The 72,089-nt window shown below is 37.1% G+C and overlaps 1 protein-coding gene across 1 annotated transcript; it reads right to left on the reverse strand.

Annotated features, from left to right (window-relative positions):
* Positions 1–35,785: 35,785 nt before the first annotated feature.
* Positions 35,786–46,326, reverse strand: LOC145072207 (pleiotropic drug resistance protein 3-like). Its single transcript, XM_079018591.1, has 24 exons — positions 45,898–46,326; positions 45,659–45,782; positions 44,225–44,310; positions 43,295–43,379; positions 42,926–43,085; positions 42,735–42,811; positions 42,142–42,195; positions 41,981–42,071; positions 41,593–41,894; positions 41,213–41,494; positions 40,803–41,116; positions 40,498–40,658; positions 40,297–40,400; positions 40,061–40,214; positions 39,840–39,974; positions 39,668–39,741; positions 39,234–39,566; positions 38,857–39,147; positions 38,681–38,764; positions 38,420–38,553; positions 38,111–38,338; positions 37,112–37,283; positions 36,724–36,978; positions 35,786–36,261 (listed from the first exon to the last, which is right to left on the reverse strand). The coding sequence occupies exons 1-24, from the start codon at positions 46,278–46,280 to the stop codon at positions 35,995–35,997; spliced, it is 4,350 nt and encodes a 1,449-aa protein (XP_078874717.1). The 5' UTR covers positions 46,281–46,326; the 3' UTR covers positions 35,786–35,994.
* Positions 46,327–72,089: the final 25,763 nt, after the last annotated feature.

Consider the following 72,089-nt stretch of genomic DNA (forward strand, 5'->3'; position numbering starts at 1 on the left):
ATATTGTTGTGTGTGATTCAGTGAGTAAGTGCAAGCGAGCATTGAGTCAAAGTTTATCCGTTCCTTTTATCCAAAGAAGGATAAAAGCGATATCTTTGGGCCCCTCGATGATTTAGTGATGACAAACGTAAATGCTCGACCAGGCTAGGGCTAATTTGATTTGTTCAATTAGTCAGTCGTCATAAATCGGAATTCGAGAGATAGTACAGAAAGAATGATTAGAAATCATGTCTTACGATATCTAGAATGGAGGAATATATGATCCCTTATCTAAGGACACGTGTATCTGATAGGATCAGAGTTGACAGCGGCTTTGGAAAGCTACGATTGTAGATCAGGATCTGAAGTCATACGCATAATAGTTATTAGACTTATCCAAGTGGGAGACTGTTGGATTAGTGTTTAAGTCCATAACTATATTGGTATGTACTTGACCCGATGGTGCATGGTCCTTTTGGGTTGCCTTCACCAAAGCAACTTGATAGGATGAATTATGGAGAGAAAGGATTAAATATGATTTATTAATATATTATGAGAATAATATATTAAAGGAGAAATCATATTGGTTAATTAATATTAGTCAATAATTAATTGGTAATTAGTTTTGTGACTAAAAGAGATTAATTAAACTTAAGGGACTGGAATTGTAATTATAAGATAATTGCAATTTGGGCCATGGATTGCCTTATATTAAGGAGTGGACGAATTCTATGGGGAAACCCATGAGGAAATCGTCCAAGGCCTTAAGGAAAGGAATTTATGGGTTGCTTAGGGCTTAAGCATCCAAATTAGGGTTTCCTTGTTAGATAACCCTAATAGCCTCCTATATATAGATCCCTTATGACCCAAAAACGTGGCTAAGACTCCTCTAGGGTTTGTAGACGTTTTGGGCAGCCTCCATCCTCTCTCCTCTTCATCCTCTTGCTTATGGTGTTTGTGAACCATTAGAGGAGTGACAATTGTGACTCTAAGCTTTCTAAAGTCAATACAAGGAGATTTGGGATTGTTATTGCTACATAACAATCAAGGTAACATCTTAAACCTATTCTCATGTTAATATGATTACTTGAATGATAGAATTAGGGTTTATAGTCTTGGATAACTTGCATGTACAATAGAGAAACCTAGATCTGAGCATTAGGGTTTGTATGAGCACATAAGATGTTCTTAGGACCAAAACCCATCAGCAAAGGCATCCTTCCATTATTCATATTTCTAGAACACTAGTAACTATTATAGGAATAGTTAGGAGATTCTATTTACTCTCTCACACATTCTCTCTCTCTCACTCTCTCTCACTCTCTCTCTCTCACTCTCACTCTCTCTCTCTCTCTCTCTCTCTCTCTCTCCTTCTCTAGTACGACGAATTACTCAGGAGTCAGTTCATTCATGAGTCTATACTATTATTATAATACTTTAAATGGAATGTGACACACTATTTCCCGATACGACGCTTCATAGCGCCATCGCCGTGTAACCAGAGTCTCCTGGAGGGAGAGCGGACATCATGTGTATAGATCTATACGGGACAGATACTCCTGAATCCTGACTGCTAGCTACAGTTCGAGCCGGTAAGGCCCATGGGTGACATAATGTTACTAACTCTACGCGTGACCTGGAGGGTCATCAAGGATTTGATCGTCAATCATCATGTTTACATACGAGTTCACATTCAACCCTTTTATTCACCTTTAGACTGAGACAGATGTATTGTTCATTCAATACCCTCCTGGAGTCTATGTTTTATTCACCTTTAGACTAAGCCAGGCGTATTGTTCATTCAATACCCTCCTGGAGTCTATGTTTTATTCACCTTTAGATTGAGCCAGGCGTATTGTTCATTCAATACCCTCCTGGAGTCTATGTTTTATTCACCTTTAGACTGAGCCAAGCGTATTGTTCATTCAATACCCTCCTGGAGTCTATGTTTTATTCACCTTTAGACTGAGCCAGGCGTATTGTTCATTCGATACCCTCCTGGAGTCTATGTTTTATTCACCTTTATACTGAGCCATGCGTATTGTTCATTCGATACCCTCCTGGAGTCTATGTTTTACTCACCTTTAGACCGAGCCAGGCGTATTGTTCATTCGATACCCTCCTGGAGTCTATGTTTTATTTACTTTAACCATCAGTTTTACTGCTGAGGTATAATATTATTTTCCCCTATTATTTATATTTGTGATTTTCTCATAATCCCTTTAAAGTAAAAACTGTATTTTGGTAATGATGGCATTTTGGGGAAATTACTCCTTAAAACATAAAACTGTCGGGTCTTGGTAGAAGACTGTTTTTGATAAAGATACTCCTTGGTTTAAACACAAAACGATTGGGTCTTGGTAGAAGACTGTTTTTGATAAAGATACTCCTTGGTTTAAACAAAGAACGATTGGGTCTTGGTAGAAGACTGCTTTTAAATTAGAAAATATAGGATTTTCTGGAAAAAATTCTAACACTCTGTAGATTCTAAACCACCATCTTTTCTGAGTTTATTTTGAAGAAAAACATGTATTTATATCAATGTCATTAAATACTTATGAACTCACCAGCATTTAAAAATGCTGATACTCGCTTTCAAAATAACTTGTATTCTCAGGTCATCGATAGACAAGTACATCCCGGGAGCTTTTATGAAGACAGCCTTGTACCGAGCTGCACTCTATGTTATTCTCTGTATTTACTTTGATGTTATTGTATAATGTAACCTATGTAAAATTATTACTATTGATGCAATGGTTGTTGTACCTTGATTACTATACTACATATGTTGTGATACTTAACATGACGTCATCCACCCCAGAACGTTTCCGCCGTTCTCGGTTTTGGGGTGTGAGACTGCTCCTCCATTAAGGGTAAAGACCCAGCCCGACTGCAAACGGTACTTATACCTGTCGGTCTAAAAACCGGCGTCACTATACCCTCACACCTTTAACTCATCACTCCCTCCGAGGACTAGAAACCATTCTTTGGTCCTCCGAAGGTACCTAAGAATGTTCTTGACTGCGGTCCAATGCGCTCTGCCAGGGTTCCCTTGATATCTACTGACCATGCACAAAGCGAAGGCCACATCAGGGCGAGTACAAGTCATAACATACATAATCGAGCCAACTGCGGAAGCGTATGGTACTCGGCTCATTTCTGCTCTCTCGACTTCGGTACTTGGGCATTGAGTCTTACTCAACTTGGCATTACTTTGGATTGGTACCTCTCCCTTCTTTGAGTTTTCCATACTAAAACGTTTTAGTACCTTGTCCAAGTAAGTATTCTGACTAAGTCCTATTAGTCTCTTATTTCTATCTCTCACTATCCTTATTCCCAAAATATAGGAAGCCTCTCCGAGGTCCTTCATAGCGAAGCACTTCCCGAACCAGGACTTAACCTCCTGCAGTGTCGGGATGTCATTTCCTCTGAGCAGTATGTCATCGACATATAATACGAGGAAGATCACTATACTCCCACTGGCTTTGACATACACACATGATTCATCCTCGCATCGTATAAACCCAAACTCTTTGACCTTCTCATCGAAGCAAAGATTCCATCTGCGAGACGCTTGCTTAAGTCCATAAATGGACTTCTCAATCTTACACACTCTATTGGGATGCTTCGCATTAACAAAACCCTTTGGCTGAGCCATGTAAACATCCTCAGCCAACTTTTCATTAAGGAAAGTAGTTTTGGCATCCATCTGCGGTATTTCATAATCATGAAATGCAGCAATGGCCAGCATCACCCTAATAGACTTTATTTTCGTAACTGGTGAGAAGGTCTCATCATAGTCAACTCCAGGAGTTTGAGTAAAGCCCTTCGCAACCAATCGCGCGTTATATGTGTACACATTCCCATCCATGTTGGTCTTCTTCTTGAAGATCCACTTGCACTCGACCGTCTTACGTCCGGGCACATGATCAACCAAATTCCAAACTTGGTTGTCATACATGGACTGAATCTCGTTGTCCATTTCCTCCTTCGATTTTGTAGACTCCGAGCCTGCCATGGCTTCCTTATAGTTGTTAGGTTCGTCCAAATGTGTCCCCTTTTGTAGTAATATGAAAACCATATAACTGGGGTTGAACTCTAACTCTTTTAGAACGTCTAAGAGGTAAGGATTCGTCAATCGGTTCAACCGGAGTTTCCTCCTCGGGTTGAACGCCAACGTTAGAGGTTCCTTCATCGCTCGGCTCTTGAATCTCTTCAAGATCGATTTGCCTCCCACTGTCCCCTTGGCTTATGAGTTCTCGCTCTCGGAAAACCCCTCTCCTCATAACAAAGACAACATTGTCACTCGGTCTGTAGAAGAGATATCCAAAGGATTTCTATGGGTAGCCGATGAAAATAAATCGCTCACTACGAGGTTCGAGCTTGTCGTGAGTCTCTTTTTACTTACGAAAGCCTCGCAACCCCAAACCTTGATATGTGCCAACGAGGGAGCCTTCCCTGTCCACATTTCGTGAGGTGTTTTGGCAACCTTCTTCGTAGGGACTAAGTTAAGGATATCGGCGGCAGTCTCTAAGCCATACCCCCAGAATGAGATAGGTAGTGAAGCACGACTCATCATGGAACGAACCATGTCCGAAAAGGTTGGATTATGCCTCTCAGCCACACCGTTCAACTGCGGTGTCCTAGGTGGCGTCAATTGCGAAACTATTCCGCATTCCTTAAGGTAGTCGTGGAATTCAAGACTTAGGTACTCTCCTCCTCGATCGGATCGAAGCATCTTGATTTTCCTGCCCAATTGATTCTCCACTTCTTGTTTAATTATTAATTAAATATTACTATTTCTAATTAATATATTATTTTCATAACATATTAATAAATTTATTTATTGCTATTTCTTAATCATATAACAAATAAATAAATGTGTCTCTCTATCTAAAAGTCATCCTATTCAATTACTAGGTTTGAGGGCCACCCAAAAGAACTTTGCAAATAATTCAAGATTATACTAATTCAGTTATTGGCTTAGATACCTAATCCAACAGACTCCCACTTTGATAAGTGTATAACTGCACTTACCAATATAACTTCTAAATTAAACAGTAAATATCGCTTCCATAGGAACCGCCGAACTCTAAACTAAATAGACATTGGTCCTAATATAAGTGTTACACTATTACCCCATTCTACAATATATCATATAAACATGAGACATGGATTAGAATCAATCTCATTATCTAAAAAAATTTGTTTCCCGATTTCCTAATTTGTGATGACGACATAAGACTTCAAACTGAACACATCAATTGAGTCCTGGCTGGGCCCAACACTATAAGACAACACCAAATCACTGAGGGGCCCAAAGATATCATTTTTCCCATTAGGGCAAAAGGAATGAATAAACTTTGATTTATATGCTTGTATCCTTTACTCACAAAATCATACATTGACACTGCGTTTTATAACATCATGTTACTGATGCGTTTCCACAACACCAATGCACAACCGATTTGTAAATTACAACTCATATATCTCTGTTTCAAGAACAAAAAATATTATCGTCTCATAATTACTTGTGATATAATCCTTGAAGCAATTCTCTGAGTGTGGGTTTATCCACTACTTAAATCTCCATTTTCTAAGTACTCAGGAATGTTGTAGCAATACAATTGCCATGTCTAACTTCTCTAAACAATCTACAATCCAATTCATGACATTCTTAATTCACTACTTACTTACCAAAGTATGAGTGACTTTTGAATTTGAATAATTAAATTATTCAGGAAGTAAAACTTGAAAAACGAAACACAAGAATAGATAATTGACAAAGGTAGTAAAAAAAATCATAAATAATATCTATTATTTAATCACCAAAAGTCACATTTATTTTGTTACAAGTTTCAAACTAATCATCTAACTACTAAAACTAATGTCATTTCTTAATCCAATGCTCCTATCATGTTGTCTGTGCTTAATCCTACTCGGAGCCTTTGTGAGAGGATTTACAGAGTTATCTTCCGATGAGACTCTTTTCACTATGAGACAACCTTCTTCAACTATATGTTTGATATAATTGTATTTTCTGTTAATATGTCTTGATTTGCCATGATTTGTCGGTTCTTTGGTTAAAGTAACCACCCCTTCATTATTGCAGAAAAGTTCCATTGGTTCCTGAATGGTTGCGACTACTCCAAGATCTCCAATGAAGTTCTTTAAGCATGCTACTTCCTTTGATGCTTCACCATGCCGCTATGTACTCTGATTCATAGGTAGAATCAGCCACTGTGTCTTGCTTGGAACTTTTCCAAGTAGCCGCTCCTCTATTTAATGTAAATACCCAGCCAAATAAAGAACGAATGCTATCTCTATCTGTTTCAAATCTGACTTCACTATACCTAGTCACTTTCAACATATCATTGCCACCAAGGACTAGAACCATGTCCTTTATCCTTCACAAATACTTGAGAATGTTCTTAACTGCTGTCCAATGAGCTCTGCCAGGATTTCCCTAATTGCGACTGACCATGCTTATAGAAAATGACACATCAGGTCGAGTACAAGTCATAGCGTACATGATCGGTCCTAAAACTGAAGCATAAGGGACTCGACTCATATCAACTATCTTTTCATCCATATTTGGGCTTTGAGTCTCAGTCAATTTGGCTTTGCTGTGAATAGGTAGTTCTCATTTCTTAGAATTTTCCACACTAAATCGTTTTAGTACCTTACCCCAGTATGTACTTTGACTAAGTCCAATTAACTTGTTCTTTCTATATCTCAAAATTCTTTTCTTGAGAATATAGACAACCTCTCCTAGATCCTTAATAGCGGAACACTTTCCAAGCCAAGATTTCACTTCTTGCAAGGTTGGAATGTCATTTCCCATGAGTAGTATGTCATCAACATGCAACACTAGAAAAGTTACTATACTCCCACTAGCTTTGACATACACACAAGACTCATCCTCACTCTTAGAAAAACCAAACTCTTTGACTTTTTGTAGAAGCAAATATTCCAGCCGCAAGATGTTTGTTTCAATCCATAGATGGATTTCTCAAGCTTACACACTCTATTGGAAAACTTTGCATCAACAAAACCCTCTAGATGACTCATGTAAACATCTTCAACCAAATTTCCATTAAGGAAAGTGGTTTTGACATACATCTGCCAAATTTCATAATCATGAAGGGCAGCTATAATGAGCATTATCCTAATAGATTTTATCTTAGCCACTGGTGAGAAGGTCTCATCATATTCAATCCCTTGGGTTTGAGTAAAAACCTTTGCAGCCAGTTGTGTATTGAAAGTGTGAACATTTCCATCCATGTCGGTCTTCTTCTTGAAGATCCATTTGCAACCAACTGTCTTTCGACCAGGTTGTCGATCAACTAAATTCCAAACTTGGTTGTCATACATGAACTTGATCTTGCTGACCATTACCTATTTCCATTTAGCAACCTCAGGTCATGCCATTGATTCCTTGTAGTTAGCTGGCCATTCAAATTTATCAGTGTTTGATTACTGATAAACATATCACCATCTGAAGTTACTTAGGTGACATGCTAACTCTACTGGAAAGAAAAAGATGTAATGAATTGTCAACTGGCTCAACTGTAATTTCTTCCTTTAGTTGAGTGCTAGTGTCTTCTAAGGTTCCTTTGTTGGTTGATGTGACAACCTGATATTTCAACTCTTTGTAATGACCTAAAAGGGTCAAGTATTGTAACCACTTTTGAGTAATAAAATTTACTTTCATAATAAAATGAACAAATAGTTCTATTTAAATTCCTTCTATGTTTAAATGTCTTTAAACCATGATCGTACGTAAAAAGAACGCCCAAATCCGACTTCATATATCGAAGTTATGATTTTTCCAAGTTCAGCTTAGCAACAGACAGCTAAAAACTCGAATCGGAGATCGAGCGACTTTTGGCCGGAATGACCTAAACGAGAATCGAAGGTCTCGACAATGGTATTTCAGCGGTAAAAAGTCTGGCAAAAACCGACATCAGATAAAGAAGTTATGAATTTTCAAAGAAATTCCTTAAACACGATGAGTTTAATATAAAAAATAAAAAAATAATTTCAGAATTTGCCGACGGAGTCTAAACGAAAGTTGTAGAGCGTAGTCTCACCTACGCGTGGATATAAAGACCATCGAAAACGGAGTTCGTATGAAGAAGATATGAATTTTTGAAGTTTATTAAATAAATTATATATTTATTTAATTCAAAATTCGGACCTTATCCGAAGAGGAGTCAGCGTCCTCATCCGAGGTACGCGCTGCGTACCCCTGTACGCCCTGCGTACCCGAGAGACTTGGCCTCTGATCGTCCACGTCGCCCTATCCGAGGCTTCCGACCCGTCCGACCCGCCCGTCCGACCGACCGACCCGTCCGACCCGCTGTCCCATCCGACCCGCCGTCCCATCCGACCCGCCTCCCCACCGATCCGTCCCATCCGAAGCCGAGGCAGTCGAGGCTTCGGTCATGCATGACGTACGTGTACGCGCTGCGTACGAGCGTACGCCCCGCGTACCGAGGCGGTTCAGCCTTCCTATAAATAGAATGCGAGGGCTTCCGAGAAAAATGCTCATTTCTCTCCTTTCTCTCACAATCTTGCCTCGTTTTCCGTGCCCGTTCAAACCCGAAGCTCTGGTCTTTTTGCTCAAGTCCCGAGGGTCGATTTTACTCCCGAGATTCCCGAGAATCCCGAGGAAAATCCGTTTCCCGAGACGAAACTCTGCCAGGTTTTCCATCTCGCTATCTTCAAACTTTCAAGTGAGTTCATACCCCTTAATTTACCTTTTAAATATTCTCTAAATTCTTTTATATGCTTTCAAGGGGGGGATTACAAGTAAAACACACGAGTATTATCGTGTGTTACATAAACAATTATTTTATGTGCTTTTATATATCCAAATCGCATGTGATTTATAAACTATATAGGGAACTTTTATATATACAAAATATGTTATATTCCATCCTTTGAAATATAAATTGTTGTAATGCATGTATAAACTAAACTTTTCTTAGATTATTCTTGTCTATCTTAGACTCTACACCAAAATCTATGCTTTCATAAACAAATGATTCCTTTTCTAGGTATTTCTAAACAAACGAGACACACTTTTAGAAAGCTATAATAGGTATAGTTTTACGAACAAATTTCTAACTCTTATGTACTAGAACCATGAATTTCAAGAAGTTTACTTTCGTATACAAGAACAAACGTAACATTTTAACAAGTAGATCTGTTTTTATACCACGGTTTTGTGAGACACTAACTTCATGTACGTTCGAGTACACATTTCAAGTCCTGTATTATATACCAGAATCCCTTGGAGGGGGAGCATGGTGTTTGTGTATAGATCTATACGGGCTTGACAACCCGCGCCCTGACTGTTAGCTGCAGTCCACCGTTTGGGGTGACAAACATCATAACATTCCAACGCCTGAAGAACGTTGTGTATAGGCATTCCGAGTCAATAGTATGGTTATAAAACTCACAAGGGGGTATTAAAAATGCATTGATTTACAAGGTTTTCAAAACACATTGGTTATTTTACACTTACATACATTTTGGAAACAAACATTGGTCTTGAGAGAAGGCTACTATTATACTAGTAGAAAATATAGGATTTTCTGAATACAAACAAAAAAGACAAAACATTTCATTTCATACAAACATTGTCACTTAAATACTTATGAAACTCACCAGCTTAAATGCTGATCTACTCTTTCAAAATTACTTGTATGTCCCAGGAAATCAGTAATTTCAGGTATTCATTACGCTTTTGATGAAGGGATGCTGCGGCGCCAGTTTAATCTCGTATTTTTGACATTATATTGTAATTGGTTTTGAACATGTAACTTTTGACAAATGTAAACTTTCAATTATATATATGATGGTTGTATTGCTTTCTTTACTATGTATTCATTTGTTACGTTACCACATGAAGTCATCCGCCCCCGAACGTTTCCGCCGTTCAGGTTTGGGGGTGTGACAGATTGGTATCAGAGCAATGTTTATAGTGAACTCAGTATATCGAACCACATAAGATATACAAACTATAAATGCTTAAGGGACTAATACTCTCTAACAAAACATTTTTCTTTTTACGCTTAAACAGCGTTACGCTTAACTTAAATTGATATTTCATTTAAGTACAATTACATGCATACCACAAATTATTTTCATGTTATCCAACTATACAAGTATTTAGACAAGTTGACACTACGATTGAGACTCGATATATGTAATCAGATTTTGAACAAATATAGCGTGATCAACTATATTTGCCCGAGATTGGACCAACGTATATCGAGGAATGATCGTAGCAAGCAACAAGTCAAACCTTACCAAACCATTACAAGAATCAAACACAAGAATTTAAATACTATAGGAGTATTTGCTATCTAAACTAGTTTAACTTACATGTTTTACATGTTCCAACTTTATTCAATTCTTATAACCCTATTTCTCGTACAGTCAAATGGCTGGATTTCACCACCCTGACGACCCCTACTTTCCCAACCAAGGCAACGGAGGATGGATCGAAGATGATCCTGAAGAGGACGAGGAACCCATAGAAGTGGGTGATGACTCCGGTACCGACTCAGAGCCGGAAGTTATCGATCCACCACCCATTCAACCTCCCGTCTTCGTAAGGAACTTTCAAGGACCGACTCCCGTCTGGGGAAGTCACCTCCACCATTGGAGCCAACAGCAAAACCTACGCCCTCCCTACGGCATGTTCCGGGACTTCTATGATGTCCGCGGCGGAGGTTCGGCTGATCGAGCACTCCCGGTAATGGTTGGTAAGTTAGCCAATCAGTCCTATCAGTCCGGAGTTCAAGCTAGCCGACTCCGGGATGTCAATGTGGAAGTGCAGGTTCACACTTCTGACATCCGTAGGCTGGACAAGATACAAGACAATGCTCAACTCCAAAACAAAGCATTTCAAGCGCAAATGATTGCAGCCCTCGCCGAACTGAGGGAATAGCAAGCCGCTTTTGATAGGCGTCTAACGGAGTCGAAGCAATCAGATGCGGAGTCAAGCTCCAAGCGCAACCTACGTCACAAGTAGTGCTTGTCAAAGACTCAAATTTTGTTATAGCTTAGGACATCGGCTAAAAGTCTTTAAATTTCTCGAACTTTGTAATCGGAGACCCTTATAGGGGTCAAATTTTCACGATCGTTGTAACAACTTTTATATTAATATAAGTGACACTATTACTACTATGTTAAGTACTTCGTTCGAACCTTGAATGGTCTTTGTGAAACCAAATACTTGTTTCATACCTTCAGTCTTACAAATAACTTTCATTCTTCTATTTTAAGACTCATACTATCATCTGTTGTTGAACTATCGCGATTTAGTTCATGAGACACATACATTTTCTATTCTATGGAATTCTTATCCTTGTCTTTTCAACCTATAGTTGAAGGATGCCTCCGCGTAGAAATCCAAGGCGAAACAACGGTGGGGAAGCACCAGTACCACCTCCACCACCTCAATTTGATGCTGTTATGTTTCAAGCAGCAGTCACCGCAGCGGTGGCAGCTGCCATGTCACAGATCAATAACTCGAGTACTAATGGCTCGGGATCTGGCACACACCCATCCAACCATGGCGAGAGTTATGGACCACCCCGAGAATGTACCTATAAGGACTTCACTAATGCCAAGCTCCGGATGTTTTATGAAACTGGTGGTGTGATGGCCCTGAGACAGTGGATTGAAAGGACGGAGGTAGTCTTTGAAATCTGCTCTTGTCCCGAGCACAGCAAAGTCAAATTTGCAACTTTCACCCTTATTGATAAAGCTTTAACTTGGTGGAATGGCCACGTTAAAGTACTTACCCTAATCGTGGCAAACTCCATAAGCTGGGAGAGCTTGAAAGCCATGATGATGAGAGAATACTGCCCACGGGGAGAGATTCAAAAGCTTGAACACGAGCTATGGACTCTCGGAATGGTTGGTACCGACATCGCTACTTATACCAACAGATTCTGCGAGCTGGCAATCCTTTGTCCAGATATGATTGCTCCCGAGAGCAAGAAAATAGAAAGGTACATCTGGGGACTGACGCCCCAACTTCGATCAAGCGTGTTAGCTTCCAAACCTGACACCTTTGAAAGTGCTAAGGAACTGGCACAATCTCTGATTGATTACGGAGGTCATCAGAACTCAACCACTTCTGCACCAGAACCACAGAAAGGAAACAACAACAACAACAACAACAACAACAACAATGGCAGGAAGAGAGTGTGGAATAAAGGGAAGGGTGGGTCTTCCCAGGAATCCGCAAAGAAACAACTAGTTTCAGTGAATGTTGCCACTGTACCTACTACAGCTCCTACAAATACCTACCCAACAAAGCCTTATGTAGGTAACCTCCCGAAGTGCACCAAATGCAACTACCACCACCATGGACCTTGTCGGGAAATGCAGTGCGCCAACTGCAATAGGAAGGGACACACATCCCGTTTCTGCAAGGACCCCGCAAAGCCGATAACTCAAGTTCCCGGTGCGGGTGTAGGGCAGACTTGCTACGGTTGTGGCGAGGTGGGCCACTACAAGAGGAACTATCCTAAGGCAGCAGGCACCGGAGGTGTGGGACGAGTTTTGGCAATAGGCCATGATGAAGCTGTAGCTGACCCAACTATAGTTGCTGGTACGTTCCTTCTCGATAATTCATATGCATGCATATTATTCGATAGTGGAGCGGAGAGAAGCTTCGTGAGTCAAAATTTTATTCATTTACTCAAACCTAAACCTAGCAAGTTAGAAAAATCATTCACTGTAGAAATGGCCAATGGAAAAACCGAAAACACTAACTGCATATACATGGGCTGTACGTTAACTTTAGACGGCCATTCTTTCCCAATCAATCTCATGCCGGTCCAAATTAAAAGTTTCGACGTCATAGTCGGCATGGATTGGTTGAGTCTTCTTCGTGCCGACATCATGTGCTTTGAAAAAGCAGTTCGTCTTAACCTCCCTAACAACGAAACATTAGTTATCTACGGCGACAAATCTAGTACAAACCTTCGCATCATTTCATGCATCCAAGCTCGAAAGTGCTTGCGGAAGGATTGTCGAGCATTCCTAGCGCACATCGTTGATACAAGTCAAGAACTGAAGGACATCAAGAACATCTCGGTAGTACGCGACTTTCCCGATATCTTTCCAGAAGAACTACCAGGATTACCACCGCAACGCCAAGTCGAGTTCAGAATCGATTTAGTTCCAGGAGCTACCCCAGTAGCGAAGTCGCCTTATCGTCTCGCACCAGCAGAGATGCAGGAACTTTCCAGTCAACTTAATGAACTCCTTCAAAAAGGATTCATAAGACCAAGTTTCTCACCTTGGGGAGCACCGGTCTTGTTTGTAAAGAAGAAAGACAGATCGTTCCGTATGTGCATCGACTACAGAGAGTTGAACAAACTTACTGTCAAGAACCGCTATCCTCTACCCCGTATTGACGACCTATTCGATCAACTTCAAGGAGCGAACTACTTCTCCAAAATAGATCTACGATCCGGATATCACCAATTACGAGTTCTAGAGGGGGACATTCCAAAGACAGCTTTCCGAACTTGTTATGGACACTACGAATTTGTAGTGATGCCGTTCGGATTAACCAATGCACCAGCAGTATTTATGGACCTAATGAATAGGGTATGCCGCCCTTACTTGGATCAGTTCGTCATCGTCTTTATCGATGATATACTTATCTACTCTCGAAGTAAGGAAGAGCATAGTCAGCACCTACGAAAAGTCCTAGAAACACTGCGAACGGAGAAACTCTATGCGAAGTTCTCTAAATGCGAATTTTGGATTCGAAGAGTCGAATTTTTAGGCCACGTTGTTAGCGAGAAAGGTATACACGTGCACCCCTCCAAAATTAAGGCCATTGAGAACTGGTCGGCACCCAAGACACCTACAAAAATTCGTCAATTTCTAGGTTTCGCTGGCTACTATCGCAGATTCATAAAGAACTTCTCTAGCATTGCGAAATCTCTTACTACATTAACCCAGAAAGGCGTGGCCTTTGGCTGGGAAGCGAAACAAGAGAAGGCATTCCAGACGCTAAAACAGACCTTGTGCACCGCACCGATACTATCCCTCCCCGAAGGGATAGAAGACTTCGTAGTGTATTGCGATGCGTCAAATCAAGGACTTGGTTGTGTTCTTATGCAGAGAGGGAAGGTTATCGCTTATGCCTCCCGACAGCTTAAGACACACGAAATGAACTATACGACACATGATCTCGAGTTAGGAGCAGTGGTATTTGCTCTGAAGATCTGGAGGCACTACTTATACGGAACGAAGAGTACTATTTTCACCGATCACAAGAGCCTTCAACACATTTTCGATCAAAAGGAACTCAACATGCGACAACGACGATGGGTTGAGTTACTAAATGACTACGAATGCGAAATTCGTTATCATCATGGCAAGGCCAACGTAGTAGCTGACGCCCTCATTCGAAAGGAATACACTGGTCGGAGGGTCAAATCTCTGACCATGACTATCCATTCCCACTTATCCACACAAATTAAGGAGGCACAAATGGAAGCTTTGCAACCTGAAAATGTGGCGGGTGAATCCCTGCGAGGGATGGAAAAGAATCTAGAAGTCAAGGGTGGCGGAGCCTACTATCTCATGGACCGAATCTGGACCCCGAAACATGGTGGTTTCAGAAACGTAGTCATGACCGAAGCTCACAACTCAAGGTATTCCGTTCACCCGGGTTCAGATAAAATGTATCTGGATCTTAAGAAACTGTACTGGTGGCCTAACATGAAAGCAGAAATTGCTACCTTCGTGAGTAAATGTCTTACTTGCGCTAAGGTTAAGGTCGAGTATCAGAAACCGTCAGGATTACTACAACAACCAGAGATACCAGAATGGAAATGGGAGCGGATTACTATGGACTTCATAACCAAGTTACCTAAGACGACAAGTGGACTCGATACCATATGGGTCATTGTCGACAGATTGACCAAATCCGTGCATTTCCTACCCATCAAGGAGACTGACAAAATGGAGAAGGTTACAAGAACTTACTTAAGGGAAGTAGTGCGATTGCATGGTGTTCCGATATCCATTATCTCCGATCGAGATAGTAGATTCACTTCAAGATTCTGGCAGTCACTACAAAGTTCCCTGGGGACTAGGCTAGACATGAGTACAGCCTACCACCCACAAACAGACGGACAAAGTGAGAGAACAATACAAACTTTAGAAGATATGCTGAGAGCCTGTGTGATTGACTTTGGAAAGGCATGGGATATCCATTTACCCCTTGTCAAATTTTCATACAACAATAGTTATCATACAAGCATAAAGGCTGCTCCGTTTGAAGCCCTCTATGGTCGAAAGTGCAGATCCCCTCTGTGCTGGACTGAAGTTGGCGATACCCAATTAGCTAGAGGAAGAATTCCAAAAAGCGCTCTCACTGGTCCGGAAATCATACGAGAAACGACAGAGAAGATCGTTCAGATTCGTGAACGATTGAAAGCCTTTAGAGACCGACAGAAAAGCTACGCTGACCAAAGGAGGAAACCTTTGGAATTCCAGGTAGGAGACCACGTCTTATTAAAGGTCTCACCGTGGAAGGGTTTAATACTCTTTGGAAAGCGGGGAAAACTAAATCCAAGATACATAGGGCCTTTCGAGATTCTTGCTAGAATCGGCCCTGTGGCTTACAAGCTTAACCTACCGCGCGAACTTAGTAACATCCATCCAACCTTCCACGTCTCAAACTTGAAAAAGTGTCTGTCCGAAGAGACTCTTGTTATTCCACTCGACGAGATCGAGATCAATGAGAGCCTCAACTTTGTGGAAGAACCAGTAGAAATCATGGACCGAGAGGTCAAACAAACAAAACAAAGTCGCATACCCATCGTGAAGGTTCGCTGGAACGCCAAGCGGGGACCTGAATTCACATGAGAACGCCAAGATCAGATGAAACAAAAGTACCCTCATCTCTTTCATGTTCACTAGTATCTTTACTACTTTAAATTTCGGGACGAAATTCTCTCTAACGGGGGATGATGTGACAACCCGATATTTCAACTCTTTGTAATGACCTAAAAGGGTCAAGTATTGTAACCACTTTTGAGTAATAAAATTTACTTTCATAATAAAATGAACAAATAGTTCTATTTAAATTCCTTCTATGTTTAAATGTCTTTAAACCATGATCGTACGTAAAAAGAACGCCCAAATCCGACTTCATATATCGAAGTTATGATTTTTCCAAGTTCAGCTTAGCAACAGACAACTAAAAACTCGAATCGGAGATCGAGCGACTTTTGGCCGGAATGACCTAAACGAGAATCACAGGTCTCGACAATGGTATTTCAGCGGTAAAAAGTCTGGCAAAAACCGACATCAGATAAAGAAGTTATGAATTTTCAAAGAAATTCCTTAAACACGATGAGTTTAATATAAATAATAAAAAAATAATTTTAGAATTTGCCGACGGAGTCTAAACGAAAGTTGTAGAGCGTAGTCTCACCTACGCGTGGATATAAAGACCATCGAAAACGGAGTTCGTATGAAGAAGATATGAATTTTTGAAGTTTATTAAATAAATTATATATTTATTTAATTCAAAATTCGGACCTTATCCGAAGAGGAGTCAGCGTCCTCATCCGAGGTACGTGCTGCGTACCCCTGTATGCCCTGCGTACCCGAGAGACTTGGCCTCTGATCGTCCACGTTGCCCTATCCGAGGCTTCCGACCCGTCCGACCCGCCCGTCCGACCGACCGACCCGTCCGACCCGCTGTCCCATCCGACCCGCCGTCCCATCCGACCCGCCTCCCCACCGATCCGTCCCATCCGAAGCCGAGGCAGTCGAGGCTTCGATCATGCATGACGTACGTGTACGCGCTGCGTACGAGCGTACGCCCCGCGTACCGAGGCGGTTCAGCCTTCCTATAAATAGAATGCGAGGGCTTCCGAGAAAAATGCTCATTTCTCTCCTTTCTCTCACAATCTTGCCTCGTTTTCCGTGCCCGTTCAAACCCGAAGCTCTGGTCTTTTTGCTCAAGTCCCGAGGGTCGATTTTACTCCCGAGATTCCCGAGAATCCCGAGGAAAATCCGTTTCCCGAGACGAAACTCTGCCAGGTTTTCCATCTCGCTATCTTCAAACTTTCAAGTGAGTTCATACCCCTTAATTTACCTTTTAAATATTCTCTAAATTCTTTTATATGCTTTCAAGGGGGGGATTACAAGTAAAACACACGAGTATTATCGTGTGTTACATAAACAATTATTTTATGTGCTTTTATATATCCAAATCGCATGTGATTTATAAACTATATAGGGAACTTTTATATATACAAAATATGTTATATTCCATCCTTTGAAATATAAATTGTTGTAATGCATGTATAAACTAAACTTTTCTTAGATTATTCTTGTCTATCTTAGACTCTACACCAAAATCTATGCTTTCATAAACAAATGATTCCTTTTCTAGGTATTTCTAAACAAACGAGACACACTTTTAGAAAGCTATAATAGGTATAGTTTTACGAACAAATTTCTAACTCTTATGTACTAGAACCATGAATTTCAAGAAGTTTACTTTCGTATACAAGAACAAACGTAACATTTTAACAAGTAGATCTGTTTTTATACCACGGTTTTGTGAGACACTAACTTCATGTACGTTCGAGTACACATTTCAAGTCCTGTATTATATACCAGAATCCCTTGGAGGGGGAGCATGGTGTTTGTGTATAGATCTATACGGGCTTGACAACCCGCGCCCTGACTGTTAGCTGCAGTCCACCGTTTGGGGTGACAAACGTCATAACATTCCAACGCCTGAAGAACGTTGTGTATAGGCATTCCGAGTCAATAGTATGGTTATAAAACTCACAAGGGGGTATTAAAAATGCATTGATTTACAAGGTTTTCAAAACACATTGGTTATTTTACACTTACATACATTTTGGAAACAAACATTGGTCTTGAGAGAAGGCTACTTTTATACTAGTAGAAAATATAGGATTTTCTGAATACAAACAAAAAAGACAAAACATTTCATTTCATACAAACATTGTCACTTAAATACTTATGAAACTCACCAGCTTAAATGCTGATCTACTCTTTCAAAATTACTTGTATGTCCCAGGAAATCAGTAATTTCAGGTATTCATTACGCTTTTGATGAAGGGATGCTGCGGCGCCAGTTTAATCTCGTATTTTTGACATCATATTGTAATTGGTTTTGAACATGTAACTTTTGACAAATGTAAACTTTCAATTATATATATGATGGTTGTATTGCTTTCTTTACTATGTATTCATTTGTTACGTTACCACATGAAGTCATCCGCCCCCAAACGTTTCCGCCGTTCAGGTTTGGGGGTGTGACAGTTGACTCTTGAATCTCTTCAAGGTCAGTTGTGCTCCCACTGTCCTATTTGCATAAGAGCTCTCTCTCTCTCTCTCTCTCTCTCAAAAGACTCCTCTTCGTGATACAAAGACCACATTTTCACTAGGCCTGTAGAAAAAATATCCAAAAGACTTTTGTGGGTAGCCATTGAAAATACATCTCTCACTTCTGTCTTCTAGCTTGTCATAAGTCTCTCGTCTAACGAAAGTTTCACAACCCCACACTTTGATATGTGCTAACGACAAAACTTTCCCTGTCCATATTTCATGAGGTGTTTTGGCAACGTTTTTAGGAGGGACAATATTGAGTATATAGGCGGATTTTTCTAAGACATACCCCAGAAGGAAATGGGAAGAGTGGCTAGACTAATCATGGAACAAACCATGTCCAATAAGATTCGATAACACTTCTCAGCAACACAATTAAGTTGTGGTGTCCTAGGAGGAGTGAATTATGAAACTATTCTACACTCCTTGAGGTAGTTGTGGAACTCGATACTAAGATACTCTCTTCCTTTATCACATCGGAGCATCTTTATCTTCCTGCCTAATTGAATCATGACTTTGTGTTTAAAATCTTTGAATTTTTTTAAAGGTTTTTGATTTATGTTTAATCAAGTATATATAACCATATCTACTATAATCATTTGTAAACGTTACATAAAATCGATTAGCATCTCTTATGGTGGATCTGAATGGTCCACACACATACATGTGTATGAGGTCCAACAAACCTTCACCTCTTTCACAAGATCCAGTGAAAGTTGATTTTGTAATCTTGCCCAAAAGATAAGATTTGCATTCATCATTTGGCCTTAGGTCAAAACATTCCAAGACTCCATCCTTTTGGAGTTGGGCCATGCTTTTCTTGTTAATGTGCCCAAGATGAAATGACACAAGCATTCCTTGTCTAGAACATTAGACGAATCAATATGAAATACCCTATTTCCTAAGATATCAACACAAGTCACAGTTTCATACACACCATTATAAGGTAAAGCTTCAAATATAAAAACACCATTTTTATAAACTAGAATTAAACCATTCAAATCATCAAAAGATTAGCGAAAACCTTTTCTAAACAATGCATGAAAAGAAATAATGTTTTGTGTCATTTATAATGTGTAGCAACAATCAATTAAACTAATTCTAACATTACTACTAAGCACGGACTGATAAGTCCCAATCTTGGTAACAAGAGAAGATCGACTATTTCCCATGATCAGATTCATCCTCCCATGCTCTATCTCCTCACTTTCTTTTAGCCCCTGCAAATTAGAACAAATGTGAAAACCACATCTTGTATCAAGGACCCATGAATGAGTAGATGGTGAGTTATTAGTTTGAATAACTTATATACCTGCCAAAGATGGCTTCACCTTTCCATCCTTGATTTCTTGCAAGCATTTGGGGCAATTCCTCTTCCAATGGCCCTTGGCATTGCAATAGTAACAAATGTCCTCTTTGGGGTCACTAACAACCGGAATGTTATATTTGGGCTTTGCCTTTTACCCATTTCTCGATGGCCCTGCATGGACGTTGTTCTTCCAGTTAGCTTTGGGAGCAACCTTCCATTTCTTCCCTTTACCTTTTTCAATGGCGAGAACAGGAGCATTATCAGGAGGGGTTAAATTTTTCTCCTTTAATCTCGACTCAACAGTCTGTAGCAAGTTGTGGAGTTGGGCCAATATGGTTTCTATGTTGTTCAAATGGTAAATTAAAATAAACTGATCATAACAACTTGGCAAGGAGTTCACGACCATGTCAATGGCCAACTCCTCATCAAAGTGCATATTGAGCTTGAATAGGCACTCCACGTATCTTTGCATTCTTTGGGCATGGTTGCAGACAGACCGTCCTTCTTTCATCTTGCAAGCCATGAGGGACTTGGCCACTTCCAACTTCTCTTGACGAGATCTCTTGTGGTACTTTTCCACAAGGTCATTGTTCATCTCATAAGGCCAGTAGTCCTCATAGAACCTCTGTAATTCAAGAGTCATTGTGGCGACCATGATGCAATCAACTTTTGTTGCATAGTCGTAATGTTTTCTGTAGGAGGCTAGTTGTTCAGGAGTAGCAATGGCTTCATCAAATTCAATGAGATTTTCTTCAAGGACATGTTCTTTGACCTCGAAGCGAAGAGCCATTCTGATGTTACACATCCAATCATTATAGTTGGGGCCATCAAAAGTCACTTTGGAGACGATAGAGAGTAGGGAGAAACCCGAGTGGTGGGTAGAAGGTGATGGAGCAGAAACATCAACATGAGTAGACGTCTATAAAGAAAAAGAAGAATAATTTTAGATAGATGAAAATTATATATCCTTAATATTTTAACCCATAATAAATGATTAAGGCTAAGATCCAAAATAACAATTCACAACTAAGAAGAGGGATGCCATAATCTTATTGCAAATTTATGAAGGTAGGTAAAAGAAATTCACCAATTTCGAACTATGAAATTCCTAGATCTTTTGAGATTTGTTGAATCTATAAATGACATGTTTAATCTTAGATTATGCTCTTCTATTTGTGACTGGGATACCGAGGATCACAAACAAGATGTGAATAACCATATAAATTAGCTTGGCACTCTCAATGTCATTTATCATCTCATTTTAATGTGTTGATTAATCACCTGTGCTCCATTAACAGCCAATAATTTTCGAGATGCCCATTATTACTCTTTATTGTCACTAGTGTGTCGGTTAACCACACACGCTCCACTAGCTACTATAAAGTAAAATGTGCAATTTTATGGATTAGCATACTTTTCACATTTTCCTAAAGTAACTAAGAGCGGCACTTTATAAAAGAGTTTAGTTACTTTTTATGTCATTATACTTATTGATGAAGTTAAGTCCTATCAAATCCATTCCGCTAATGACCCTCCACCATACAAGAGAATGGTGGGTAAGAATGGATACCCAATGACGATCATTTTATAAGTCGTTTCCTTAAACTCCCTTATAGTATGGCTTCGTGAATGAGGCGTAGTAGCGATTTTACCGACTTAGTCTTATACATATAGTAATTATTAAACTTTTAACTTATTATATATATATATATATATATATATATATATATATATATATATATATATATATATATATATATATATATATATATATATATATAAGGTGTATTTTAAAACTTTTCAAAATACAAGGTTTAAATTAAATTTTCGAAATTAAGGAATTAATCTAATTTAAAATAAGCCAATTATGTTTTTGATATTTATCTTTTAATTACTCAAATAATTAAATATAATTAAAACACAAGGATAATACACAAATTCAAGATAAGGATATCTGATTAGAAAAGATAATTATTCAGTTTTATACAATTAAAAATTATCGAAAGTAATTATCCTAATCAATTTATGAATTATGACAAAAAACGATTTTAGCTGATGTGATGGTCCACTACATTGTGGTAGATAATTACCACGTCGTGGTGGAACAAAAAAGAAGGTGAATCCGCAGATCACCACATCGTGTTGGAAAAACAGCACGTCATGCTGGGGCGACATAATTACGATACTGTCTTCCTCTTTCGGGTTTAGTTCAAGTTCAAGAAATGTGCATTCATTTGTTAGACAACCATATGCGCTGATACCATTGATGGGTTTAACATGTATTAACGTAGATAAATCGTTAACACTTAAGGGTACATGCAACCTAAAGATCTAAGTCATAACACTATTGATGTAACATTCTATTGAACAACAAGAACACACTAACCCTATATAATTTCAAAAATTGTAGAAGGAACAACATACCCTTTGATTATTGTAGTAAACTATCAAGAATCCTTTCTTGAATAACTCGGAAGCTAACACCACAAGTGTCGTGCCTCTTATGGTTCACACTCAACACTGGCAACAAGAAGCTTTTGAGAGAGGAGAGAGGTGATGATTTTTGGCCATCTTTAGAGTAAGATGAGTGGTTGGCCAAAAATTGAAAGCTATGGGTCATTATATAGTGCAACTTGGAAACCTTAGATAACCATAAATGAATAAAATAATATTTATTCAATTTGGTAATTATCCAACTTCATATTTATCTGAAAGGAATATTCCACATACCCTAGAATACCCTAATTTTGTCCACCTCCTTCCAAGGAAGGTTTTGTACTCTTTCTTGTTCAACTATTGAACAACTACACTTTAATCCTTGTACTTTTAATTAATACAATTAATCTAATTAATTTTTGATTAATTACTTATTAAATATTACTATTTCTAATTAATATATTATTTTCATAACATATTAATAAATTTGTTTATTGCTATTTATTAATCATATAATAAATCAATAAATCAGTCTCTCTATCTCTCTCTAAAAGTCATCTTATTCAATTACTAGGTTTGAGGGCAACCTAAAAGGACTTTGCTAATAATTCAAGATTATATTAATTCAGTTATTGTCTTAGACACCTAATCCAACAACAACTCCTCCATTAAGCAAGAACATACATCCTGATTGTCAGCACGAGTTGTCTCTATCAGCCTGGAAACTTGCGTCAGTGTAACCTGTAACTCTTAATTCATCTTTTACACCATATATCAAGAACATATCCTTATTTATTTTTAGATACTTCAGGATATTCTTTACGACTGTCCAATGATTATCTCTAGGATTCTCTTGATATCAACTCACCATGCTAAGCGCATATAAGATATTAGGTCTAGTACATGTCATGACATACATGATCGATCCTATAGCAGAAGCATATGAGACTCGAATCATTCTATCCAGTTCTCAGTTATTTATGGGTGATTGATCCTTGCTTAATCTTATGTCATGTTATTACCTAAAAAAACATAGTGATACTTAAAGTTTGATAGCTTCATGCAGAGGTGTGGGTATCATAGATGTGAGATGGATTATTATTGTTACCTGAAAAAATTTAGCTCCTCATAAATCATCTTGTTATTGTAATTTGATGACATGTTGATAGTTGGATTCGAACAATCTTAAGAAGCAGCCATCCAGAGAGTTGAAGATGAAAGACCTAGGAGCTGCTAAGCAGCTATTAGGAATGAGCATAGCCAGGAACAGAGTTACCTATATACTAAAACTTTCACAAGATAGGTACATCAAGAAAGTTTTTAAAAATTTCAGCATGGCAGATGCAAAATCCAGAAGTACACCTTTGGGAAGTCAGTTGAGACTCACAAAAAATCAATCTCTAAAGATGAAAGAAGTCAAAGAACAGATGTCTAAAGTGATAGGTTTTCTAGGTTACAAAATTTTAATCAACATGATTTACACAACGGAATTTACATAAAACTATTTATGGGCACATGCAACCTATAGATCTACGTCTTTTCTCATAATAACAACATACTTTAAAATACCTAAACTAATTTATGTAAAATCAAAAACCATAGGATTAGAAACATACCTTTGCTATTTTCAAAAATAGCAATGCACTTTTCTTCAAGATCTTCCTTGGTAAGCAAGCAACAAAAGTATGATGCCTCTAATGGCTCACACCCAAAATCCTGAAAATCTAAGGAACAATTTGGAGAGAGGAAAGTGGATGGAATTTTTGGCTATGACTTCTATAGGGAATGATTTCGAAAATCCTCGCCTTAAGGGTCCTATATATAGCTGCTAAGACACCAGGATAAATCCCAGTTTCAATATTAAAATAATCCATTTCAATCCTTATTCAAATTAGTTTCCTTTTATGCATCTCGAGGCTTCCAAAATACCTTGGAGGAGCCTCCAAAACCATCACGTGCAAGGAGGTTCTAGAACCTCTCATTTGCTTAACTTTTAAACAATTACAACTTAACCCTTGTACCTCTAATTAATTACAGTTAACCCAAAATTAATTTCTAATTAATTCTAATCAATATCTAATTAATTTATTAATCATATAATAAATTAATAAATTATTTCCTCTATCTCCTAATAACATTCTTAGCTATTTCTTGTTATGAGGGCAACCTAAAAGGACTTTACTTTTATTGACAAGATTATACCAATTTAGTTAGGACCTTGGACACCTTAATCTAACATAAATTTCCCTACATATCTACAATTGGTAGCTTGATGTATGATATGGTATGCATCAAAATAGACATTGCTCACGTAGTGGGAGTTGTGAGCAGGTTCATGTCAAATCCAAGAAGAGAGCATTAGGAGGGAGTAAAGTGGTTGATACGCTACTTGAAAGGAACATATGAGGTTGCCCTATGTTTTAGAAGAAATGGGGTGGCCTTAGAAGGGTTCGTTGATGCAGATTTGGGTAGATATGTAGATTCAGGTAAAAGCACAATATGTTATGTGTTCTTGATTGAAGGTAAGACAATCAGTTAGGTTATAAAAGGGTTGCACTCTCAACTACAAAAATAGAGTATATGTCTATTGCAAAAGCATCCAAAGAGCTTATAGGGTTGAAGAACTTCCTATAAGAACTTGGAATGAAATAGAAAGATTATGTGTTGCATTGTGACAACCAGAGTGCAGTTTACTTGGCAAAGAATCCAATATTACATAGTAGAACGAAACAAATTTAGATGAGGTACCATTTTAATCGAGAGTTAGTTAATGATGGAACTCTGAATCTGAAGCAAATCCTTGGAACGAAGAATCCATTAGATATATTCACCAAGGTGGTTACCACTAAGAATTTGAAGCTTTGTATGGCTTCAACCGACCTTTCAGAAGTTTGAGAAAAAGTCATTGAAAAGAGAAAGAAAGAGAGAAAGAGAAAGAGAGAGAGAGAGAGAGAGAGAGAAGAGAGAGAGAGAGAGAGAGATAAAGATAAAGAAATTTTGCAAGGTTTTGGATGGCGGAGAAACACTAAGTTATTTGAGTCTCCAAGTGGGAGATTATTGGGCTAGTGGAGCCATAAATGACAAAGCTCAAGGGCCAAAATTGTAACTATCACCAATTTACTATTAATTTGTTCACATGTGCAGATAGGAAATCAAAGTTGGTTCAAAGTCAAAGTTTCAGAATATAAATTTACTCTTGTCATAAATGTGAAAACATGAACATCACAAGTCAAAAAGCTATAGCAACATTTATATCTATGTGTGTGAATGAAGAAGAGGGTTACAACTCAAAAATCCTATAAATAGGCTTTTTCCTTTCACTTGTAAATGCACAAGAAAACACAATAGAGAAACATATAAATACCAATATAAAATATATATTGAAGTAGTTTCTTTTCTACAAAGCCTTAATTTTTGGCAGCCAAAAATACGAGTGATTCCTTACAGTGAGTGATCAGATTACATGTGCAATTTAGCCTTGTATGATTGTATATTTCTTGGTGTGAATAAAATCCTGTCTCTCTTGTTCACCTGTGGATGTAGGTCATATTAAACCGAACCACGTTAAATAATGTTTTCCGATTTTACACATTTTTGTTTGTTGTTTTTAAGTAGTTTTTATGTCGTATGTGTTACCGAAATCATTTATTGTTTTGTATGAAGTCGATTAACTTGTTTTGTTGAATCCCAACACAAGTCAAATACTTACAACCATACATTCATTCATTAACAACTTTTTTTCTCTATCTCTCTCCACATTCTCTTTATCTTTTCTCCTGATGCTCTTAGGGTTTTCGTATGATTATATCCATCAAGGAATTCTTTGGCCAACCTGTTTCCATCCCCAAATTTGTTCTTATTTGTTTCTTTTGGTTTGTACAATTCTCAATTGGTGATTTATCGTTTTTTGGCCTTTTTTCTTGTATTATATTTATTCCTCATAAGACATATGACTTGGTAAAACCTTTTGTACACTTTCACTCTTCAGTTATGTTGTTTTTTTGGTATCTTAGCTTATAACAATATTGGTTTTTTATTTCTTCCTTTCAACTGGCGTTTCAAGCTAACTTTGGACATTTTTGTGTATGAGATGATTTTTCTACATATCAAGGTATCCATTACTATGATGGTTATTTTCTATGGCATACTACTACTTATAGCTCTCCTTGATATTATTTATAACTATTAACTTATACATTTTTTTGGTTCTTAAGCCAGTTCACCAGGTTGAAGTGACACAAATCACATAGTAATCAACAGGGGAAAAATATATATATTCAGGTTGTAGTGGTGTAAACATATACATTTTGTTCTTGGGTTTTACTTATTCTCAACATTACTATTATATGTAGGATTATGAGACAGGAAAATCACAAAGTTATTTCATCATAGAAATGTAGACTAATGCAATGTTGTTTGTGTTTGTGGCACTGTGCTTTGAAATGCTCCATGCTTTTTCCATGCATCATTTTTATCGACGATAAACATAACAAAAATAATGTTATGAAGGGAATTTAACCTGGAAACAAAAAGAAATTGAATTAAAGTTGCATTTTTTGAATTAAATGTGTCATTTCTGTTTCACATTTTTTAATCGCTCGACCCATCAGTCATATAATATGTAATGTACGCTAACTTACATAATGTTACTCCTCATTTAACAGATGATGGCTTGAGGGAATTTTAGTTGTGGTTTTCCTTTCAACCCAACGTTTCTTTGTTTTAGTATTGTTGTGGGGTTGATTAGAGATCGTCTTTGTCTTGATGTAGATGTTGGACTTTACTAACATATGTAGAATGTCCTTTTGTTATGTGTTGGATACGACAATAAGAGCATAACAAGACTACCACACCATAATCGCATTTGAATCACCTTCACTTAAAGCTCATGTTAAGGCTCCATACCTTTGAATTCATATTGATATTTTTTGAGTAAAGGATGCAACATTTGAACATCATATGCTTGTCGATGGAAATTCAATTATCAAATGATTATATTGGATGTCATTTATGAGGATTGTAAATTGTTAAATTGATATAATTTGTAAGTAACTAATTAAAATAATAATCTGGGTAAATATAACATTTTGAAAGTTTATGAAGAGTATAAATGATATTTTTAACACAATATTATAAGAGGAGTATAATAGTCAACTGATAAAAGTAGGGATTTAAAATTGTCAAAAATAAGGATTTAGGCAAATATAATATTTTAAAAAATTATCAAGGATAAATATGTTATTTAGATATTTTTTTTCCAAGATGTTTAAGATTTTCAATAATTTAATTATCATCGTACAATGAGTGAGATGACAAACGGATCACAAGGTGCGTCACTAAGCCTTTTTGTATGGTAACGCTAATTCTTTTAAAGACTACATCCGTAGATCTAGGGGATATAAAATAGCTTTGCATGATCCAATGTACTCTATTAAGAAGCTCTACTGCATTCAACGCGAGGAAACCAAACGTATTGTTGGGATTAAAACCCTAATTGTGATTTGATGAACAAGATGCGGAAAATAAGAACAACACAAATATGAAGATTAGGTCGAATGATCACTCGATTTATTGAATTGTGAGGAACAAATTACACTTAAGAAATAAGAATCTAACTCTACAAGAAACCTCACAACGTGGCGGCTACATTTTTCCTAACTCTTAACCCTAATTATGAATAATACATGACTATTTATAGGGAAAAGACAAGTCTTGGGCTTTTATCCTACACTTCATCAAGGGGCCCATTGCCATCATCCATGGAGTGCTTTGAAACCCTACAATCTCCCCCTCAAAGTATGGAATGGATGACAATGCTTTAACTTCCAAAACAAGCATCTAGCAAATAAAAAGATCTTGCAACGAGGAATAAATGAAGCAATCCACGAATCTTGATTCTTCAATAGTCTTCAAACACGGGCTCTAGGATATATAAATCAAGCACTGAAGTAATGTCTTTAAACTTCATTTTCGAGTGTAATCCCAAAAAAATCTTCATGAAAACCAAGCCCGCCATAAAAACCCACTTCAGAACAAAGAAACTGGATCACTTCTTGTCTTTAAAGAGCTCCCCCTCCAAGTCATAATGATCTTCAAATAAGCTAATGATATAAGCCATCAAAAAATATAATGTAACAACCCAAACTTTAAGATTCATAATGTCGCTTGATCGAGAAAATACTAGAAGTCGAAGATATAACAAGTCCTTAGCAGAGCTCGATAAAGAACTTCCGCTGTAAAGGATACTTCTCTGTAAAAGATTTAGCAGAGCTTGATGAAGAACTTCCACTATAAAAGCTACCTTCATAATTCTACCACAAGCTTTATCAAAAATCTTCAACTTTGAAAAGTCACAAATCCAATTTCGAATGACCATACCAAATTCTCCCCCGATTTATAATCAAAAACATGATTATAAAGCCTTCAAATGGTCATAAGAATGATCTTGAATGGATCAAAATTTACTAAGCTCCCTCGCGACAAAATGATATACACAATAAAGTAAAAAAATCCGAAAAAGTCGTGAAAATTTGTCGTTATCACGAAAAACAACTTTCCGAACCGCCAAGACTTGATGGAACCATTATTTTGCTGTTCATGAAAAAATATGAGCGTTGAAAAATCCAAAACTGTTCACCGGCCCTCAATGTAGTAAACGTTTCTGAATATTGGGCAGAAACAGTCACTTGCTGAAAGATAGGGGCTAGAATGGAAATTTTGCATCAATATACACTTTTATTTGTAATAATTTCTGAATTCGGAGGTTTGGGAACGAATTCTTCTCTCTCCTTTAGCCACAGTATAAAAGGTAATCTTGACCATTATTTACCTCTTTACTACACCCAAAATTCAGAGAGCAAGAAAAACTTTGAGAATTCTACTGTTCATCATCTCTCCCAACTTCTTTACTTCTATGGCAGATTCATCACCTGTTCATGCCACTTCCCACATCCTGCCGATTCGTCCTCAATAGAGTCTGATCATCGATCTTACTCCACATGTTTATGATGCCTTCATGTTCCCGATCATCGAATGCCTCAAATACTCGCCGCTTGCTCCCGCTCTCACCAAAGCTGAAGATGTTCCAATGGATTGTTTATCCCAAATCTTTGCCATTGCTCATTATGATAAGTATGTCGATAGGATCTTCTTCAACATTCTTGATCACAAGGCATCAATCTCCAAGCAGCGATTCTGCTCACTTTTAGGGTTTGAACCCGATTTATCTAGGGTTAATCATGAATCCATTCCGGTGGGTCACTTGTTTTCTATGTTCTATAACATGGAATACACCGAGGTTCTGACGACAGTCACTAAGTTCAAGAAATCATGCCTGCCTCCACAATGGAACGGGTTATTTATGGTGCTATTCAAGGGGTTATCGGAACGCAGTGCCGGTTCAGACGGAGCCAGTCGTTTGTTCATCATGATTCTTTATGGGGTATACAATGGAATCAACCTTGACTATGGGTCGGTGTTATGGCAGCAACTGATCCAGAGCCTTGCATCCATGTCTCGACACTCCGAGGTCTCCTACGCTCGATTATGGACTCTAGTCACAAAATGGGTGATGGACAAGTATCACGTCCCCATTGTTGTTGATTCTCCACTCTCTTCAATAGGTACTTTCCATACCACGAAGATAATAGTCTCCGATGCATCAAAATTTCAGTTTATTGGCTCTATCCCTGAGTCAATGTTTGGAGACGTTCCTGCCGAAAGCCGTATCATCCGAACTTACAAGGAGTTTCATCGCTCTGGTCCTAGAGAGCTCACTCCTGAGATGATCAAATCCATCCACGAAGCTGATAAGCCCGCTCCAAGGGGAAAGAAGAATGAAAAGGGAAAAGACAAGCAGGTTGGCAAGGGAGCGAAAGGCCCTTCTCCCAAGAAACGAAAACCTACCAAGGCTACTCAATCTCCTCCACTGAAGAAGTGAAAAACCTAACCCAGGCGAAAACTGATACTCGCTTCCTCCTCAAGCGAATCTAAGGAAGAAAATTCAGACTCTGACAAGTCTCCTCGTGGTAACACTCCTCCACAATCGCCTACCCCAGAAGTACACTTTTCCAGTTCACCTGTCTCTTCTCCACCAATCACCATTCCTATTTCCATTCCCCCCATAATCTCTACCACTCAAATACCACCTACCTCTATCCCAGTACCCCCTCCCATTTTTACTGAAGCTACCACAACAACCGCTGAAGTAAGAACCAACGTATCTGATACGGGGGCTCCTACTAAAGCACCCGAACCCACTCCCACTACTGAGCCTCCACCCTCATCTCCTGCTCAGTCCGCAGAGGATGAAGAACCATTTCTTGGTGGGGAGAATATGACATTTGATTCGGTCTACTACAGTCCGTATCAGGTGCAGAGTGACGATGATGATGATGCTCCCGTCACCAAAAAGCATCTCAAGGAGCTTCACGAGAAGATTGATTCTCTCATCGCTTTCTCTTCTTCTTCATCACAGTCTACCATCTCTGAAGCTGCTATTCAGAAGATTGTTGATGCTTTTTCTAAGGCTCATGAAGCCTCCGTTAGCTCAGCTACAGCCGCCATTGACGCCTCCACCAAAGCGTGTGCTGCTGCGACCGAAAAAGTCGAAAAACTATTTACTGATGCCTCCTCTCTTTTGCAGTCTTTATAGGAAACTGTCGAAGCCACCAAAACGAAGCTTGACCCAATTTTCAACAAGCTGGCTACCTCATTTGCCTCAGAACTGACGTCTTTCGCCACTCTTCGTCAAACTCTCACCGACGACAACTCAGCGTCTAAGGCGACCATTGAGGAGCGCCTCACAAAGCTTCATGAAGATCTAGCTGCTGAGAACTCCCTCATGGATGCTCTCACTAGAAAGACCACTACTCTTAAGGTCAAGAATCTTCAACTCTCCAATTCTCAAAGGGAGATTGAGTCTCTTCGATCCGAAAGAGAGGTGATTTCATCGTGTGTTTTGGATGTCCACGTAGCCCTTTCAAACATCCTTGAAGCACATGATCCAATTTTAAACTATTCAGTGAGGCGTACTCTTGCGGAAAAGCTTGCTCCTGCTCTTTCTCTCCTGAGCAAAATTGAAGGGCTCCTTGAGTTCGTGTCCATTCCGAAACAAGGGGGAGAGAATGTATCTCAACCGCCTCCCACTTCTATAGCAACAAAAACAACCGAACCTCCTCCAACAGGCCAAGCCTCAGGTTCGGGTGTCAAAGACAAAGGGAAACAAATTGCTGAAGATAGTGATGACGACAAAGAGACGATTGCTGATCTCTTGAAAAATCAAGGTCGAGACAAGGACGCTGATATGAGCGCTCAGGTTGCTAGAGAGGCTGAGGAAGCTGAAAGAAAGATGAAAGAGGCTCACGACCTTATTGAGAGTAGGAAAACTCTTTTTCCTCCATGGACTCTTGAGAAGTTGCTGAAAGAAGCGATTGAAACCCCAAGCATCTTGTGGCTCGAACCGGTGATCTCACTAGATCGTATCAACTCTGTCGATTCTCTGTTCGACATGCCACTGACCCGAAAGGCCTTCATTTTCCATGCCTTTGACAACGTTGCAGATATCCCTCATCCTCATCCTAAAGTTGACAGGGATCTTGTCGAGTTCTATCTGAGAGCTGCTCAACCACAGTATCAAACATGGAGTGCTCAGAAGATTATCAACGTTTGGGTCCTGAAGTCGTATCGAGAAGGGAACTTTACGAACGTTCAGTTCAAGGTGCTGAGAGGTTCTGCGAAGACCGAACATGCCATTTCGCTAGCTGATCTTCCCAATTTAAATCCACATGATTGGATAATTTTGCACAACATCCTTCTCACAAATGAAGCAGAGTATGGTCAGATCATTGACCACTTCAAGAGGATGCTTGTCTGCTACATAACGGAAGTTTCCAAGATGGATCAGGAGATTGCTAGTGTCTTCAAGAAAAAGCCCATTATTTCTCATGTTGGCTCTGCAAGTGATCTGAACATGATGCAGATGGGGACGATAGACCCGAAAAGAAATTCTGTTATGTTTACCAGAAACGAAGGCCAAAAATGCCTGTTCGCTTTGGCAAACAAACATCTATACACCACTGCATGCCTGGAACATGTTTTGGGTATCATTCATCGTTGCAAGCAAAACTCAGCAGACGACAAGAAGTACTTCGATGATATGATCCAGTGGTATATTCGCTTCAGACAGACAATCCTTGCTCTTATCCCTCATCTGTTTGATACCACTAAGAAGGTTCCGGCAGCTGGACCCAACAAGAAGAAGTGATAGTCTCGCTCCAATTGACGCAAAGGGGGAGATTGTTAGGTCTAGTTTGTGTTGCGTCTTGGGCTCGTTAGCTAGTCCAGTTTAGTCTCCGGTATGGGCCTGTCCATCCGTGAGTTATTTTGTAGGGTTTATTATTTATAGATGCTTGCATGCATTCTAGAACGTAAGATTTGATAGAGATTTTTATAGCGTTCACGTTCTTATTCTTTTTGTAACCCTAATATCCTCTACAGCGGAAGTTCTTCATCGAGCTCTGCTGAGGATTGAGTTAATTAAATCATTCGACTCATTCAGATCCATTCTTGTGTTTTTATCTTACTGTTATTACTTTCTTGATTCGCCTGTTATAAGATCTAATCGATCAAAGAGTTTTATAAACTCATCACGTATCAAATGCAAATGGTATGAACACGTGTTGATTTTCCATACACGATTTCTCATGTTTTGTGGCTTTGCTTGTAGTAGCTTGTCCTGCTATGAAACCCCCAACCCTCAAGCCCACGAGAGAGGGATACCCCTGTAAGGTCCAAGCATGTATGTTTCCCTCCGACCCATCCAAAAATCAAAATGTCAGTCGGTTTAAGGGTTGACCTTCCTTCTGCCGGGTTAGTCAAGAAATTCATAGGTGCTTCTTTCTTGGCGGAAACCCCGACATGCTTAAATATGTCAAAAAAACATCCCTAACCATATCATGCCTGTATTATAACCTCGGGGGTTCTTTACAATGAACTTCATGCTCTCCAAAAGAGTCCAAACATGCCTTACGACATACCCAACATATCTCGTCAGCTGGGAATATTGGAATCATGAGTCGATATTTAAGGATAGTACGATACTCCATAGGAGGCATATGTTGGAAAATCCCATCTATAGGGATAGCTAAAAGAAAATCTGGATCATGCGGTGCACTTCAGCACTGGAAAACCACTTTCTGCCGAGCCATCATGTCGAGATGCACTTCCATATCTTTGACAATTTTACGAAAAAGGGCACTCGCCATTGTATTCTGGGATTTAGGGGGTGTCTTTAGTAGTAAACTGCTAAGGTCAATATCCGGAAGCTTGTTATGAAGAGAAGCCAAGGCACAATCATAATCAGAATCCATACCATATATGTCACTATCCCGTAAGATGTGGTCTTGCAATACCCAAGATTGGGCCCTTGAGGAAACAAAAGCATACGAGGTAGCCTCTATTACTGAGTATAAACCCAAACCACCAAACCTAATGGGTAAGGAAGCAATTTGCCACTATATGTCGCTAAAGAAAGGGCCACCACAAACCACAATGTCCTCAATCCCCCCACGCAACCCATTGTCAAAGAATATTTCCGTCTCCTCCATGTGAACGGGTTTGGAACGTACTCAGTCCAAGGAAAAGCTTAGCAATACCCATACAAGACTGAAGCAGAAGGAGCTCACTCTAGGGTTAGACAATTGTGGAAGAAGGCGCATCAAATTCACTACATTTTCGGCTCTCTTTATGACTAAGCTGTTAATGAAACTAGCATCTCTACTAACAGCTCCCCCTAAGAAGTTTCACCCCCAAAGGTGGCATCCTGATGTTAGTCGTAATAGCCCCTCACGTAGCTTCTTACCATCACACGAGGGCCAAAAGAGCTCAGTTTTCTTGATATTCAGTTGAAGGCCCAATTTTGGTCCAATCACCGTAATGATGTCCAACGCTTTGGCCACCTCCTCCGAATTTCCAATAAGTGTGCCATCGTCAAGGTACCATGCTTGGAGAAGAAGCTTGCAGTTGTCTCTAATATTATGCAAGAGTGGGTGTAACAAAAGGGCTAAGAGAAGTGGCCCTAAGGGGTGTCCTTACTGAACCATAGTAGTGGACCAAATATGTGCGTTGCCTAGATATAACCTTGCTGCTTAACCATAAAGGAATTCTACCCACATGGATATAGAAGGACACCTCAATCTAACCTCATGACATAATGTAGATCTGTTGAAAAGGTTAAAGGCATTAGAGAAGTCCACAGTAAGCATGGAAAGAGATCTGTCATCGTGGCGCTCACTCAACACCCTATTGGTGCTATGTAATACAACCTGAGTGCCATCCGACACCCTGACCCCGAACTGAAAATCATTGAGATACTTGGTCGTTCCTTTACCAACACCTTTCATAGCCAACTTGGAAACCAAACGTCTCCATATAGTGCCTAACGCAATACGTCGTATTCCCTTTTCAGGTTTTAAGAGCGGTGTGAGAGGAGTAAAGGCAACAAATTCTGCCAAACTCGAAGGGCATCTTCCCCTAGCCATAGATTAACCACATATGTAATAGCATGTAGGAGGTATTTGGCTATAACTAAACCTTCTCCACAAAGAGCATCCAAAATATGTTGAGCTCTCAACCCGCCTCTCCCACATGAGGTACCTTTAGGGAAGGATTTAATTCCCCCAAGGACAATGTCAACATATCCACTACAAGGGGAGGTTCTGAAAATATGGTGCTGGGCATGGAAGGTGGTGGCTTGTATGGATGCTTATCCTTTAATGCCTTTGTGGTATCACCCCCAAATGGAGCAATCCCAGAAGAACATAAAACTTTCATTGCTGCTATAAAATGTCCATCGGCAACCTTACGAAGACATTGTCTGACATTAGTGTTGCCTAGTGTTCTTTAAATGTACTCTTCTTTTTTGCCTTGTTGCTCTAGTCTTGCATTGTCAACTAAGTTTTTAACTAGCTTGGCGATACCGTCTTCAGTCCCCCAAGTAGCTAATGTGCTCAGGATATTATGATGTTGCAAAGACTTCCTGTTGCATAACCTACTTTTTTGCCTATTCTTGGGCCTAAACACTTGAAGAGTACACCTAGGAAGAATTAACAAAGCAACCCACACTTCAATGGACCCAGGATGAGCAACCACCTTGGAAAGGGATGGTTAGGTGGAAAGGGCTGGTTGCGAAGCCTGAGAGAAAGCCATACAATAATTATGAGGGATGCTTTTGACGGTAGTGATAGGTAGTTTAAAAACACGATCAAGTAGCTGGGCATCCATCACAAACCCACCATTGAGGTCGGCCTCCGATCCAATGGGCGGCGGCTTTGGAACGACAACAATATGCACGCTCATATCATTAACCCCGTTAATAAACTTAATCAGTCCACCCGGGTGGTGACATGAATGACTCAGGGCATGAAGCCTCATGTAATTACCACATATCCATTGACTAAAATCATTCAAAGTTGATGTTTAAAAAAACATATTTCTTGATATTGCTTGATGTATTAATTTAACGATATTGATTTTTGTCAAAGATTTGAAGCACATTTGAAATGATCAAAGTCAAATAAATATATCAAAACCATATGATATTAATAACTTTGGAATGAAGCAGAGCGAGTATAATACAACAACAAAAACTAAAATTGCATTTTGACATCGAGTATATATTCTGCTCTAGGTCTGAACATCCATGATCGTTTACTATACAACAACTATAGAAGACGAAATCCACCTTAATTAAGGAATTGTGAACTTTACTCACTTTGTTACAATCTAGATTCACATAGTCACTAACTTTAAATGGACATGCATATGTTTTCCTACAAAATTTACCTTCTCTGGAAGTTCAGTTTTGATATACAATATGCAAATAGAGAAGCAAGAATGATGGGATATAGTGCAAGAAGAACCCCTGCCAGTGGTAACTGATCATGATGAAAACCAAAGTAATCTCTTAAGAAGTCTTCCACAGATTTAGTTTCTCCAAAAACTAGAATCTCCTTCTTCACATCACCAAACTGAGAAGTAAGCATTGCGTTAAGCGACCATGAGGTAGGAGTCAAATAATACAGCCAGATCCACCAATTGGGAATTTTCTGCAAGAAAACAAAAAAAAAGTTTCACAAAAACCTTCAATCCTGCAATCCCATAACTTGGGAAACACATTTTTTGTTTTCTTTTTCATGTGTATATTTATGCCAGATAACATTGTAACTTGCGTTCATTAGTCTTTGCCAAATTAGGAAGATTATGCACCAAGTGCCATCCCTTTGCCGATTCTTCTAAAATTACACTTTACTTTTGAGGTCAAACAAACGATGTTACAATAAAGTTGATCTATTCACCATTTTAGCAACCAACGACCCAAATTTACTCTTTCGTTTTTAGACTTTGCTACCTATTTTCTAGCAAATTAAGATTTTGATATGAATTTGAATGTTGTAAATCTTGGAGAACTCAGATGCCAAAGTGAACCACAAAATGTAAAGAAAATGGTTTTTCAATCCATAAATCAACTTCTTAAATATTAGGCAAGTTAAGAATTAATAGGGGCTTACCGGTCTAGGAATTAAAAATCCACCAAACAAGTTAAATATCGTGTAGAATGCAGACTGTAGAATTGCAGCTACAGGAAAGCTTGGTGTCATTGCTACAAGTAGCATTCCCAAATAGGTGAAGTACATCAATGTGCACAAAAAGGCATAAAAGTACATGAAAATCTTATAGGCTGACCAATAATATCCAATCATAGGATACGTGATGCATACAAATGCAAGTGATTGGGCAAAGAGATAGGGAAACTCGATTGTCACCTACAAGATAAAATCAAAACATTTCCTTATACGTAAAAGAATCATAAATATCTCCACAACAAAAATCAATTCATTTAGTAAGAACCGTCTATATATGTTTATACTATTAGATGTATAAAAGAAAGATTTATACCTGTGCAAGAGCATAAGCCCATGATGCATACATTCCAGAAAACCTTTCACGATACAGAACAGTTCGCTCCATGGAAATATATGGTAGAACTGAAGAGGAGTTGTTTATGCCACAGAAAAGTACAGCAGAGAACATCGAACCAAGGACATTGAATAAACTCTGTTGGTTATGTCTGTCACACAAATGGATATCATATCAAATAATTTTAGGGTGTATTTGAAAAAAATATAAAGGAACTTGAACTTCGACATGGAAACCATCCATGTTTATAATAAAGATTCAATTTAGTTCATGTGCTAAGAGAGTAGGCTTCTAGATTTATAAAACCATAAGTCTAGTCTTCCCATATACATTTCTTGCCCTTGTTCCCATTATGTTAAAAAAGCAATTTGCACTCTCACTAGGGTTTTGCAGTGTTGTAAATCTATTTGTCTCAATGTTCAAGCTATGATTACATGTAAATAATTGTTTCATCTTTCTTTCTATTAGGTTAAGCTTTGACATGAGGTTGAGACTTTCCTCTATAATGTCTTATGCTTCTTGGAACTTAATAATTACTAGGGAACAGGTTGGCTTCAAAGACTATATTATTGGCTTCAAACTCTAGATTGCTCAATGAATGGTTCTAGGAAAAAGAGTTTTTAACCATTATAAATTACTTTGTCATATAGCTTCCTTTATTCTCGTATAAAATTTCATATTATTCCTCTTTAGGTTATCTTGAAATACCAATAATACCAAATACCAACCAACCCTAGATAATTGAGGTAGAGCTTCAATAGAGTAAGCTATCAAATTCTATAACTATGTGCCTCCATTTCATGCATACTTTTCGATTCAATATGCAACCAAAGCACTAAATATATCTACATGTGTCTATGCATGTGTTTAATTTCTGTTATGAGCCCTTACTCTAACATGTACTTCCAAATGCATTGTAACACTATCATCACATATCATCAAATTATGAAAAAAGAAAGCAAGAGTAATTTAACTTACATTTTCCTCCCTTGGTCCCAGAAGAGTAACCCGAAAATAAACGAAGCAAAAAGCATATGTAGAGAACGCATCAAGTTGTATGATGGACTTCTCCAGTATGACAAGTGTTGTTTCCATAAACAAGCCTTGAACTGACCCCAACCATTCTGTGGGAAGCGTGTTGGAAAATACAACTCTTTTGAACCAGAAGGGGGTTTACCTAATGTGTTTACAAGGTCTCTATTGCTCCTGACATAGTAGAAAACACATAAAAGTGTGTTGATTTTGGTACCTTACCTAAAGTTGGGGAAGCTTAAATGTGTTACATACTTGTACAATGCCGAAGTAGAAAATATTTGAGCAAAATCAATTCCAAGTTCAGCTTCCACTGATGCTGAAGTTACCTCTAACATCCAAGTTGCTGGATTATAGTTATCTTTAATCTTGGGCACGGAAGAAATGCTCTGTTTCAAAAAGATTTCATGTTATTATATTCGAGTTACTATTTTCAAACCTCACATCATATTTAATAACAATAGGGACATGATATATATATCTAAAATGTGCATCTTTTTTCTGAAGCCAACTAACCTCAAAGTATTTAATGACACTACTTGAATGACGACCCAGTGGCCCACAATATATCATACGCCCACCATTCTTCAAGAGGATTAGCTATAGGAACATGGATAGGGTAACAAATGAGATACTTTTTAAAAGAAAGAATTTTAATGTCAAATAAATAATTCCAAGTATCTCTTTTTTACCTCATCAAAGGCCTCGAATATGTCAATGCTGGGTTGATGAATAGTACAGACGATTGTTCTTCCTGTATCAACAATATTCTTCACAGCTCGCATGACAATGGCAGCTGATCTAGCATCAAGTCCAGTGGTAGGTTCATCCATGAAAATAATGGAGGGATTAGCTACAACTTCTATAGCAATTGTCAGCCTCTTACGTTGCTCTGTTGATAGACCACTAACACCAGGAACCCCAACCAACGCATCTTTTATTGCATAAAGCTCAACTGTTTCCAGGATTTCTTCTATGAATTTCTATACACGCAATCAAGATATGTTACGTTACATCCAATTAACAAAAGTAATTGGCAAAATGATGTTTGTGTAAAGTTATATCATACGTATTTAGTTTTTGAATCAATTTCTAGATGAAGACGAAGCCAAGCAGAAAATATCACTGATTCTTCAACTGTAATTTGGGGAGAGTGTATATCAGTTTGCTCACAATAACCTGAAATCCTAGCAAAAGTCTCTTGGACTTTAGGATAACCTCCAATCTTAATCTCTCCTTCAACAGTTCCACTGGTTTTCCTTCCAGCAAGAACATCAAGAAGTGTCGTTTTTCCAGCACCACTTACACCCATTAATGCTGTAAGAACACCAGGTCTAAAAGCTCCTGTGATGTCGTGAAGTAATTGAAGTCGCTTTCCAGTGAAGCCATGCTCTCTCATTTCCTAATATCAAATGAACAAGAAAGAACAATCACCTATAGCATAATCTAAACAACAGATAACCAACACATTACATATTTAAAAAGTTTAATTTGACTAATTACAGGTGAAGGCTCGACGTAGTATTGCAGATCTTGAAATGTAATTGTTAGTGGTTCAAAAGGTAACACCATTTTTCCTATAAGATAAGAGGATGCATGTCATTAACCATTCATATACATACCATTGAAGAAAGAGAAGCCAAAATGCTACATAGAAAAAAGAAAATACTCTAACCTTCATGAAGCTCTGTGATCTCATGAGTATTAGAAGTTTTAGTTGTTTCATCTCGATGATTGTGGTGTTTGGATTCTTTACTTTTTTGTACATCAAAAAACTTTTCCTTTGAAATTATAGCACGCGTACCAGGGGCTAAAGTATTACACAACATGATTAATTAAGAAAAATATGACACTCTACGTTCAAAGTTGACATGTAGTATTAAAAAATGAAGTTACCCTTCAAGTAGCTTAAAGACAAGATGAAGCCTATGTTGAATAGCAAAGCGAAACCAAACAAGGCACCAAGTGATATCCAAAAATAGTATCCATCAAAGTCTAATCCACGACTTTGAAGTGTTTGTAGTCCTATGGTTGTGTTTGTAGACGTTATCTGATTAGAGAAGTCAAAAAGATGAACAACAAAATAAAAATGTTAAGGTTTGTATATCAAAATAACCTTTCTACTAATTTACCTTGTTCCATCTTGGAGAAAGGAATTCATTCACTGCAAGTCCAATTTCACCATATGAAAGTGGAGAAACCCAAAATCCCCACTTTAACCAAGAAGGCATTGCAGCTACATGTAACAAGTTCCATTCTTTAGTTTGATTTGTTAATCTATTGAAGGCATTCAAATAGAAAAAAAAGAAGAAGATATTATACAAGAAACTTACTGTGTGGTATAATGAAGCCACCAAATGATAACAAAAACAGTATTGATATACTTCCTGCAGTTGTGGAAGCAACCACAGTTTGAAAGAACGATGCAAAAAATCGAAACATGGATATTGACGTGAAGTGCATCCCAAATAAGAGCAACATCTGGCGAAAGAACCTATAAAACACATGAAAAGGTAAAATTTAGTAATTTACATCGTAGTATATATATCAAAGTTTCTAAGAAAGATTTGTAAATCGAATACTTCTCTAACATATCTAATATGTTAATATATGATGAAATAGTTTATAAGATGCTTACCTCCCTGGTTCAGGACTATATCCAATGACATAATAAGTGAGACTTGTCCAAACAATGGCTTCCAAGATTGACAATGGAAGTTTAAGAATAGATGCAGGAATTGCATAAGCCCAAGCAGGATAGAAGTACATATCTCTTTGTTTATAGAAAACTGAAAGTCGTGAAACTGTCATAGACAATTCTGGGAACCCATCCACTAAAAGGATTATGAGTGCATAAAAGAGTGATCCAAGGTAATAATTCGCATCAAGGACATCAACCTTTAATCTAGTTCGGAAGAATACAGTCATTGTGATGAACGCGATTATGACAAGCTGCAAAGGAGTAGTTAATTACCCACATCTTTAGACATCTAATAAGGTAATAGAAAATCAAGGTAGACATGAGTAAAAATAAAATATTAAATATACCTGGACTAATTTGAAGATATATATAAAAGAATTCCTTTTCATGAGAAGAATCTCCCTAGACATGCAAGCTCTAAACAGAGCCCATTTTGAAAGAGAATAAACATCGAAAGAAATTGCATTCTCATGGCTTTGTAATCTAGTGAAGGGTTTGGAAATATCTTCATTTACTTCTTTTGCCAAATAACACTCCTTAAATCTCGTTGATAAGTTCTCTATTGAGATATAACTGTATGGTTGTTCATCTCGACACCAGAACTTTGCTTGATCTTTTCTTGAGACAACCTGTGAATCGATCCTTATATTGCATGAAAAAACATGATTCTATCTTCTAAAAGTAAGAGATTTTAATAAGGGATAATGGTGATGACATGATTACTTACCTCTTGGAGGAAGTCAGCTACACCTTTTCTCTCAGGGCACTTAAAACCAAAACCCTCAAAATACTCTAGAACGTTATTGCGAGGTCCATGATACACAATCATCCCTTCTGCCATTAATATGACGTCATCAAAGAGATCAAATGCTTCTGGTGATGGCTGAAGAAGTGAAATCAGTACAGAAGCATCTGTGATATGTGCTAACTGCTGAAGACAAGATATTATCTGATACGTAGTGGAACTGTCTAAGCCATTTGATATTTCATCCATAAAAAGAGCTTTTGTGGGACCCACAATCATCTCCCCTGAAAAGAACCATAAATGTTAATTAGATCCTATTTACATATACATGTGGATCGATAATACTCTAATAGGCTTTATAAGAAGTTACCTGTAGTCAACCTTTTCTTTTGACCACCAGAGATTCCTCTCCTCATGGCATCTCCAAACATTGTATCAGCACATATATCAAGGCCAAGAATCTGGGATACCATGATAATGGTGAGAAAATTAATAGATTATGTATATTCATATATGAAGTAATAGAATTACCTTCAAGATGTAGTTTGTTTGAAGAGTTGTCTTTTGTCCATCAATGGAAATTGCCTAGAGATATTAAACATGGTTGAGTATGATATAATGCACATTAGCTTTCCTTTTTAAAATGTAAAAATTTGAAACTTTTCTCATTTTGAGAGGCCACACCACATGACTAATATTTTATTCCTTTCAAGACTCTAAGTTCATCATCAAATATCTTGATGTTCGTTTTAGAAAGATCATATAATATAAAATTCTATTGCTTCAAATGACATTAATTTTGATCATTTCTTTCGGGACAAAAACCATTACTACAAGTTCTTTTTCTTTCATCTAGAGGAAGTCTTAGTTATTTAAAACACTATATTGAAAATACAGTAGCATTATAATAATAATGAAGATAAACCAAGTTATTGAATTGATGAAGATGTCAAGAATAGTGAAAAATGATTTGAAGTGCCTTATGTGATGGGAGGTATAACTCTAGTCTCCACATATAACAACAAAACCTTGTGTCAAGAACTTTAGCCAAAGATCGAATGGAAGCTATGGTTTACTTGTACCCAACAAAAAAAAACAAATGAATTAAGATTTAGATATGTTACCTTCATAAAAGTGTCTATATATGGATCTGGAATAATCCCTCCTTCCTTCTCCCTCCTATTAACCTCCATCATAATTTCTTGATGAGAAGAAAACGATTTTCATTTAGTTCTCAAATCATCACTCCTTAGGATAGAATACAAAACTGAACAACATTGTTCAATATGTGCATGAAGTAGAAAAACAAGCATACCTGCACGACTTCCAGTACCCTGACAACGGGCTGAGAAATCAAGTGTTTCCCTCACTGTCATCTCAGGGATATGCAAATCATTTTGGCTTATATAAGCAGAAGTTTTCTGAGCTACAAATTCATCTAGTTTGTATCCATTGTAAGAAATCTCACCACTCATCTATATATTTTATCAATGTAGAACCTATCGTCAGTAAAAGCAGTTCATATGTAATACCTCTCAACTATACTCTACAACTAGTATCTTTGTCATCTTGTCAAATATGCATATTTCATTTCAAATATATTGATATAATTTTAGTTATACTATTGTGTTTATGGATGTATCATGCATGCTTAACAAAATCATGCAAAATGGAAGTTCAAAACCTTGAGAGATTTGTTTAGGTTCCCTGAAAGTGCCTTCAACAAAGTGGTTTTCCCACATCCTGGAGGACCAAGAAGGAGAGTCATCCTGGAAATCATTGAACAAGTGTATTAATGCCTATTCAAAATTCAATTAAACTAACTACAAGATTTCACCTCACATTAGGTTTCATATAGATAATATGTTAAGTCACATAAAACCATCTTTGATATTCATTCTGATATAGTTGACCACAATCGATTAGATCTTTTAAACAACTATGTTGCATTTAGTTTCCTAATTCCCATGGATGATTAATGCAACAAAGTATGATATACCAAATATCTTTCATAAGGTTTTCTAAAAGGAAGATATTTATATTAGACCCAATTTACATTAATGTATCTATTATTGCTACTCAAATTGGAGCATGCAAATCAATCATGGTTACCTTGGCAACCAAGATAGAACTAGCTTTGAAACATAATTCACTTGAACATAATATAAATTTAACTTCTAAACTTAAACAAGAAATCAAAGATAGAATCAGAGACACATGGAAGCAAAACTATCATGTGGTTATCACAAAGTTTTAAACACCAAAATTTAATCAGTGTTTGCCAAAGATATCCACCTAACTTGTCAAAGTATTGCATGTGAACTAACACTCTTTTCCAATTAAGTACTGAAATCCTTTTAATTATCGAAGATACAAATATTTTGAATTACTATTAATATATTGCAACTATTTGTGATATGATTTTCACTCATAACTTTTTAAATGCTTTGGTTGACTTAACAGGCTTGTCGTTATATCTTTATATTAAACTGCTCTTGACAGATTTTTTCATAGAATTCGATATTATTATAAAGTTGTAATGATCAAGTTGGGATAAGAAAATATCTTTAAGTATCTAGAGAGACTGGAGAGCGATGTAAAGTTGTATTCATACCTTCCAGGCTTAATGACACCAGTGACATCGTTTAAGATCGTTATCTTTGCTCGTTTAGACTTTAAACCAGGTATGATGACAAAATCCTGTCACGGAAAAAGAAAGCGTTAAATTTGACATATCCTCTCTAATAAATAAAGAACTTTTTGCCACATGTCACACTCACATTGATTTGGCTACATGTCATTTTATGATTATTTTCAATTAATTTTTTTTCCACATGGCATTTTGTGGGTTTTTTTCATTTTATTAATTTCCATATAATATTTAAATGTAATAATTGCAATAAATGTAGTAATAAATGCACCAATTTCATTAATTCACTTCCATTTAATTTTAAATTTTTTAAATTAAAGTTTCATTAGTTTCCTTTAGTTTCATTTGTCTATTTATCTAAATTATTTGTTTAATTTAAAAGAAAAACAAACAATTTTATTTTAATAATTCAATATTTTTCTATTTTTTTCTTATAAATTCAAATTTCTCAAATGTTTAGAATTTCATATTTTTTCTTTAAAATGAACTCACGTAATACATGAGTTTTACACCTAGTTGATAATAAATCTCATAATTGTAATAGCCCCATCCTAATGACTTATGAGTCTTTACATCTTCTATAAACTCTTGTAACTTCTTTACAAAATTATAGCCGTATTTAAAGAAACCGAAGTCATGACTCATGAAACCATATATTATAAATTATATTGTAAAAAGTTACTTATCTTTTAAAATACTTCCGTTGTAGATCGAACTACTTACACTCTACATCATTTTTTAATAATAAAACAAGTTATATTTAAAAAGTTTGTTACTACTAAAATCTAAAACATATGATATGATTTGTGTGAAACGTTCGCACTTTGTACCCAGTTTTTCAAAAATTCAGACGTTACAAAGGGCACAAAAATTCAGGCATTAAAATTTTTTAATAAGCAACGCATACATACCCTCGTAAATGAGTAACATTTTTTTTTTAAATCTACATAAAACAAATCAAATATTTTTTTAGTTTTTACTACAAATTTGTCGTCATGTAAAATACATTCTACGAAAGATTGACATTTCATACAAATTGGCACAACAAAACAAACCAATCAGCCTTAAATATACCTCTAAAAATAGTATCATCATAAAATGCTGGTGAATATTAAAATTAATGTTATAAAAAAAAGTACTCACAGCTTTTTTTTTTTTAAATATCTGTCATCATATATAAAACCAACCGCTTCTATTAAAAATTGTCTTTATAAAGTTGCAGCCTTATTCTTATAGAATTTATCATTAAATATTGTTGTATTATTATAAAAATAACATATTTATTAGATCAATGGGTCAAACGTTTGACTATACATATATATGGCTCAACTAGACCAGATCAACATACCAAACCCGTTGACATGCCCATCAAATCAACTATCAAGTTAGAATACTCACAGAAAGCATACTTTGCAAGGAATTCCAGAGAGTTGGTAGTGGCTTCCCATGAACCACTTCACACTCAGCTTCCACATGAAGATTCTTATATCTCACCTCCACAGAGGGCAATTGAACACCAACTCTAACAAAACAGATGGAAATGTAATAAGCTAACATCTCAATTTACATCAAGAATTTAGAGGTGATATTGTTTACATATATTATCAAGTATTGATCAAAAACAATGTAAACCTTACTTGTCTGTTCGTTTTCTGAGTTTCTGCAACAACTGTAAGTTGTCATTTTCAATGTGTTTGATGAGCTTCTCGATAAACATGTGTCGTTCAGGAGGAAGAAGCTTTGTGACATCAACCACCTTCTTTCCTCTACCATCATGCCCATCTGCATCTTCTTCATCAAACAAAGATGATCTCAAACGTTCAAATGTTGGCAATCTATCAATTGCTGCCCACTTTAGAAGATTCTCATCTGTCTGTTCATGATCGTTTGCACAACTTATTTCTGAGTTTGCACGAAAACTAGATGTATGACGACGAAATGATGATCTTAAACTTCTTCCAATCTCAGAAAGCTCAATTCTTAGAGACTCTATCTCTTCGGACCCAACTAATTGAGCCATCTAAATGGCTTAATTTATTGAGCTTTGTTATTTCAATGGTACCAGTATATATATATTATACAAGCATTAATATATAAAGGAACCTTTTTCGTTCATATGGAGTGAAGGTAGTGCATCATGGATTACGCAATATTAACTAAAGAAGAGTTGTTTAATGGTGAAAATATATTTTAATACCTTGAAAATGTATTCTCAATTGTTTTTGCCATTCTAAGATTAAACTACCCTTGATCCCTTGAGCAAGATATAAAGAGCAAAGATAGTTGACTTTTTTTAATATTTATAATCATTTGTCATGTGATCATTAATATTTATTTTTGTTATGGCTCTATTATACTTTAAATTAAAAATTTAATGATAATTAGTTTAAATAAAAAAGAATCACATTATGTAAAAGAATTGTTTTTTAGGTTTTACTTTTATGCAAACTAGTTATTGCTCTAAACATTAGATGTAAAAAGGAAAACATGTTTACTTGGCAAAATTGGTAGAATTGGCCGTTAAGAAAATGTTGACATTAATGATACTAATTTATGATCTCGAAAACGAGGTTGGTGAATATAGACAATCTCCTGAAGATAATCAAGGAGAAAACAAGGAGAAAAACATTCTTCACGTCTAGCTAATGAACATACCAATGATGGGATATGGCAAGATTAAGGACAATCCAAATGGTTGTCGGCTTCACAACCAGACTAAATATCTCATCAACGTCAATATCGGGTCGTTAGCTACACCCATTGGCAACTAGGCGAGTCTCGTATTGAGCTAAGGATATATTTGTATTAAATTTCTTCTTAAACAACCAAATGTAGTTAAACCATGTTCACATTAGAGGGCTGAGTCACAAGTATCCAAGTACCATTAGAAATAAGTGCATTATATTCATCGTTATTATGAACTGACTTATAAGAACAAATTCAATAAAATAAAAAAGCAACCAACAACTTCAAATATTGATTGATAATCTCAAATATACCTAAAAGATTACAAAAACAAATGATAGGTTGACTGATTCCAGATAGCTACTCTCCCAAAGAATAAATTCCAGATTTCACAAAAAGGTTGATGGATACCTCACTCTCCCTTTCCACTACCCTCTTATACTTTCTGTCATAACAAACTAACAACATGAAATGCCCAAAATACCCCTAATTCTCCTTGCACTAGTAAGATGCTCTTTATTTGTTGATTTCCCAAACTACCCTTAACTAAAATAACATGATATAGTGGATGCGTAACAATATCCCGCCCTCGAAGAACCACCTTGTCCTAATTCTTCCGGTTGGTCTTTTTAATTTATCCTCAGCCTTATAATGATCTGCAGTCGAGATACTTATTCCACCCACTTGCTCAACTATCCCCAAGTTCATCTTAATAGATTCATCAATCTTCCCATTTTCATTAATAATCAAACACAGGGGCAAGTACCGGTCACTAGAACCATCAGCCTTCTTGAACTTGACTAGAACCTTAACAATCTTGCATAGCTTTGAACCAGTCAGGATCTCAGAAAGCTTGAAAGTAATTGTGAGCAATATACGAGTAAACATCACTATGAAGGTTGAGCTTTTGAATTGCCTTTGTGGTGTCGTGTCTTGCACGGGTAGCCATAGGGTGAGTACTAGTGGTGGGAGAATGAGTAGGGTTGGGAGGAACCAGTGGCGATGTAACCAGAAGTGAGAAGGATGTAGGAGTTGGGAGGCTGCAATCGAATCGAAGAAGATATTCACAAGTTTAGAGGGGAGGGGGGATAACCAAAGCCTAAGTGGCTGAGTCTTCGGTAGTCGTGGGAGAAGACAAAAAATGAATTGGGTTGAAAGGTTGGTTTCTATCATGGATGTCAAGAAAATCATATGGTGGGGGTGATCTGAAGTCATGGATTCGAAAGGGAATATATATTCATCGAAGGTGACGTGGTGAGAAATGATTATTTTCTTGGTGTGGAGATCAAGACATTGGTACCCTTTGTGGTTTGAAGGATAGCCGAGAAAGATTGTCACACCCCCAAACCAAGGATGGCGGAAACGTCCGGGGGTGGAGGACTTCATGTATAGTATCACAACAACGAGTATAATAGTGAACAAAGTAAATACAACCATCATAAATATAATCGACAAAGTTACATGATTTCATGAGTTACATGTTTCAAAATCAATTACAATATATAATGATAAAATGTTTTGTCTAACGTCAAAGCGTTCCATCCTCAAAAGCTGGTAGTCACCTGTTTCTATTGATTACCTGAGAATACAAGCAAATTTTGAAAGAGTGTCAACGATTACGTTGGTGACTGCATAAGCTTTTGTTTATAAATTTGAAATCCATTCTTTGTAAATGTAGTGTATGCACAAGAAAAATCCAATATTTTCCTTATTAAATGAGTGGCAGTCTTAAGACCCAAAGACCAAAATGTACAACTATTTCACTATACTTATAATAGTGTAAGCAATTTTATAAAAATAAAACCCATATTGAATTGAGAGACCCCCGTAAACTATGGTTGTTGTTATTTCCCTATGTGAGTTATTATAACCATACTGATTGACATAGTAACATGTGACGACGTTCTTCAGGCATCAGAATGTTATGACATTTGTCACCCCATACCTACTGGTCTAGCTGTTGCATGCAGCTAAGGTGTGGGTTGTCAATCCCAATATAGATCTATATACAAGTATCACACTCTCCCTACAAGAGACTCTGTTTATAACTACATGATTTTAAGCGGTACTCTAAGAGTACAATGAAGTAGTGCCTCATAACCGGAATTAACGAGTTTACGTGTAGTGTAATTGAAAAACCTTTTTGTAGCAGGAGTATAACCTTCCTTAGTAAGTTCATAAAGTTAATGTAACATAAAATATACCTATTATAGCTTATCATGAATGTACGTAGTAATGAAGAACCCGTCTGTATCGAGAATTGAACCTTTTTCATGGTGAATAGTAATTTAACAAATCATAAACTATACTTATTATAGTTCATCTTGTATGTTTGTAATGACTAGTAGCCCTTATAATGAATGAGTATTTCTAGTATTTAAGTGTAACTTAACCGAAAACACAAGTATATAATATAGTCATCATGGATAAACACTTTGCTCAACACATTACAAAGTGTTAATAACTTGTAAACTGTTTGTATCTAGTTTTACTTTTTTGTCACTGTTTTTGTAAAAATCACAGAAAAAAATCATCGTGAGTCAAAATCTAAATCCGTAAACTCCGGAAGTTTAGAAAATGTGTCTAGTATACTCACAATTTTTTTATTATGATTTTTAATGATTCCTAACTAGTGTCAAAATGATCATTTTCACTGACTGGTTCGAAATCTTTGCTACAGTGATAGATAATTTTGTAAAAATCACCATAAACTGTAGAAAAATCGTATGAACATGTGCAAGTAATCATTTTAAAGGTAAAAACCTGAACTATTTTCATATTGAACAGTTTTGAAAGTTATGGAGTTTAAGATGGTCAAAACAGTTCGTGATTGAACCATAACTTTTCTGTTGAAAGCTATCATTTGAGTTTAAGCATGTTTTGTTGTTGTAACTTGTATTCTCCCCTATAAAACTAGATGAAAACGTGAAAAGAAGGGGGTATGAACTCACCTTGAGTGATTCTATAAGATGGATGGTTGAAGGAAGGGAGGTTTCCAAGTCAAGAATACTTGGTGAATTTGTAAGGATTTGAAGATCCTAAGAACAATTATGACGATATTTGAATAAGAAATTCATAATTTGAGTGAAGGAGTGTAGAATATTCAAGAGTAATGATGAAGAACTTACCAAGAGTGAAGTAAAAGCAAAATTTTTCCCGAGAAAATCTCGAGTTCTAGAGGGAAAGGTGGGAGGGAGGAAAAGTGTAATTTTGGAGGATGTGATTAGATTTTATAGGTGAAGAGTGAAGATCTAATGTGTAGATTTGAGTAAGAAATTCTAGTAGTGTTTTGGGGAGAAGATCTTGATTTGACTAGATATTATGGGTATAATGACATAAATCATGAATAATGACTTGAAGTTGTCATAACTTTATATGAAAAGTCAACCACTCTTAGATAATATCTTGTACAAAAGATATTATATATAGTATAGATTTCCCCAAAATATGATTAAAATATGAATTTATAGGGTTTACTATGTCAAAATATGAGTTTGGGTGAAAATTCCCCGTCAAAATCATCAAAATGGGTTTAAAACGCGAAAGTGGTCAAAAACCGGGCTTGAGAAGCGAATCTGCGAGGCTGAGAGGGTCAGACGTGAAGGGAGGTTCATGGGGGAGGAGGTGTCACAACTGGAAATTTCCAAGTCTAGAAACCAAGACAAAAGAGTCTCGTACATGTAATAGTTGTATCTATGCTAATATTATATCTTGGTAATGTAATGCTTTTGAAAATTATACTACCCTAAAGCCTCCTAAGTTGATGAAAATAATAGGAAGTTGAAGTTACGTCAAATACAAATTACATAAACAACAAAACGCACTTATTAAAGTTTTCTATACCTCAAGACCATGAACACTTCCTTAGGAAGCATCCATGGTCGTGAACTACCCATAGGAATCAATGGATGGTCGTGAACACACCCAAGAACCCACTAAGGCCGTAAATCCCCTCAAACCACCACACATTGGCCATGAACACCAACCTAGGCCACTTTAAGGCCGTGAACACCATAAGGGACCCCCTTAGACCGTAAACCACCTTAGTGGACCTTCATTTGAACGTGAACCTTGTTTTAAGGTCCATTTAGACCGTGAACTCCTTCCAAGTTAAGTGTGTTCACGGTGGTTATGAGCTATAATGCGTAGATTTCCATTACGCATCTTAGTAATTCATGCATTATCCAACAGTAATCAAAGCAAACATCTAATCACTTCCTTATCCCGTATTAGGGACCGTGAACCCTAATTCCCCATTCCACAATTCATATTTGCATTCTGTAAACCATCGTGAACTCTCCTAAGGAACTCCAAACAAGCTCCAGAATTCATTCTCTTCACTATTTCTTTCTAATCCCTTGTAAGTAACTATTATATGACTAGTAAATTCTCTACATTACTTTGTTATTTCATCATGATCACACAAGATATTATGTATTGATGTTCCTAGGAGATACTAAGTTTCCAAGGGTTGTCAAACTCTTCAAGTGTGCTAAGCCCCAACTTCTCACCACATCTCTTCACCTACACTATCTTCTACCCAAGGTGAGCTTCATACCCTTCTTTTTGTTGTTTTTCATGGTTTTGGGGGAGGATACAAGTCAAGGTTTTGTTTAAGTCTTGATATACTTGCTTGTTATACATGTATGCCTAGTTATATATGTGCTAAATCTATGAAAACTCCATATGAAATAGTCCTAGAATCCGAGATTGTGTGCAAGTTTCAAGTGCTAGAACCATAATATACAAATGATGGATAGAATCAAAAACTAGTATGTTACAATATATGAGTTACAAATTTTTATGACAAAAATTCTAAGGATATCCTAAAAATTTGCTTAAAACAAATTATTGGACAAAATATTTGAAAGTGGTTAGAAAATGGAAATAATGATATTTTTGGGGGACCATTTTCGGCCATATAAATATACAAGGACTATTTTGGATTATGAGATAAATTTGGGAAATCATTGGACATCTCAATTTTTAATGGACCCAAAATGAAATTTTTGGATGAACAAGAGCCTTTTTGAATATTTTCTCAAATATAAGTCTAAAATGAACATTTTAGAAGAAATGGGCCATTTTCACACATTTCACCAAGTTTTGAACCACTTATGACACCTTTTGGAAAATATGGGTCTTATTTGATACATTATAAAAAGAAGGGCCATTTTTGCCACTACCGATAATATTGGGTCATTTTTGATAATTATGATTCCAAGTAGATTATCCTCAATAAACGAAAATGATAGATCTAATCAACAGTACAACTAATGTTATTTATTTAATAAATAATGGATTTTCACGATTTGCTCAAAAAACTGTTAGTATTCTAGTCAGACGAATCTCCAAAGTACCTATATATATATATATATATATATATATATATATATATATATATATATATATATATATATATATATTAGTGTATGCCTAAAGTCCTGTAAACAGTTATAACCAGAGTCCCCTGGAGGGAGAGCGGGAATTTGTGTATAGATCTATACAAGGTTGACACCCCGCACCTTCGATGTTCGCTACAGCTAGACCGGATAGTCTAGGGTGACAAATGTCTTTAAACGAGTCCGAAGTCATCGACCCTCCTTACGTCAACAATGTACCTCCACATCGTCTGGGCCCCAATGGTCCTATGCCTCCATGGGCTCATGACATCGAGAGATGGAGAAAGCATCAACAACAACCACCTCCTTATGGGATAGAGCAAAGATTCTACGACCTTCGTCAGGGAGGACCCACTGACCGCGCTCTTCCGTTCATGGTCCGATGAATCGGAGACATCGGCAATCAGGCTCAAGTAACCGTCGATCAGATGGTGCAGATGAGAGCTGCCTTGGAGCAAGTAAATGCTCACATCCAGGACCTTGAACGGAGCTATGTCCCAATGGAGTTCTTGATTGAAGACCTTACTGCTGCATGAGCAAAGGTGAGAGAATATCAGGTGCGACATGCTACTCTGGAAGAGAGGGTGTGTATCGATGAGCGTCGACTAGCTGAACTTCAGGGTGCATCAGGGTGCATCCTCGTCGTCAGCCGCACCATCGAATGCTCCTCACCGCAAGTAGAACCCGTTTTACTTTTGCCGTTAAACACATAACTCTCTTTTGCTTATAAATGTAGAATTAACTCTAAAAAAAACTAAGTAACCACCCTCCTCTTCGAATCTATGTACTAGCAGACTTTGTTTCCTCTATGTACCAAGTGCCTTTCGAAGGCAAATTTTCATGTGTGTACTAAGAAATTATAATTAATGCAACAGTTATGTGTTTTATGTCAGATATGTCTGCTATGTTCTCTAACGTTGGGTGGGGTTGCCTAAGCAAACCACCGCGATCTCTAAACAATCACCAATATCTGAAATCATTGTATACTCATTATCCTTCTGTTCCATGACAGAAAGATGCCGAAGAGACCAATCCGTAAGAATACCAACACAACACCACCGCCACCTCCTATGCCGGATATGAATTTTGCTGCATTCCAAGCGGCAGTTTTAGCTGCGGTGCCGGCAACCCTCACCCACATACAAACTGGAAACAACGGTGGTGGTGATGGTCAAGGGACGCGAAGCTCCCACCAAGGGATGAATCAAGGACCTGCAAAGGTCTGCACCTACAAGGACTTTTCCAATGTTAGACTCCGCACTTTCAACGGGACTGAAGGAGTCATATATTTGAAGAGATGGATAGAGAAGTTTGAGTCGGTATTCGAGATTTGCGAATGTACGGAGGGGATTAAAGTGAAATATGTGGCATGCATATTCATCGACTAGGCCTTGTCATGGTGGAACGGTCACATTGAGGCCATGACACTTCCCGTTGCGAACGCCATGTCCTAGGAAGAACTAAAGGAGATACTAATCGCTGAGTATTGTTCCCGAGGGGAGGTACAAAAGATCGAGCAAGAACTATGGAACCTTACTGTGCATAACTCAGACATTGCCGCATACATCTTGAGATTTAGTGAGCTAGCTCTCTTGTGTCCTGGTATGATTACTTCCGAGGGAAAGAAGGTCAAACGATTCATCTGGGTATTGACGCCTCCCATTCAAGGTAACGTGATTGCCTCGAAACCCAAGACCTATGACAGTATAAAGCGCCTAGCCTAGAAGCTTTATGATCACAGTGACAAGAAGGGTACCAAAGTGAGCGAGGGAGAAAACAAGCAAGATGGAGGGAACAAAGAGAATTGGGAGAACAAGCGAAAAAGGGGACATAAAGCAGGGTCGTCCTAGAAACAACAGACGGTAGCGGTCCATTCTATTACCGCTCCAGCCACACCAACTCCGCCCACCCCAGCCTCAACCACAACAGCTCCAGCCAAGTCATACGTGGGTTCCAATCCCAAGTGTGACAAGTGTAATTACCATCATTTCGGGGAATGCAAGGACTTCCACTGCACCAACTGCAATAAAAAAGGACATATTTTCTGATATTGCAGGATGCCCCCACAACAAAACAAGCAGCACACTGACAACAACGTCGGAGCCAACCATGCATGTTACAGATGCGGAGAAACCAACCATTTTAAATGCAACTGCCCCAAGAACAACAATCAGAATGCAGGAAGAGTCCTAGCCATGGGACAGGGATATGCAGTGCAAGATCCACCCATGGTGATTGGTACGTTTCCCTCAACAACTCTTATGCGTAAATTTTGTTTGATAGTGGTGCTGAGTGGAGCTTCGTAAGTCACAAATTCAAACACCTACTCAATCAAACCCTCACGAATTGAACGAAACTTTCACGGTCGAAATGGCCAATGGTAAAATAGAATCACCAACGACATCTATGTAGGGTTCACTTTAACATTAAATAATCGCTCCTTCCCAATCAATTTGATGCTTGTTAATATTAGGAGCGTTGATGTTATTGTTGGCATGGATTGGTTAATCCCCCACCATGCTGAAATTATGTGCCACGAGAAGGCCGTTCGCCTTCACCTTCCCGACAATGAAACCCTAATAGTGTATGGCGATAAACCTGAAACAAACGTCCAACTCATTTCTTGCATCCAAGCACAAAAGTGCTTGCATAAAAAATCATGCCTTTCTTGCTCATGTTGTGGATAAAACAAAGGAAGGGAAAAAAATTAACAATATTCTGTAAGTATGTGATTTTCCCGACGTATTTCCCGAGGATTTGACAGGAATAACCCCCGAGCGTCAGGTCGATTTTCGAATCGATCTTGTACCTGGAGCCACTCCAATCGCCAAATCACCTGACATGTTAGCTCCTGCCGAAATGCAAGAGTTATCTAGCCAACTAAGTGAACTTCTTGACAAAGGATTCATCAAGCCGAGCTTTTCACCCTAGGGAGCTCCGGTCCTGTTTGTCAAGAAGAAAGACAGGTCTTTCAGGATGTGCATCGACTACCGGGAGTTAAACAAGCTTACTGTCAAGAATAGATACCCACTCCCTCGAATCGATGATCTATTCGACCAACTCCAAGGAGCCGACTACTTCTCCAAGATAAATATGAGGTACGGATACCACCAACTAAGTGTCCGAGAGGAGGATATTCCGAAGACTGCTTTTTGAACCCATTATGGACATTTCAAGTTCGTAGTCATGAGTTTTAGTCTCACAAATGCACCCGCAGCCTTCATGCACCTGATGAACCGAGTTTATTGGCCGTTTCTCGACAACTTCGTGATTGTCTTCATCGATGATATCCTCGTTTACTCTAAGAGTGAGGAAGAGCATAGCTAGCATTTACGACAAAATTTAGAAACTCTAAGGATGGAGAAACTATACGCCAAATTTTACAAATGCGAGTTTTGGATCCGCAGAGTGGAATTCTTGGGTCATGTAGTCAGTTAAGAGGGAATACATGTGCACCCTACCAAAATCAAAGCTATTGAGGGCTGGGCAACTCCAAGTACCCCAACTGGAATCCGACAATTTTTAAGCCTCACTGGTTATTACCAAAGGTTCATCCAGAATTTTTCCAAAATCGCCAAGCCTCTCACCATTCTCACCCAGAAGGGTGTGCCCTTCCATTGGAATGACAAGCAAGAAGCTGCCTTCCAAGCCTTGAAACAAGCTCTCTGCAGTGCCCCAGTGTTGTCCTTGTCGGAGGCAACGGAAATTTAGAGGCACTGAAAATTTGGAGGCACTACCTATATAGTACAAAGTGCACCATTTTCACAGACCACAAGAGCCTTCAACACATTCTGAATCAATGGATGATTTGCGCCGATAGGAAAATTACAACCACCTCCATTATGATTTATGTCTCTGTTTCTTCCTCCTTAAGATTCCCGACTGATATTTCTTGTTAGATTAAGGTGTCTAAGCTTATAACTAAATTGGTTTATTCTTGTAATTAAAAGCAAAATCCTTTTTGGGTTGCCCTCATAACTAGAACTTTGTTAGAATAACATTGGGAGAGAGAGAGAGAGAGAGTAAATTTATTAGTTATTATATGATTAATAAGTTGTAATAAATTATTTGTTAATATATTATACGATTAATATATTAATTTGAAATAGATAGTTCATTTGTTAATTATTATGTGATTAATAAATTAATGTGAGATCAACAGTTGAATAATAGATTTGTTAATTTATATGATTGATTAATTAATTAATGCGAAATGAATAAGAATTGATTAATTATTAATTAGAATTAATCTGAAATTAATTCGGGATTAATTGGAATTAATTAAACGTGCAATGACTGAGTTGTAATTATTCAATAGTTAAACAAATGAGAGGATCCATAACCTTCCATAAGGTGGACGGTTTAGAGGACCCTTTTAGGGTTTTGGGAAGCCTCCAAATGACAATTAGGAAAATAGATAATTACATGATTTGAAATATATTATTATATGTTTAAATTTAGGGTTTTTAGGGTTTCCAAGTACCTATAAATAGGACCCTTGGATCAACTATTTTCGCCAATTGTTGTACCTAGAGAATTCTGATTTCTCATCCTCTCATTCTCTTTCATCTCTTGTCTTCTACTTCTAGGGTTTGGGTGTGATCCATTGGAGGCATCATCCTTTTGATGCTAAGCTTTCTAAGACCAAGAACTACGAAGAATTGACGTGATTTGTTTACTATAACAAATCAAAGGTACGTAACCCTAATTCCATGATTTTCGAATATATTAGGGTTCATGTTAGTTTTGTTGTTCATTGTATGCTGCCTTCAAAGTGTTATGACATAGATCCTTATAGGTTGCATGTGTCAGCTTAATTGTTAAGTGTTTTTGTTCATTGTACATGTATTTATAACCTATAAAATTCATCAGTGGTATCAGATCTATCTGGTTGTCTAACATTGAAAGTGCATGAGATGAACTGAACAACTTTTTTTTTTTGAAAACTTTATGTTACAACGTGACACACTCTCCGTCACAACGTAACATTAGCACACACCCGAATTTCGGGATTTTCCACCAAATCTTATTGGTGTGGTTATTTTTAATGATTATCTGATTTTACTTCTACCAAAATCCGAATTTTGAATGCCTTAGATAATTAAAAATAAAACCCTAACTATTATGAGATAATCTTGAAAAGATAATACTTAATTATAAGATATTGAATTGAATTATAGATCTAATAATAAATATAAGATTAATGAAAAGATAATTATAAATCCATGATATGTTTAAATTAACTAATTAATTATATGATTAATCTAGATAGTTAATATTTAAACCCTATGTTTTAAAAGGTTTTAAAATACACCTTATATATATATATATATATATATATATATATATTAAACGTTTAATACTATATGTATAAGAAAAGTTAGTCGAATCAATAGTAGGTCTCGTTCATAAAGCCATGCTATAAGAGGGGTATAAGCAGATGACCTATAAAATGAACGTTGAATGGGTGTCATTTTCACCCACCGCTCCTTTGTGTGGCAGAGGATCATTAGCCGAACGAGTTTGATAGATCATAAAAGATTAAAAGTATAATCTATAAATTAATAGAACATTCATTTAAAATCTCACTATAGTTACTTTAGGAAAATGTGAAATTATATAATAATCAATGAAAACGCACATTATTTCTTTATGAATCGTTAGTGGAGCGTGCATGGTTAACCTACACACTAATGTGGGACTATAAAGATGAAATGATGAAACAACTCTTGTTTATAATTGTTTATGGATTGTGTGTGGTTAACCGACACATCAGTGGGAGATAATAAATTGATTAGGTGTGTTTGAGTAGATTTGCATGGTTATTCACATCTTAATTGTGATCATCGGCACCCTAGTCACAATTGGTAAGAGTATAATTCAAGATTAAACAGGCCAGTGATGTTTCAATGAAAATTTCAAGAGATCTAGGAGTTTCATGTTATTGAAATTGGTGAAATGTTTCTACCTACCTAAAATAGTTTCATGATATGACTACAACATCTCTCTTCATATTACGAAATGAAAATATGGATCCTAGCCTTAATTTAATTTTTGGGTTAAGAATTACATATTAAAATAAACTAACGTGAATTCTCTCTTTTACCACTTCTTAGATGTCAAATCATGATAATAATGGTCTTCCTCATTCTCATGAAAATGGTTTTCCTCGATCTTCTGGAGATGGTCTTCCATATTTTGATCAAGTTGAAAATGTTTTCCCTTCTTTGGGTAATAGTGGAATTTGACATCATCCTTTGTCGAATCTTCTACCTCCTCATCCTCCTGTGACTCTCCCAACATCACATTTCCCACAAGTTGAAAGATATGAAACTACTCAAACCTTATTGGCATGTAAACAAGAAGACAAAAATTCTGATGTGCACATCAAATTGTACATTCAAAAATTGGAAAGAATGGGTGTGGTATTCCCGAAGGAGAAAGCCGTTGATTTGGTTATTATCTCTTTTCCTAAGTTATATGGCCAGTTCGTTGAGAAATTTCATATGAGGAATCTCGATGTGAACCTAACTGATCTGACCGAGATGTTAGTAGTTGCTGAAGTAGAAATGCCTAAGAACACAACTGAAACAAAAATGATTATAGGGTCTAATCCCAAGGTTTCCATCGACATTGAAAATGATAATATTTATGATCAAGAAGAGATTTCTCTTCCCAATCGAAAGGGATCGACCAAGGTCAAATCATTCCATCATATGGTAAAGCGAAAGGCTCATTCTGAGATCATTCCACATGTTAACCCTAATGAGTCCATTTGTTTCTACTGCCAATTGAAGGGACACTGGAAGCAAAGCTACCGAAAATACCTGAAGTATCTTAAAGATGGTAAAGTCAATTCATGTGACTATACTTCAGGTACATCCATTATCTAACTCCATAAGTTCCTATTCATAGACTCTTAATACATAATGTGATGATCACTTTGATGGTTGTTAGGAATAAATCCTTAAAGATTGATTAGATTCAAGAACAAATAAATAAAGAACACGATGATGATTTACGAATGTCGAATGATTAAACGTCACGCCTCAGAAGCACTCTATGAAGAATTTCTACTGTAGAGGCGTGTTTAGGGTTACAAGGTAAAATATAAGAGTTAACTAAAATACGATGCATGCATGCATCTTAAATACTCTAACCCTATAATTAATAACGAGTGGGCAGGCCCAAATCGATAATACAATAGACTAAGTAAAAGGCCCAATGACGCAACATCTAATACCCAACAATCTCTCCCTTTGCGTCAATTGAGGCACGAAACCATTAGCCTTGGATTCGCTTCTGCACTTCATAAACTTTGGGAATAATGCCAAAAATTGTCTGTCGAACTTGTATGTACCACAAAATCATATCAGTGAAGCACTTAAGGTCATCCTTATTTTTGCCATTGAATCTCTTCACCAAAGCCAATATACGCTCAAGGAAGTTAGTAGTGAACAAATGTTTGTCTGAAAGGAAGAAACAACCTCTGCGATAGTCTGCACCGTTTTGTTCCCTAGCCTGATACACCACATACCATTCCTTGCTATAGATCTTCCCCAACTTCAGCTTCTCAAAATCATTTGGAGATTCCTTAAGAACAGTAATAGGCTTCTTTCGCAGCATCGCTGCAATCTCTATGTCCATATCCCCAATCTCTTGGATGTAAGACTTGATCATTATTTGGAGATGAGATAGGACAGGTTCGTATTTCTCCTTTTCTTTCAAAAGCATGTTGTAAAGAATGAACCAGACATTGGGGTTGAGACAGGGCAAGTCAGCGAGAGTGAGCTCGTAGCATTGACTAGTTGAACCTCTTGCAACTTTGAACTTCACGTTCGGAAAGCTGTTAGTCTCGATTGGCCCTGTGACTTTCATAGCAGTTATCTTGCTTAATGACCAGGTTTCGTATTACGGCTTTATATACTTCAAATAAAATGAGAATAGCATATGATCAGCCCTGCTGTCAGTAATGAGAACGTTCTCAACTTTCACGAAAGCACGAAACCTGAAAGCCTTTGTAGTGATTAGTATATCCAATTTTGAAGATCAAAAGACACAATTGGATCTAATCAATATTGGCTTGGAAGATCAACAACATCACGTTGGATTCGCCTCAAGGTCTATTTCGGGAACAAGAGCTTTTTGCTCTGAAGAGTATCATGTGCCGCTTTCTTAGCTCTTTTCTTTTCTTCAGCCTCTTAGATGAGTCACTGGTGCTCATCCATTTCGGCTTCACGAGCTTTTCGTCTTTTTAGTTCTTCTTCATCAGGCTCTTCTTCTTCGTCATTATCAGTAAAGGGTTCCTCACTAAACAACTTTTCCTTGCCCTTTGGTTCTTGCTTGACAACTGACTTGACTAGAGCTTTGGGTTCTTCTTTTCGTGATCCACCAGACACACCTTCTCCCTCTTGTTTCGGATTGAAGGATTGATCAGAAACACCTTCAAGGTGGTGAAGCATTGCGAAGACTGGCCTGAACTTTTCTACGAGATGCTTGTGCATTATGATGGTGATCATGGAGTCCCTGGTCTCAATGAAATCCGATAGCATGCCATCAACATCAGTGATACAACTTCGTATGACGACCCTCTCAGATAACAGATCATCGACTTGTTTCTCCAAAGTGTTCAACTTAACACTTAACTCCTTAAATTCTTCTGTCTTGATGGCAAGAGAGTCCTTGAGGGTACTCTCCTTTATCAGTTCGTCTTTAAGTAGTGAAATTTGAGAAGAGATAGTGGCTTGAAATGATTCATGGTTAGTTTTCAGACCAATGCGAATCTCTTGTAGTTTTTTTTTTTCAGTTTTGAAGAGAGAGCCCAAATTCTTTAAAGCTTCATTGGCGGACGTGGTGTTGAAGTTGAAAGTTGTCCATGAAAGAGGTGGTGTCAGCAATCAGTTTATCGACTTTTTTGGTCGTCGTCTTGCAAACTTCAGCGGAATCAGCAACAACCTTGTTCATCTTGTCAGCATTGGTTGTATGCTCCTTCGAGATTCGTTCAAAGAGTGAATCAATCGTGGCATTAGCATATTCTAAGGATACCTTTAGGAAGTTCATCAAAAATTGGCCTGATTTGTGATTCCTTGTAGCCTAGGAGGAACTGGATCCTATGGTAGATTTATAATATATGTTGGAGGAATTGATTGCTAAGTGTACGCTTTAAAAATTGTATATGATTAGGATCATATATCCCAAGAAGGACTGACTTGACCTTATTTCCTGTTCCTTTTTTGGTTCTGGAATTAGGGTAGAATCATTTATTCAACAATCTATGTGATCTCGTTTTGTGTATAATGCATAAGGAAACCAGAAGTGTGAGTGGAAGTTCCTAGCCATATAGTAACAAGTAAGTTTGGGATTTCCTTTTATTGTTTTGTGGATTTTTAGTGTTATTGCATGAATGTTGCTTGCTTTGTGTTTTTGTGGGTCTCTTATTGATGTTAGTTAAGTATTAAGTGAATATGTTGAGTTACATGCTGCGAAGGTTAAATAATTTAAGAATGACTGATTCGACCCTATTACACAGCTCTCGTCTGAGTCTAACCGTTGTAGGGTTGGACCTTTTAGTAGAAAGATTATTTACATTTTGTTGCATGTAATTGTATTTATGGGGTAGCTAGATGACATTGGTAGGAGTTCTTCAGCAGCAGATGGCATGGTGAGGTGGGAATTCTAGGAGAGCCTAGGAAGTGTCGTAGAGGATTTGGTGCGATGTATAGCGGTGTGTATTCATTTGAAGACGGGTACATGTGTTTGGATCAGATGGTAGGGGACACAAGTAGTTACTTAGAGGATCCAGAACGATTCTTGAGGAAAGTACGGATAGGTGTAGAAAGTAGTATTGGACCCATACTACTAAAAACACAAGATATGTACTCGAATCAAGGAAAATTTTAGGGATTCTAAGGAGCTGGTTGGGGGTAAATAGCATGGTTTGGCACCATGATTCTGTGACAACCCGAAATTTTCATTGTATAATTTCCACATTCAAACACTCCAAATATTAGTCGAAAATATTTCAATATATTTTTGGCCGGGTTTAAGTCCGTTTGGTGTTTTATTTTATTTTCGTCGAATGATTAAATAAAAAGAAGTGTCGTTACAAGTGAAGTGTATCGAGCAAAACATTGCAACACCTTAGCTAGGTGTTCATGGCCAAACAAGGGGTGTTTGGGCCGTAAACACCCTCCTCCCAAGACTCATTCATATAGCATGAGTTTACCCTCCTTATCTTCATTTTTACACTTCCAACCTCAAGAACAACTAGTTTTCTCTCAACTATCATCACACATTTCTTCCAAATCCACCAAAAATGTAAGTTTTCTTCCCTAAATTCATTCACACAACACTAAATCTAGTGTTTATACATCATTTCATCCATGGATTTTTGATTTTTACTGAGATCTTCAAGCATCTTCAAAACACCAAGAACACATTAGTGTTTTTGGGTCCTAAAACACTCTTGCAAGCTTCCTATAAGTAAGTATACTCTTCCTAGCTAGTTATCTACTTAGTGTGCTTGCAAATCCATGGAATGAACCCCAAACCCCCCCCCCCCCCAAGAACATGGGTTTACAGTTTGGGAATCTCCCAAAACCATAAACACCCCTAAAAGGGGTTTTGATGCCCCAAACTCCTTCCAATGCTTGGCTAATGAACTAGGAACTTGCATGAATAATATAGGAACCACAAAACATGAATTGGATGGAGTAACCATGAGTTTACGACCATAAACTCATGGGTTTATGGTAGTAAAATCCCAAAAATGGTCCAAGGACCGTAAACTCCAAAAAGTGTACCATTTCGAGCCCTAACCACTTCCTAAGCCCTTGATTCAGCCCTAGGACCTTCTTTTGTGAAGCATAAGACCTTGAAGCACACAAACACACCATTCCCATGAGTTTACGGCTGTAAACTCATGGGGGAAATGGTTCAAAAACCGTAAACACCCCTAAGGGCTACCATTTGAAGTGTAAACTCCATAGTGAGGCCATACACTCCTTAGATGCAACCCTTAGCACTCCTAGCACTTGAAACAAAGTGTTTTCATGCATTAGAATGTCTTTACTTACTTAATTAGTGATTAAATAACTAATTAGATACATTTATGTATGAATACATGTTACATAGGATCCGTGTGTGTGTCCAAGTCCTCACTTGACACCTAGCATCCTACCCGACACTTCCATCCACTCCACTCACTGCAGGTGAGTTCATACCCCTTAATTGACCTTTTAACTATTTTTAAATGATTTTATGGGGGGGGGGGGATACAAGTTAAATCCAACAAGTTATAGATTCAATCACATGTGATTTATAACTTGCAACCAAAAAGGATTTTCTATACTTTTAACTGCTTTGCCAACAAAATTGCTTTAAATGTTTATCAAACTCATTTTCGTGTTAAATTTTTACAAAACTATTTTCAAACTCTTTTAAAACTTCTTTTGTTCCCAAACCATATCCACATCAATATATTTATATAAGTAAGACTTGAAGGACTTAGGACTGATAGCTCACCTTACTTCATGTTCTTGTTTGATTATGGATTTAGGGTATCTTGATATCTGTCCGACTGTCGTTGAATTCTTAGTTATATATCATATATATTTGTGTTGGATATAAAAGTATTCACTTCATTTCAATACCTTTGTGTATCAAAGGCATGCATCTAACACTTCTATTTAACAATAATAGGTATACTTAAGGTTTACCGCTCATTACTACTATTACCATGACTCTTACTATAGTTAGAACTGTTATGAGTCTATACATGTTAAATGCTATACAAAGAGAATACCATATACTATACAAGAGAACACTCAATACACCATACCAAAAAGTACATTATACTATAACACAAGAGAATATACTAAAACAGAATGTGACATACTATTCCTCGATACAGCACTTCACTGTGCCATCACCGTGTAACCAGAGTCTCCTGGAGGGAGAGCGGGCAATATGTGTATAGATCTATACGGGACAGGCACTCCCACATCCCGACTACTAGCTATAGTCTGAGCTGACTAGGCCCAGGGGTGACAAAATGTCACCATACTATGTGTGACCTGGAGGGTCATCAGTTATTCGATCGTCAATCAGCATGGTTACATACGAGTTCACATTCAGACCTTTAATTAACACATTACAAATTAAAGGCAAAGCAGACTCCCCGAGGTGTATTGTACATTTAATACTACTTGGAGTCTGCATTTTTATTTCATTTAGCCGACAGTGACACTGCTGGGGTATAATATTATTTTCCCATTTAATTTACATGAATGAAGTCTAAAACTATATTTTTATAACTGTTAGACTCAATGAGAAAACTTTTACACACTTAAAGGATCAAACTTATAAATAACCGAGTCTTGGTAGAAAACTGCTTTTACTGGAAAATATAGGATTTTCTAGGGATCACACTATTTTCAAACTTTGATAACAGCTTTTATATTACATGATTGTAAATACTTTTATACAAGCAGTGACACTAAATACTTATGAACTCACCAGCTTTACGCTGATACTCGTTTTCAAAATAACTTGTATTCTCAGGTCCTTAGTAGACAGGTACAGGTGCAACTTTTGAGAAGATGGAGCATATACAAGACTCATCTTTTATTTTGATTATACTTTTGGTGTCTAACAAACTGTACAGAACACACTTGTATTACAAGTATTATATTAATGCAATGGATGTTGTTGCTTGTTTTTACTATTATGCATTGTTATGATATTGTACATGACGTCCTCCACCCCAGAACGTATTCTGTCGTTCTCGGTTTTAGGGTGTGACAGATTCATTGCAACGTGTTACCATCTTATTCAGTCTATCGATTATGGTTGCTCAAGCTAAGGATGAGTCTGGTGATTTCTTGGGCCTTAGTGGCCATGTTAGTTTGGGATTGAATAGTGCAGACGTAGATAAGTTAATTGATTTTGAGGTCTTAAGGGCCTTGCTCGAGGTGAAGCCAGTTGATTCGCAGGACTCATGAAAGAAGGGATTGTGATGATCGGCTTGAGGATTGCAGTTGGGGGATGAGTGATTGGCAGATGGATTGGGATGTCACTATCGACGATCGAGGAGGAGGTTATGTTCTTCCAAATTTTCGTGTTTGGAGAAAGAGAGAAGACATGAGATTTTCAGAGTTGGGATGTAGACCCAAAATGTGGCTAAAATCTGGTCATGAGGAAGATGTATGTGGACTGAGTGCCTCAAATTTGGTCATGAGGAAGTGTTGGATAAGGTGTCTAAGTCCATAACTTATTTGGTATATACTTGACCCGACCCGGCATGGTCCATTTGGGTTACACTTCACCCGAACAATTTATATGGATAATCTTATGAGAATAGTATGTTTATGATTTATTAATATAATATAAGTTATAATATATTAATATGAAGTCATGTTATTTAATTAGTTTTAGTCTTAAATTAATTATGAATTAATTTAGTGATTAAAAGGAAGACTAGTTAAACATGGGCTATTGCATTTTATATAATGTGGGCTTAAACTCATTAGGAATGGGCTAAGCATGCATGGGGGTCCATGGATGATTCATGGAGCTTTTAACCCATGGATCCTTGGAAAGGAAAAGACATGGGTTATTAGGGTTTACCCTAATCCTCCATACTATATAAAGATGCACATATTGCAAGAAATGGCAACTAGTTGTGTGAGACTTTGTGGTGGCCGATTTCTACATAGCATATTATTCTTTCAAGGTTTTTCCAAGTTTGTAGTGATTTGTGATTCCACTTGAGGCATTCACATTATTGGTGCTAGGCTCTCAAACTCCAAGCAATCAATCACTATCAAAAGGTATGTCATTCTTATAGTCTTTTATGATTCTAGTTCTTCATGCCATGCTAGTTAGGATGTAAACCTTGGAAATTATTATTTGCATGTATTTTAGAGAAAACATAGATCCAAGATTTATTAGGTTTGCATGTACACTTAGGAGTGTTAGAATACTCAAAACCCAACAGTGGTATCAGAGCCTAGGCTTATTTTCTTGAATACTTGATGCAAATTGCTGAAAAATGTCGAAAAACTGCATTCTGCACAGCTGACTCGCCGAGTCCTTCATGGAACTCGCCGAGTCCATGTGTATATTCAACCAACTCGCCGAGTCAGTTCATGCACTCGACGAGTTGGCAGGCATGAGTGCATATTTTCGAATTTTGGTGCTAGAATTGGTCTAGAATCATTACCTTAAACTGTTTTGAACTTATAAAACCTATTTTTGATGTGGTAATAATGATGGTGGACCAATTTCACAGTTATAATCAAAGTTTCAAGTTTATATATGCTTATATGATTCTTGAAAGTTGTTGATTATGAATGTTCATGAACTTATGAGTTTTGATAGATCATAGGAATTATGTGCAAATTGTTTGATAGTATAATTCTTGATCTTTATGACATTGAATGAACTCCATAACTTGTCCTCAAGTTATGGAATTCCAAAAGTTTTTTCTTTTAAATGTTTTTTAAGAAGTCATAAGTTACACTTTTGAGGAGTTTTTTCTAATAAATGTTTTTATGGACTCCATAACTTGTCCTCAAGTTATGGATTTCCAAGAGACTCTTCATTAAAAGTTTTAAACACTTAATTAAAACTCATAAGTTATGAATGTCCAAAAAAAATTTGAATTGTTCAAGAGTTTCCCTAAAGTTTTGGAATTTGTAAAGTCTCACACAAACTTTAATTCCATACCCTAGAAGTTTTAAAAGTTAAAATTCAACCTTTATACTATTATAAGACTAATGGTTAATAATTATATATATGTATAAGAACAAGTCGTTTTACCGTTACTAGGCCTCATTCACGAAGCCGGTCTATAAGGTTGTTGCCTATAAAATGGCAGCTTAATGGGTGTCCACTCTCACCCACCACTTCCTTGATCGGTGGAGGGTTGTTAGCCGAACGGGTAAGAAAATGACTTTAAATTATCATTCAAAGTATAAAGATTATTATAAAGTAACTAAATATTTTTTAATTCCCAATCTTAGTTACTTTAGGAAAAATGTGAACATGGTGCTAGCCCTAGGAATTCACACTTTGTACCTTACCAAGTCGTTGGTGGAGCGTGTGTGGTTAACCGGCACACTAACTTGGACTAGTAAGGATCACAAAGGGTGACTTAATGTTTATCATAGATCGGTGGAGCGCGTGTGGTTAACCGACATATTGATTAGGTGATAATATTAAGGGTACCAAGTGAATTAGTATGGTTATTCACACCTTGTTTTGTGATCCTCGGCATCCCAGTCACAAAACTTGAGAAAGAAGAATCGAGATTGAAACATGCCATTGAAAAGTTCAATGAATCTCAAAAGATCTAGGAGTTTCAAATCCAATTAAAACCTAATAAATTATTTCGTTTTTCATGGTGGAAATTGGTGAATCGTCATTCGCCTACCTTCAAATATTTTATAGCTTGGATTATGGCATCCCTCTTCCAAGTTATAAAATATTATGTTGGGTCCTAGCCTTAATATTTCATATTGGGTGTTATATTAAGGACTTGAATCAACTAACTTGATTTTCTCCCATTGTAGATGTCTGGTTCAGACAACTATGATCTTTCCAAATCTCTTGGAACAAGCTTTCCTCTTGAAGATGATGTTCCTCAACATCATGCTTCTCTTCCTCTACCTCCTTCAATTATTCTCCCTAACCCACAAGTTTAAGGTCACTCAAGCCCTAATGGCAAGAAAGATCTATGTGTGATCACATCTTGGTGATGAAGTCACATATTGAGAAGCCGGGAGAGTTGGGTGTCAAAGTCTTGTGAAAGTTGGATGTTCAATCACTTTCTTGGTAACATAGTGAGTCCCTTTGGGACTACTATGAGACAACCTATGACATGACCCTTAATGATTTTATTTATTTGCTTGGTGCTGCGGAATCAGCAATGATTTGGAACACTAGTAAGGAAAATTTTATTAGAAGATCAACTTCCCAAACCTTAAATGGACATTGACAATGGTAGCACTGGATATCTAGAAAAGGATTTCTCTTCCCAATGGAAAGGGATCGGCCATAGTCAACTCGGTTGACCAAATGGTAAAGAGAAAGGCTAAGTCTGAGATAGTCTCATGTGCCATTACCAAAGGGTCCATATGTTTTATTGCCAAAGGGAAGGACACTAATTACGAAGTTACCATATTTACCTAAAAGATCATAAGATTGATCAAGTCAGGAAGTTTGACTCTACTTCAGTTAAAGTCCACTGTCTAACTCTATTAAGTTCCTATTTGGAGATTCTTATTACATAATGTGAATGGGTCACATGTTGATGTTTTTGAGAATCAAAGAAAAGATAGGAAGCTTAAAGGAAGTATATGCTCATTCTGATTGCGAAGATGGGTTTCGATCGCATGGTTCGGTGATCAGAATTTTGAGTTGTTGCTTGAGAGTTATGATATATTACTTAGGAATAGATAACAACAAGGTTTTCATATGGATTGTAAGGATAAGTCTGAGATAGTCTCATGTGCCATTGCCAAAGGGTCCATATGTTTTATTGCCAGAGGGAAGGACACTGATTACGAAGTTACCATATTTACCTAAAAGATCATAAGATTGATCAAGTCAGGAAGTTTGACTCTACTTCAGTTAAAGTCCACTGTCTAACTCTATTAAGTTCCTATTTGGAGATTCTTATTACATAATGTGAATGGGTCACATGTTGATGTTTTTGAGAATCAAAGAAAAGATAGGAAACTTAAAGGAAGTATATGCTCATTCTGATTGCGAAGATGGGTTTCGATCGCATGGTTCGGTGATCAGAATTTTGAGTTGTTGCTTGAGAGTTATGACATATTACTTAGGAATAGATAACAACAAGGTTTTCATATGGATTGTAAGGATAAGTTTTTCCGCAAAGTTTTTAAAATAAAAAAAGGTTTTAATTTTATTTATTTTAAAAAAAATATCCTTACAATGGCATTTGTGAAAAATTGTTGCCTATATGTTTCCAGTAATAGCAATATTGGAAAGTGGATTTGATTATTTCATTTGTGGTAGTGTCTGAATTTACCAAATGAGGAAAGGTTCTCATCACCCAAGTTTCAATTGGACCGAAACTTGGAATCATACAAGCTGTATTGTATGATGGATGAGAATTTTCATCTTTGGAAAATTAAGACTAATTCCTTATGTGACCAAGGATAGGTCTAAAGGGACCGAGTACACATGCTTGTGCACTGGTCAATTCCACCACAAAGATTGATAAGACTATTCGTCATGATTCACTAAAGCTTAGTAAATATGGTTATACTTACAAGTTTAAGTATAATTCTGAAGCATTGAAAAGTTTTCAATGTGTGACAGAACGAATGGGAAAGAATCAAATTAGGCAGAAAGATAAAAGTTTCTCAAATCTGAAATGATGGGAGAGTACTATAGTATCGTGTTTTATGATCATCTTAATGATTAAGACACCATATCACAATTGATTCTCTAAGGACATCTTAGTGCATTCTTATGGCTAAGAAGAGGAGTCATGAATTATTGGATTGGTTAAATTAAGAAGATGAGCCATACTTCGTTCCAAAACAAAGTCTTAGAGTCGTACTCCAAGATTGTAACTTGAGTGACACATCTTAAAAAAGGTTTATTAACACTAGTCAAATGTAAGAGTAAAATGTTTTCTACTCTTATACATTTGAAATTGGTAAGTTGTGATGTCTTAGATAAGACAAAGACCAACTAAGACCAATTATGTGAAGTGTTTATCTTGATTAGAATCAGCACTATCCCTTGAATATTTGTTTTGTCAAGGAATAGTTCTTGACAAGAGAGTCTTATATGTCAAGAGGACAGTGGGAGTCTTAAAGGTCTTGAGGGTTTCAAGAACTAATCAAGGATAAAACCTATAGTTCTTCACTAGCACACGACTTGAGGTTTATAACCTATCGTGTTGACATTTCTATGCCCCTTCCAGTTAAAAGTTGGCTTTGCATAGGAGTTCTGAGAGTTCTCAATTGGTTGCATAAACAACTTGGAAGCATTGGTGGGCCTTGTGCTACCAAGTGACAAGAAATTAAGATTTAACAAGTTCAATCCATGTAAGGCTGAATTTGTCACTAACCTTGTCTTATGATTATGGTTTTGACAAATTCACATGGATAGGGACTCACACACCATAAAATCTAAGTTTCATAAGGTTTCTATCCGATTCATGAAAATGATGGTGACGAAACGCTTTCACTAAGTAGATTTTAAGTAGATAGCAATTGTGATATGTGCATTCTCAAAGTCGTTAGTGGAGCGTGTGTAGTTAACCGACACACTAACATGGACTTGCGAGAAATGGCAAATGTCTAAACAATTAAGATTATGATTACGGCATCCGTTTTCATAGTTCTGGAAATTGTTTAGACACACATGTGAGCTATCTACGGAAAGGTGTATGAATCTAAATTTTAGAAGTCCAACCTATTTCTGAATACATGTCAAAGCCAGTGTGAGCATAAGTGTTATGCTAATAATCATCATGTTAGTGGGAGCATGATAATTATGATTATTATTATTGCAAGCTAGCAATGTTAATTATAGAATAACAAAAGTTTCAATTTGTGAAGTTGCAGGGGTTGAAAAATTGTTCTGCTATAATTAAGGGAGAGGAAATTATACTTCATTTCAATTCTAAAAGCTTAGATTGAGGTTTTAATCATCTTTAGTTAAGGATATATATATATATATATATATATATATATATATATATGTGTGTGTGTGTGTGTGTGTGTATGTGTATTTTATGTTGGAATGGTTCAACTTAAAGAAATTCTATATATATTGCATTTTCAAAAATTTGATTATGATTATGGCATCCCTCTTCATAGTTAAATTTTGAAAAACATGGCAAATAAAAAAAATATTGTAGCAAAAGACTGGTCTAATATCATGTCTTTATGTGAGACATCATGAATTGTGTCCCATATGCTTCGGATATAGGATCGATTGCATGTGCTATAATATTCATCCTTTCTAAATTTTCCAAATGCTCAGGGAATTGAGAAGGGAAAATTCTAGAATTGGATATGACTAAAGTGATTAAGCAATTGTCGATGACAATCTGAGGTTCGCCAAACATTGGTTGCTCGGGGACAGTTGGAAGTAGGATATAAATTGTTGGAAAGGACCATATTGACATATTCTGAAAAGAGGTAAATCTTGTTCAGAAGTGATAGTCAAAATGGAATATGGAAATGTTTCCATGGGTGGAAGTTATTCGTTCAATCTCCGTGAGATTAGAAAACTTAATGCAAGAAGGATGTTCAAAGCAATGTACTTTGAATATGAGACTTCGTTTCCATAGAGTTGATCTTCTTTGGAATACTCTGTAATGACTGTTGACAAGTTTTGTGACTATGTGCATAATCATTACAAGAGGAACATTGCATAAAAGTTTAAAATCTAACAGTTTTTTTGGTAAATGGTAGGAATTAGGAATTCTTACATTTACAATAAGGACTTAGGATTGTGAAACGAGCATCATTGAAATCATGTTCAATTGATCTATTTCACAAAAGTAAAGATCATAGACAAACATAGTGTGCATACTTGGAGTATGGCATAACTATTGTTTAGAAAAACAAAGTGTACATGCTAGGAGCATGGGACGACTATTGTTTTTATTCAAGTAGTAAGTTGATTATTTGAAAAATTATACAATGAATGATGTGTAATCAATATGATGATAAATAAAAGGTGTTTCTATT

This window comes from Lactuca serriola, chromosome 9 (assembly GCF_051521515.1).
Source record: "Lactuca serriola cultivar US96UC23 chromosome 9, Lser_US96UC23_V15, whole genome shotgun sequence".
NCBI lineage: Eukaryota > Viridiplantae > Streptophyta > Magnoliopsida > Asterales > Asteraceae > Lactuca > Lactuca serriola.

Excerpts from the sequence above, each read along its gene's own strand:
- LOC145072207 (XM_079018591.1), bottom strand. The coding sequence starts at position 46,280 with ATGGCTCAATTAGTTGGGTCCGAAGAGATAGAGTCTCTAAGAATTGAG. Across the intron at positions 42,812-42,925 it reads GGGTACTGGAAGTCGTGCAG|AAATTATGATGGAGGTTAAT; the intron begins GTATGCTTGTTT and ends CTTCTCATCAAG. Across the intron at positions 41,895-41,980 it reads AAAGAAAAGGTTGACTACAG|GGGAGATGATTGTGGGTCCC; the intron begins GTAACTTCTTAT and ends GGTTCTTTTCAG.